At 48.3% G+C, this 68,289-nt stretch overlaps 2 protein-coding genes across 4 annotated transcripts; one reads left to right on the forward strand and one right to left on the reverse strand.

The window, feature by feature from the left end:
- The first annotated feature begins 3,967 nt into the window (after positions 1-3,967).
- On the forward strand, positions 3,968-17,056 carry Robo4 (roundabout guidance receptor 4). Of its 2 annotated transcripts, none has more exons than XM_048343722.1 (18): positions 3,968-4,116; positions 4,482-4,811; positions 5,037-5,194; positions 5,315-5,435; positions 5,690-5,817; positions 5,916-6,144; positions 6,613-6,725; positions 7,297-7,468; positions 7,618-7,803; positions 7,919-7,961; positions 10,259-10,395; positions 10,485-10,748; positions 13,635-13,742; positions 13,910-14,048; positions 14,199-14,435; positions 14,555-14,913; positions 16,141-16,347; positions 16,478-17,056. In XM_048343722.1, exons 1-18 carry the CDS (start codon positions 4,047-4,049, stop codon positions 16,486-16,488), a joined length of 3,012 nt encoding a protein of 1,003 aa, XP_048199679.1. In that variant the 5' UTR covers positions 3,968-4,046; the 3' UTR covers positions 16,489-17,056. The 2 variants fall into 2 exon arrangements, with proteins under 2 accessions (XP_048199679.1, XP_048199680.1); XM_048343723.1 differs by having other exon boundaries at positions 14,265-14,435.
- Positions 17,057-19,804: 2,748 nt separating this feature from the next.
- Robo3 (roundabout guidance receptor 3) lies at positions 19,805-35,261 on the reverse strand. Of its 2 annotated transcripts, none has more exons than XM_048343724.1 (27): positions 35,099-35,261; positions 31,561-31,887; positions 30,962-31,119; positions 30,506-30,626; positions 30,270-30,408; positions 29,867-29,994; positions 29,514-29,638; positions 27,956-28,127; positions 27,451-27,656; positions 27,146-27,227; positions 26,713-26,878; positions 26,346-26,512; positions 25,709-25,830; positions 25,315-25,540; positions 24,776-24,897; positions 24,392-24,563; positions 24,077-24,259; positions 23,372-23,395; positions 23,220-23,262; positions 22,865-23,004; positions 22,372-22,566; positions 22,072-22,210; positions 21,683-21,895; positions 21,147-21,298; positions 20,909-21,019; positions 20,557-20,718; positions 19,805-20,129 (listed from the first exon to the last, which is right to left on the reverse strand). In XM_048343724.1, the coding sequence occupies exons 1-27, from the start codon at positions 35,259-35,261 to the stop codon at positions 19,903-19,905; spliced, it is 4,185 nt and encodes a 1,394-aa protein (XP_048199681.1). In that variant the 3' UTR covers positions 19,805-19,902. The 2 variants fall into 2 exon arrangements, with proteins under 2 accessions (XP_048199681.1, XP_048199682.1); XM_048343725.1 differs by having other exon boundaries at positions 19,805-20,156.
- Between the last annotated feature and the right edge of the window lie 33,028 nt (positions 35,262-68,289).

The raw sequence follows: 68,289 nt of genomic DNA on the forward strand, positions 1-68,289 counted from the left end.
AGTTTTCAAGGAACTTCACAAGTATAAGACTCCCAATTAGCCAAGACACACTTTAAAATGAAAGGGGGAAAATAAGAGCTGGAGATGTTTCAAGTAGTAGAGGCCCAAGGCCCTGAGTTCAATCCCTAGTATTGCTAGAGTAGGACAGGAGGAGGATAGGGAGGGACAGGGGAAGGGGAGGAAGGGAGAGGGGAGGAGGGGGAGGGGGAGGAGGGGAAAGAGGAGGAGGAGAAGGAGGAGGAGGAGGAGGAGGAGGAGGAGGAGGAGGAGGAGGAGGAGGAGGAGGAAAGGAGGAGGAGGAGGAGGAGGAGGAGGAGGAGGAGGAGGAGGAGGAGGAGGAGGAGGAGGAGGAGGAGGAGGAGGAGGAGGAGGAGGAGGAGGAGGAGGAGGAGGAGGAAAGCATGATCTCAACTCAACCTATTTCAAAGTCCACAAGAATTCATCCTTTTCACCCTGCCAGCTTGACCAACAGGAGCCACGGGAAGCCAGAGAAGCCAGGAGTCAGAGGTGAAGAGAAATTTCCTGTAAAGATCGTGCTAAAGAGTGTCTGGTCCTTCTCCTCTTTCCTCTCTCTTACAAACAACTAACGACTTTCAAAACACAAAACACTAGAACTAGGGTTACAAAAGGCAGTGTTTAAACTGGTCACTGGGCCTGAAATAACACAGGAGGCAGCGCTCATCCATCTACATCATCCCCAGTGACTCATACTTTTGGCTTTTCCCTACTTTGTGGAAATGAGACAATCAGAGCACTGTTGGACCAGGTTGCTGGAAATGAGTACTGGGACCTAGAGGAGCCATCTAGAAGTCCCTTGTTGGGAAGTCCCATTGGCTATCATGCTCATCACTGGTACCCCAGCTGCTTGGACCAAGTAAGAGTCCTAAAGTCATACAGGAACCTGCCAGCATGGTTGGCCCGCTCCAATCCCCTTCATTTCTTAGTATTTGGATCTTCTGAGTCTGTTCATGGGGAGAGGATGTTCCAAAATGAACTCCAGGCATGGGGCATGAGGATGTAGGGTAGCATCTATTCTTTAGCTGATGTAGACTCTGGAGCTCCATTCCCAAAGTATGACATGAGCACCTTTTCTTCATTGTTTAACTGTCCATTCTAAGGACAGTTCCTTTGTGACTAGCCTCTTCTCCCTTGAGGGAAGTTTAATCACCATTCTGTATTATAGAGACTTGAGTAAAACCAAGTTGACATCACAAAACTAGCAGAGAAGTTGCAGTCGCCCCAAGTACCGTATAGAAGCAGGAGAGACTGAAGAAGGACTGCTCACAGTAACATTCTTAAAGAGTTCGGCTACTCCCCGAGCTTCTGCATGGGGGAAACTCCAAATTGGCTGTGTAGGTACAGTAAATCTACTTGCCCTGGTGCATCCTTTCCTGTCTCTTCCTTGGCTGACCTCAGTATCCAAATGAATAATATCTTCTTTAGTTTGCCCCCAAGATCCTTTGTTTTAATCACTTCTCTACATTGTGGGTTACACATGGATCTATTTTCAAATCATGAACTGGGCCACTACCCTCCACACTCTTGTTGTTTTTGTTGTATATGTTTTTTAGTGCTACTACTGGGATTTGAACTCAGGGCCTGGGCATTGTCCCTTAGGTTTTTCACTCTACCACCTGAACCACAACTCCACACTCATGGCATTTTGGTAGTTAGTTGGAGAAAAGAGTCCATGGACTTTTCTGCCTGGGCTAACTTCAAACTGAGCTCCTCAGATCTCAGCCTCCTGAGTAGCTAGGACTACCATCAGAGCCACCAGTGCTTGGCCATTGTGTATTTTTGAAACAGGATCTCACTATGTAGCGCAGGTTGATCTCAATCTCACCATCCTCCTAAAAGTTTTCCACCTCCCAAGGGCTGGATTAAGGGGGCTGGGGATATAGCCTAGTGGCAAGAGTGCCTGCCTCGGATACACGAGGCCCTAGGTTCGATTCCCCAGCACCACATATACAGAAAACGGCCAGAAGCGGCGCTGTGGCTCAAGTGGCAGAGTGCTAGCCTTGAGCGGGAAGAAGCCAGGGACAGTGCTCAGGCCCTGAGTCCAAGGCCCAGGACTGGCCCAAAAAAAAAAAAAAAAAAAAAAAAAAAAAACAAAACCAAGGGCTGGATTAAGGTTTGCATTACCACACCCAGGTACACTTCCACTCCCAAAATTCCAAAATATTCTATTTTTTGATCCCAATTCCTACCCTTCCAATTCAGTCACTCTGGTCTTTTCACTCCACCTATTCTTTATCCCATAACACTCCCCATTTTGCAGAGCTCATGATCTGCCTTAATGGGTCTTGGTCTCAGTTCAAGGGGAAAGGGGAGGGGAAATGAAGGAGGCCGCCCACTTGAGAGGCTGTCAGAACTGTGGCTGGACCTCAACCCAGCTGGGAGGGGGAGGAAGGGAGGGAGTTAGCAAGGTTAGGGGCCCAGCAGAGAAACAGGCCAGAACAATTGAGAACAAAGGCTGGACACTCTTCCGCTGAGCCCCAGAGGTTGGCCTTGGCCTTCTGTGAACAGCTTCAGGAAATGGCTGAGATTCCAGATTTGGAAGGAAGAGACCTGTAAACAGGGGCTAAACTTTGTGAGCAGACAGCAACCTTTCCAGATTACAAGGAGGGGCTGGCATGGCAGGCTGAGAAGCTACAAAGCTTGTCCACTCTAGACATGGGGTCTCAGGACTGGAAAGGTCCTTCATTCTTTTCCGGAAGCTGAAAAACTTCCCCAAGGAGGAGGCGCAAATAGTTCAGTGAAAGGATGCATATAAAAATAAGCAAATAGAACAAGCTAATCTTTCACTTATAATGTGTCAAGCACTGTCTATGCTAAGTCCTTTTATGTTGTATTTCATTCCATTACTATGAAGTAGAATTTTACTTTAGGATTCCCGTGTTACAGATAAGGACACTGATTTGTAGGGTTTAGGAATCTGCCCCAAATTTCCCAAAAGCTTCTTTGCTTGTCTCTGAGCAGAACACAAATACACTGTGGGAATCTCCCAGTTTGTCCCCAAGGGTCTGAGTCATTCCCACTTTTTGCCCTCCCCACTCCCAGCCTCATCTGTCCATAGGGAAAGAAACCAATGACTGATCCACGCCAGCACTTTTCCACTTGGTATTCCCACCGCCCCCCATTCTCAGCTTAGTACTGCTATGCCCTGAGCCTCCAGAGTCTCAGAATCTCCACTCTGCTCTAACAGGTAGCCTCCTAGAGACAAAATAATAAGCACTGAGATTCAAGGAGAAGCTTTCGATGGAGTTTTAGGAGTGAAAAAGTTAAGAATACAGGTAGACTTAGTCAATATGAACCTTCCCTTTAAGAAACCCTAAACTGGTGGCTCACACCTGTAATCCTAGCTACTCAGGAGGCTGAGATCTGAGAATTATGGTTTGAAGCCAGCCGGGCAGACAAATCCCTGAGACTCTTATTTTGAACCAGCAAAATAGCAGAACTGGAGGGGTGACTCAAGAGGTAGGGTGCCAGAAGCCAAGAGAGGGCGTGTGAGACCCCTAATTTTAAGCCCCAGTACCAGCACACAAAACAAGAAAGAAGAAAAAAGAAAGGAAGAAAGAAAAAGAGGAAGAATGACAGGAAGTCCCAGACTAACCCCATATAATAATACATGCCTATAATGGCAGTACACAGGAGGTAGAAGCCAGAAGATCATGAGTTCAAGATCAACCTGGACTATTCAGTGAGATCCAGGCCAGACTGTCCACAGATCAAGACTCAGCCCACCCCCATAAAAACAGAAAGAAAAAGAAATCTCAAACTAGGCAGGAGGCAAACTGTATAGCCAGGGTTATGGCTAAAAGGGTAGAGGTCAGAGAATTTCTCACCTCTGGTCTCCTCCCAGTTCTCCAAGGCATTGAGGGCCAGGCAGGAAGCATCCGTTTCCTCAAAGCGGCTTCCCTACTGGGACAGAGTCTCAGTCACAAACAACTACCACCACCCCACCCCACCCCTCCTTTCCTTGCTGCTGTGAGCTCAGAGTAGCTGGACAAAGTGCCTGGGACTGAGACAGAGGCCTGGGAGCAGCCATGAGCTCTGGAGGTGTGGGCCTTCTCAGGACCTGGGGGCCTCTACCTCTCTGGCTTCTTTTCCTGATAGGTAAGTGAGGCTCCTTTGCTTCCTTTCTGAAGTGGGAGTATCAGAGATTGTGTTATTGATGTTGTTGATTGATAGTGATGATGATGATAATGATGATGATGATGATGGTGTGTGGTGTGTGTGTGTGTGTGTGTGTATGTGTGTGTGTGTGACAGAGAGACAGAAAGAGCTACAGAAGCCCTGGCCTTCATGCTGTACATACTGGCTTCTCCCTTCCCAGCTATCTTGTTATTTGGGAATCAGCCTTCAGTAGTACAGAACAGACCAACAGACAAACTCCCACACCAGTGACAGAGGAGGCACGGGGCAGTGACTAAGGGGTCCTGTGGTGTTCAGACCAGGCTCTGTTTCCTTTTCCCTCCCAGGAGGCCTGGCTGAGGATTTCCCACCCCAGATCCTAGTTCATCCCCAGGACAAGCTGTTCCAGGGTCCTGGCCCCATCAGGTTGAACTGCCAAGCATCGGGACAGCCACCTCCCACCATCCGCTGGTTGCTGAATGGACACCCCCTGAGCATGCTGCCCCCCGAGCGCCACCACCTCCTACCGGATGGAACTCTTATGATACTAAGGCCTCCTGTCCAGGGACAGGCCCACGATGACCAGGCCCTGTCGGCAGTTCTGGGTGTCTACACATGTGAGGCCAGCAACCAGCTGGGCACAGCAGTCAGCCGAGGCGCCCGGCTGTCTGTGGCTGGTAAGGCCTAGGAGGGAAGGCTCAGGCTAGAGCAAATGGAGGTTGAGACACCTGTTATTAGGGGAGGCCTGGATTGGGAACTGGGGAGAGAGAGAAAGGTGGGACCAGAACTACCTTGGGAGGCCTGGGAAGTGGGCAAAGTAGAAAGTGGGGGGGAATGTGCCAGGAAATGCCAAAGCAGAACTCTGGGTCCCCCTCCCTACCTACTTGCCATCCTCCCCACAGTCCTCTTGAAGAATTTCCAGATCCAGCCTCAAGATACAGTGGTGACCGTGGGTGAGCCGGTGATTCTGCAGTGTAAGCCACCTCGGGGCTTCCCAGAACCCACAGTCTCATGGTGGAAAGACGGAAAACCTCTGATCCTTCAGCCAGGAAGGCACAATGTGAGTGAAGCCCCCATTCTCCACACTTCATCCTGTCCTTGGCAAGGAGGCCTCAGTGCCTCTCTAGCCTGTGAGCCCTTCCTGCTGTGTTAGACTTCACCGTGCACCTCACCCTGACAGGTGTCCAAGGGCGGCCTGCTGGTGACAAGAGCAAAGAAGAGCGATGCGGGGAGCTATATGTGTGTGGCCTCCAACAATGCAGGCCAACAGGAGAGCCAGTCAGCCAGGTTATCTGTCCAGGGTAAGGATGGAGGAGGGAGGCTCAATTAAAGCCCAAATTAGGTGGGAAACTCCAATGAGGATAGCATGGTCTAGAGAGGGCACATATGGGGCTCAGCCTGAGACCAGGATCCAATTGGTAAAGCTCCCTGAGTGAAGTAACTCGCCCGTGCTGCAATAGGAACAGGCTGAGCGTGTGTGTACACTGAGCCTGTGGGTTCCTCCATCCTTTCACTCTGGGACTCTGGGTCTCATTCCTGTCCTCTGCTCCCCTAGAGTCCAAAGACCACAGGGAGCCTCTGGAACTCCTGGCTGTGCGCATCCAGCTGGAAAACGTGACCCTGCTGAACCCAGATCCTATGACAAGCCCCAAACCTAGGCCAACAGTGTGGCTTAGCTGGAAGGTGAGACTCAGGACCTAAGGGTGAGAGCCAGTACAGAGCTCCCAAACCGACTGGCATGAGCTTCCCGATCCATCGCCCTTCCTCTGACTCTTTCCCAGGTGAGTGGCCCTGCGGCCCCTGCTCAGTCCTACACGGCCTTGTTCAGAGCCCAGACAGCCCCAGAGGGCCAGGGAGCTCCGTGGGCAGAGGCCCTGCTGGATGGCCGGCAGAGCGCAGAGCTTGGGGGCCTCCTTTGGGGCAAAGACTACGAGTTCAAAGTGAGACCATCCACCGGTAGAGCTCAAGGTCCTGACAGCAACGTGCTGCTCCTGAGGCTACCAGAACAAGGTCAGAGATGGATCCTCCCTAGACCCAACCGTATATCCCAGAGTCCATCTTCGTTTCTTCTTGGTACCAGTACTAGGTCTTGAACTCAGGGCCTCGCACTCTTGGTTAGCATTTTTGCTCCAAGCTGACACTCTATCACCTGAACCACACATCCATTTTGCTGAATCATCTGCCCAGGCTAGATTTGAACTGAGATCTTCTGATTTCAGCCTCCTAAGTAGCTAGCATTACAAATGTGAGCCACCAGCAACGGGGCTCAGACTCCATCTTGACGAGGGAACCCTAGACTGTCTTACTCCAGTTTGGGGAGATGGAAATTCTTATTCATGGATTCTCTTCTACCCTGGCCCGGCAAGCAGAGCTAGAAGAAGCTTCTATTATCCTCCGTGGAACTCTAACTCAATAGGATTCCAGTTTTCTACCTTAGGAAAGTATCTCTCCTCACAATCTCTTTTCCCTTCCCTCCAGTGCCCAGTGCCCCACCCCAAGAGGTGACCCTAAAGCCTGGCAACAACAGTGTCCTTGTGAGCTGGGCCCCACCACCTGCTGAGAACCACAACGGCATCATCCGGGGCTACCAGGTACTATAAAGGCTGTTTGCGGACACGGCTTTCCCAGTGGGCAGCACACCTGCTGTCACACATACCCCTGCTCTGCCCACCCAGAAAGGAACCTTACTTCTTGTTGAGCCAGGACCTAGCATCAACCAGACTCTGCCAAGCAACTTACAAACTCTACCATCTCATAGTCTGCCCTGAGTTTTTCTTTAACCTTTACCCCTGAAAAGCCAAATGAGCATCACAGACAGAAGGAACAGAACCAGCCAAGTTAGTGTCACCCGGGAAACTTGTTGGGAATGAAGATGCTCAGGTCTTTCCCCTAGGCTCCCTGAATGAGAAACTAAAGGATGAGCTTGGCCACCTGTACCTTGTGCAGTCTCCAGAAGAGGGTTGAGAGCCGCTGCATTTAGGTATATTTTAGCAGATTACTAGAGAGACGTCAATCTGGAGAAAAGTCTCTAGTAGAAGAAGGATCAGGGGAGAGGTGAATGTCAGGGCAGGATGCTTCCATGGCAAGTCTGATCTGTGGATGAAGGGTTAATGCAGTTGGAATGGTGTCTAGAGGCAGCTGATCATCTTTGTTCCTGTCCAGGTCTGGAGCCTGGGCAATACCTCCTTACATCCAGCCAACTGGACCCTAGTAGGACAGCAACAGACCCAGTTGGAGATTGCCACCCGAATGTCAGGCTCCTACTGTGTGCAAGTGGCTGCAGTCACGGGGGCTGGAGCTGGGGAGCCCAGTAGCCCTGTCTGTCTCCTTGTAGGTGAGAAACGTATCTACATAGTCATCCATACCCTTCAACCCCCATACCACCCACCTCTCTCCTAGTCTCACACTTCTAGCTCCTCCCTCTTCTCTGGCTAATGCTCACTACCCCACCTGCCTTGCCCCTGAGCTCCATATCCCATACAGAGCAGCCCATGGAGCAATCAGTCCGAGAACCCAGTGAGCAAGGTCCTTGGTCCCTGGAGTGGCTGAGAGCTACCTTGAAACGGCCAGAGGTCATTGCCAGCGGGGCTGTTCTGCTCTGGCTCTTGCTGCTGGGCACTGTGGTGTGTATCTACCGCCGGCGCAGAGCTGGCATGCACCTGGGCCCAGGTGAGTAAGGGGACCTCTCTGGTGTCCTGGGTTCTGCTAGAATATTACAAGGGGTTTAGATCTCTGGCCAGGAGATGGAGCCTCTGCATTCAGCCTTTCTCCCGCTTTTTCCAAGGTATGTACAGATATACCAGTGAAGACGCCATCCTAAAACACAGGTGAGAGGCAACAAGATCTGGGGACAGGGCAGTGGGGGTTGGGACGGGGAATTGGACATAAGTTCTAATCCACCCCCTCCTCCCCGGCAGTTTGCAATCCTAGTACCTGATTATGTCCTAGGCTTTTCAGTGATAGTGAATTTCCCTTTCACTCATGTTCTATCATACCACTTGATGGCGGAACAGAGAGAGTCATAAATTTAAGTGACTTTGCTAGAGGCTTCGAAAGCTAGTAGCTGGCTTTCCAAATCCCTGCCCGTGCCCTTGCTACCTCCTCTTACTAATAGACAGTGCCCGCTCCTGCTGGTTCACGCTGCAAGGTGAGTAGTAATCAACACTAGCAACTACTTTGACGTCTGCTTCCCCCCCCCCCCCCCCCATTGCCAGAGTTTACTGGGTGGGCTCTGTGAATTACACTCTTGCATGTGATCCACCCCACTTCCAGCAGAGGGCGTCTAGACCTAGGTTCTTGCTGTTGAAAACCAGGGCCAGCCTGTATGTACTTGTGTTCTAACTAACTGCTTGTCTGCCAGAGCAAGTCTATGGTTGTGAAATTCTAAGAAAGAAACTTGAAAAAAAAAATAAGATGTGCTGTGTTTTCCACTGGGCAGCCATTTCATTGCTCTTCTCGTCATCTTCTCAGCTCATCATCCGGTTCGATGTCCTAGAGCAGTTTTCACAGCCCAGGTCTGCATAATGTGACAAAAGTATGTTGAGCACCTAACTAGGTTAGTTGTAACTAGGCTCTGGGCTGCCAGTTTGCTTTTGGATTCTCAGCCCAAAGCAGGGTTCCAGGCTGGCTAGCTAGCATTGTGTTCTTGAGTTTTTCTGTGCTCAATGCCTCTGGTCTTCTGGTCATCTCCTGGCCTTGATCTGCTCCACTCCCCTGGGACCCTCTCCTTTGTCCTTGAGGGAAATTCCATTCTGATGATCTGATCTATTGTAATATTCTCCATCCATCAAGAATTTAGCTGTCTAGGCAGAGACAGGCATGGGAACAATCTGATGTGGGCAATGCAAAAACAGATAGGAAATACACGGAAGAGGTCAGGTGGAGAAACACCAGTGAAATATCCCACACTTACTCTTGACTATTGGAAGGGGAGGAGCAGCAGTGCAAATAGAAATAACTCGCTATGCCTAAAGACAAAGCTGTCTGGGTTGGGTGGAGGTATAAGCTATGTACTGGGTCTGAGCAAAAGATATGGTTACAAAGCTGGAAGCCAGTCTAGCCATGCCAGGAAGTTGGGCTCTATCTTGGCAATGAGGGAATGAATCATGGAAGGCTCCAGGCAAAGAAGTGCCTTGGTCAGTTCCCCGTTCTTAAAAGACATTCAGGAAGCTAGAAGCCAACACCCGCGTAGCAAGCTTGTGCTTCACCAGTTGATGTGTGATCTCACATCCTCAGTTAGATCTATAGCATCAGCGCTTTACAGAAGCTCTACTGTTGCCATTTTATAGATGAGGCAATGTGGGCTTTGAACATCTAATAGATTTACTAGACTGGGCTAAGCTGTGGTAGATAGGGTTTTTAAACCTAGGGTTTTAAACCAGGCTTGTTTGGCTCTGTTCATTGCATCTGTTCCTTTTTTTTTTTTTTTTTTCCACTGATACTGGGGCTTAAACTCAGAGCCAGAGCACTCTCCCTTAACTTAGAGCTCTAGTACTTAAACCACTTTCAGCTTTTTGGTAGTTAATTAGAGATAAGAGTCTCATGGACTTTCCTGTCCAGGCTAGCTTTGAACTGTGGGTTCTCTGATCTCAGCCTCCTGAGTAATGTATTACTAGCATGAGCTACCAGCCCCTAGCTCATCTGTTCTTTTTTTTTTTTTTGCCAATCCTGGGGCTTGGGATTCAGGGCCTGAGCGCTGTCCCTGGCTTCTCTTTGCTCAAGGCTAGCACTATACCACTTGAGCCACAGCATCACTTCTGGCCTTTTCTGTTTATGTGGTGCTGAGGAATCGAACCCAGGGCTTCATGCATGCAAGGCAAGCACTCTACTGCTAAGCCACATTCCCAGTCCTCATCTGTTCTTTTTGTCTCTGCATCCATAACTTTCCACTTTGAGCAACTTAGACGTCCCTCTAATCCCAAGGTAAAAGGGCTACTAAGTCAAGGCACCAACCACATCTGAGAACTTGAGGAATCTATGAAAGACTGAAAGCAGTAGCAAGGATAAATCCAGTCCTACCACTTCCTCAACTCTAACCACCTTTTGGCCAATTAAGTTCCCACTTGCATTTCTTCCCGCTTCCCCCCACCCCACCCCCACCCCTGCACTTCCTCCATTACCTCAGGATGGACCACAGTGACTCTCCTTGGCTGGCAGACACCTGGCGTTCTACCTCTGGCTCTCGAGACCTCAGCAGCAGCAGCAGCCTCAGCAGCCGGCTGGGAGTGGACCCCCGGGACCCCCTAGACTGCCGACGGTCCTGTGAGCAGGCCTCATGGGACTGGGGTCTCAGGGATGGGATGTAGGGTGGGATATGCTCACCATAACTCCTGTCATTTTCTTTTTTGCAGTGATCTCCTGGGACCCCCGCAGTCCCGGTGTGCCCTTGCTTCCAGACACCAGTACTTTCTATGGCTCCCTCATCGCAGAGTTGCCCTCCAGGCCCCCAGCCCGGCCAAGCCCCCAGGTTCCAGTTACCAGGCACCTTCCAGCCCAGTTGGCCCGATCCTCTAGCCCCTGGCCCAGCTCAGACAGCCTCTGTAGCCGTAGGGGAGTCTCTTCTCCACGCTTGTCTTTGGCCCCTGCAGAGGCCTGGAAGGCCAAGAAGAAGCAGGGTAAGGATAGAGGAGACTTGTAGTCTGGATCTGGTGATGGGGAGAACCAGGAGTAGGAAATGCAGTGGGAATGTGCCAGCTTTGAACTGGGTGTGAGCCATGGCTTCACAAGGCCTTTCCACACCCAGGAGCACTCAGTCAGGATTATGCTCACCTGGGCTTTTCTTTATGGTACAGAGATCTGTTTTTGCAGTCAGTCCAACCAGCAAACATTTACTAAATACCACTGTATGCCAGACATGCTGAGCTAGCAGGCACAGGCAGTCCTTGTCCCAATCTGATGGAAATATTGGCCAGCATACAAGGTAATGCTAGAGCCCAGGAGAAGGTGGCCAGTGCTGGCAGGACGCCTCAGGCTCATAGGGACTGGTCTTCACACATTGTACTCAGATCTGCACGAACTCCCAGCTCATGTCTCAGAGAGAAATGGGTAGAGCTAGCCCTCCCTACCTACAGTCATTCCTAGACACAACCATCTATGGGTTGAAATCTATTTGGCAAAAAAATGGCCTCTGTACTGAACATGTACAGACTTTCTTGCCAAGATTCCCCGAACACTACAATATAGTAACTATATAATGTTTATATTAGGTATTCTAAGTCATTGGGAGATGGTTTAAGATGCACACACAGGGAGATATGGGTAGGTAATATACCATTACTACACCATCTTATTTAAGGGACTTGAGTACTTGTGGGTTTTAGTATCCTTAGGGGATTATAGATATAGCCAAGTGGCAAAATTCATACTCAGTATGGATGAAGCCCTGGGTTCACTTCCCAGCACCAAAAAAGAATTGGGAGTCTCAAGTGGTAGAGTATTTGCCTAGCAAGTACAAGGCCTTGAGTTCAATCCCCAGTAATGACAGAAGATTTTTATTTTTTAATTATCAAAAACCACACAAAAAGAGCTGGGTGCTGGTGGCTCACACCTGTAATCCTACTCACTCAGGAGGCTGAACAGGAAACTCCATGAGACTTTTTGTTCCAATTAGCCACCAAAAAGCCAGAAGCAGAGTTGTGATTCAAGTGGTAAAGTGCCAATATTAAGCGAAAAAGCTCAGGGACAATGTCTAGGCCCTGAGTTCAAGCCCCGGTACTTGCACATGCATACATATACACATATATACAAATAACAACTTCGTTGAGGCAGAGTTAACATACAATGAACAGAACATATTTAATGTGTAAAGCTTCATCAATTTCTAACATAAACATATGCTTGTGAAACTATCACAACTAAGATGAGATAATTTCACTTTCCAAAATTCTTTTGGCATCACTGTGTGCTCATATTTTTTATTTTTATTTTTATTTTTTGGCCAGTCCTAGGCTGTGAACTCAGTGCCTGAGCACTGTCCCTGGCTTCTTTTTTGCTCAAGGCTAGCACTCTGCACTTGAGCCACAGCGCCACTTCTGGCCATTTTCTTTATATGTGGTACTGAGGAATTGAACCCAGGGCCTCATGTATATGAGGCAAGCACTCTTGCCACTAGGCCATATTCCCAGCCCTATGCGCTCATATTTTTAACATCAAATTGGCTGGATAAGTCAGAGAACCTGAAGGTCTTCCCTGTTCTGCAGCTAGAAACCTTTCCTAGCTGGATTTCTCATCACATCACACTAATTAGAAGGCTATTTCTTTATTCCTTTGTTTGTGGGTTTCCTGATCCTGAGTCCTAGGCAAATATCTTCTCTCTGGTACTTTCTTTCTCTCTGGTGAAACTTAGATCACTCTGGGTCTTTCCAAGAAGTATATTCACAGGTCATAACACATGCTGTGTTAGTGCTTTCTGTTTCTCTGGTGTCTCTGATCAGTTCACTCTGAGCTCTGTCTCCAGTGCCCATGTGGGCCAATGAGCAGTTGCTGTCTTACAGGTGACTTTTCTCACTTAGCATTTACATCCACATCTTTCAAGTCAGCCACACATTCACTTATTCAACAAACGCCATTGAATAGCTTTGAACAAGGCTTTGCTTTTCTGGGTGAGACCAATACATTTTCCTGTTCTGAAGTTCCTCTTCCTTTTGGCCAACTCCCTCTTACCTCATCTATTTTTGTCTTATTCATTCAGCTCAGCATGTCCAGCCTACTCTTCAAGTGAGAGACATTCAAGTTTCTCAGGGTGTGGCTATCTAGATCTAGATGAGATACTTGCAAAGTGAGAAATATAAATTACTCATGGATTCTATCTAAGAAAGAAGTAATTATCTTCACAGGGACAAAATTCCCAAGGATTATATCACTGTGAAGGAATCAAGATCAAGAACATTGGAATGTGTACAGGTTAGAAAAAAGTAGCTTTCAAGGTATTATTATGTGCCAGGAACTTGGCAACCTTTTTGTTGTGGATGATGGAGGTCCTGGGGCTTGAACTCAGGGCCCGGGCACTGTCCCTGAGCTTTCTCACCCAAGCTTAACATCCTTCCACAGTACCACTTTCGATTTTCTGGTGGTTAATTGGAGATAAGAGTCTCATGGACTTTCCTGTCCAGGTTGGCTTCAAACTGTGGTCCTCAGATCTCAGCCTCTTGAGTAGCTAGGACTACAGGCACTGATGCCCAACTTGGCAATCTCTTTTGGTTTTATCCTCAAGACCATGCTTTGAAACGACTGCTTATGAAGAGAAATGAGCTCAGAAAGGTTAATGAACTTACCTAAGGTCACAGAGATAAAGCTTTTTATTTTAAGCCCAGTTTTCCTTCTGCCCACTAGGGCTGGCTGGATGAAGGTGGTTGTGGATTGGGGTAGATTCTCTCCCAGTTCTCTGGTTTCAGGATCCAGTGAGCTGAAATGAATAACGGATGTAAACGTAGAGTCTTCAGTGGGGGTCTGAAAGACCACACCGTGGCTTGTCCACAAGTCACCACCCTTTTGTTTTGCAGAGCTGCACCAAGCCAATAGCTCCCCACTGCTCCGGGGCAGCCACCCCACGGACCTCTGGGGCTGGGAGGTGGGGAATAGAGCCACCAAGAACCTTCCTGAAAGCCCAGGTGAGAAGGGATTCTTGAGGGGAAGCAGGCCATGGAGCCCACCAGCCCAGGCTCCTTCTCCAGGCTTGTCCTTTGGTACCTGTGGAGGCTGAGGGTGGGATTGGGGGGGGGCAGGCAGGCTGGGTCTGGGCTGAGAGCCCTTCTCAGGCTCTGGCTTTTGCTTTTAGGAGCTGTGCCCCGAGCTCTAGTTGCCTGGCGGGCCCTGGGACCACAGCTCCTCCGCAACTCCAATGAGCTGGCGACTCGCCCTCTCCCTCCCATACCTGTTTCTGCTGGAAGAATCCTCTCTCAGAGTCCACAGACCCAGTAAGAGGGCATGGGGTCAGGAAGCGCGGCGCTGGTATATGTACGTGGGGAGAGAGAGTGTGTGCTGGGATTGGATGTGACCTGGGAGGGTGCACAAGGACCAAAAGAATAGCACTAAACTGCCTACCATTCCTCCCTTACCCCAACCAGGCACTTGGTGCAGCTCCAAGCTCCCTCCTCTGACCCACTGCCAGCAGACCCACTCCCTGTTGTTAGCCCCTGCAGGCCTGCCAGCCTGCAGGCGTCTTCCCTGTCTGGTCCCAGTCCAGCTTCCAGCCGCCTGTCCAGCTCCTCGCTGTCATCGCTGGGAGAGGATCAGGACAGTGTGCTGACCCCAGAGGAGGTGGCCCTGTGCCTGGAACTCAGCGAGGGCGAGGAGACCCCCAGGTGAGTAGTCTAATGGATAGCCACAGTTCTCTATGGGAGTATGCATGCCACCCTCCTCCGGCCTGTTTCTGTTGCTGTGCCCTAACCATTGTACTGTCTCCAAAATTGCCTCTTCCTAGGAACAGTGTCTCTCCCATGCCGAGGGCTCCATCACCTCCCACAACCTATGGATACATCAGTGTCCCAGCAGCCTCTGGGCTAGCAGACATGAGCAGAGCTGGAGGGGGTGTAGGGTCCGAGGTGGGGGGGCTGTTGTGCCCACCTCGGCCCTGCCCCACCCCCACCCCCAGCGAAGGCTCCCTGGCCAATGGTTGGGGCTCAGCCTCTGAAGACAATGTTCCGAGTGCCAGAGCCAGCCTTGTCAGCTCTTCTGATGGCTCCTTTCTCGCCGATGCCCACTTTGCCCGTGCCTTGGCAGTGGCTGTGGATAGCTTTGGGTTTGGTCTGGAGCCCAGGGAGGCAGACTGTGTCTTCACTGGTATGTGGAACCACCTCACCATACTTCTGACCTTTACCCTCTTAGTGTGGACACAGCTCCTATCACACACACACACACACACACACACACACACACACACTCTCTCTCTCTCTCTCTCTCTCTCTCTCTCTCTCTCTCTCTCTCTCTCTTTCTAACCAAGAGGCTTCCTAGTCATTATTACCATCCTCATGGTCATCAAAATAGCAAGTTTGTATTGAGTGATGAATGAGTCCCACCATATGAGAAGTGCTCAATATGTATAAGTTATGAACAACTCTGAGGAATATGCTATTTTTGTGTGTGAGTCATGAGGCTTGAACTCAAGGTTTGGATGCTCTCCCTGAACTCTTTTGCTCATGGCTAGTACTATACCACTTTGAGCCACAGCGCCACCTCCAGTTTTCTGGTGGTTAATTGGAGATAAGAGTCTCAAGGACTTTCCTGCCCGGGCTGGCATTGAACCACAATCCTCAGATCTCAGCCTCCCTGAATGCCTAGGGTTACAGGCTTGAGCCACCAGTGCCTGGCTCTGAGAAATATTCTTTACCCCTCCTTTTCAGATCAGGTAACTATAAAATCAGTTATTAACTTGCCTAGGATCACCCATAGAACAAGGATAAGTTGCTTAATTCTAACACAGGGAAGCAATCCGTTAGATAGCCCGTTCCTCTACCCCTTGCCTAGATATGGGTCCTAGGACAGATCATTCCACAGCCTCTCCATTTTCTCCCTAACCCAGTGATGTATATGACTTCTTGCTCCTTCTGTGCATCCTAACTTATCCTATCCGTGGAGGGAGATTGAAGAGCAGCTGGGGCCATTCTCTCCACATCAGGTCTCATTGGCCCTTTTTGGGTTCCCTTCCCCCATATAACCCACAGATCTCCCATATTTATCTTACTCTGACTCTTTGCCCACAAGGTAAACAATATGGCTTGTAGAAAATGGGACAAGAATTGTCCAGGAAAGAAAGACCTGTAATGGAGAGAGAAAAATGCCAAGGAACCAGGAGTGTTTGGAATAAAGGCCAGAGCTGGGCTGGGAGGAGGGAGATAAGTCCAGCTTTCCTCTGTATAGGAACCCATGGACAGCCAGGGGATATAGCCACTGGGACTGGTGGGCTGAGTTGGGGCTAGATTATATTCGGGTTGTGTGTGTACTCAAGTTGGTCCTAAGCTTTCTGCTAAAGATCAAAAACCCCTCTCACACCTCTCCCTTCCTTGACAGATGCCTCCTCACCTCCCTCCCCACGAGATGACCTCTTCCTGACCCAGAGCCTCTCCCTACCCCTATGGGAGTGGAGGCCAGACTGGTTGGAGGATGCTGAGATCAACCATACCCAACGACTGGGCAGGGGGCTGCCTCCTTGGCCCCCTGATTCTGCGGTCTCTTCTCAGCGAAGTCGGCTTAGTGGTGCAGTGCCCGAGGCTGGTAGTGAGTGCCTCTCTGCTTGACTAACATGACAATCTGAGGGGGTCCTAGGGAGCCGGCCTCAGAGAGGCTTGGGGTTTGGTAGGGAAGACGAGAACAAGGGAATAACTCTGCTGTCCTTCAACTTCTCCAGACTCCTCCTGAACTGTGTCCCTAAAGACTGCCAGAAAAGCCTGAGGACCACCTCTCCTGTCCTCCTACAAGGCCTGGCCCGTGCTTCTCTGCCATAGGGGTGTATCGTCCCCGAGCTTCAGGAAAACTCGGCTGCTGGGTTGTTCAAACAAATGAAAGCAAACCAAAACAAGAGCAAGGCAAACCCTGTGGGAGCAAGGGAGCATCTCCACTGGACTCCGGGACTCTCTCCAGCCCTTCTCACTGCCAGGACCTCTAACCCAAGGACCAATCCTGCTTCCTGCTCTCCCTATCTGTGTGGATCAAGGAAAATGAGAGGAGGTCAGAGGCCTCTTTATGGAGGACCATGGTAGCAATGGGACAGGGCCATGGAGGAAGGTGCTTTTCCCCAGATAGAGAACATACAAAAAATAAAGAAAGATGCCAGGCCCTACCTGTCTAGTGCCAAGGCCTAGAGTTCAATGTTGGGCCTGGGGAGGAGGCTGAAGGACGGGAGGTTTGACAATGTGGGACAAAAGCACTCCTCTCGATGTTTCTTTGAGCTTAAGGAATTTGATACTATAAAACTGTTAAGACTTGAGTTCTGTCAATCATTCTTTGGCGTACCATTTTGGGAAGGACACTTGGGAAGGGGGCAGGGTGCCTGCGTTAAGGATGGAGCAAGCGTTTCTTGACGTTCAGAAGCATCCACATTTCTGAAGAGAACTCACTAGATATGAGGCAGAATCAGGGAAATGGAGGAGTTTCTGGGTCTGCCGATCCTGGCTATTGAACCTGAAGAGACAGCTCCCTCTTTCTTCAGTCCCAGTCCCACATTCCAGACCAGTCCCAGATGGTGTCTTAAAAATAGATGCGGTAGCTGAATGGAACACCAGGAAGAAACACCTGTGATGGTGGGCTACTGAATAGTCTTCAGACACGACAACAGAGCAGAGAGATGGGGAGATGAATGAGAATGCAGGACGTTCAGGGTTTTTAAGCTACCGAAAGCCATTGTCACAGGCAAAAGCCCCAAGTTGGGGGAGCATGACTGGAGTCTCTGGGAGGGAAAGAGGGGCTCACAAGCAGGCCCTAGAAGTGGGCGCTAATCTCTCACACTCTGCACCTTCACCTGGAGACCCCTGTAAATTCAGAGGCTGCAAGGGTGTGAGCGGGTGCTGGGTGACTGAGCTGGACTCCACAGGCTGGCAGTCTGTGTTAGACTGTGGTGATCTTGGGAAGAAGAATCAGTGCTCCGGACACACATCCGTTTCCATTTGCTTTTCCTTTTTTGGATTTTGTTTTTCTTTTGAACTTCCTGGTAAAATTCCTTTCAAAAACATTCCAACCCTGTTTGCCAGCCTGAAGGGAGAGAAGGGATTTGCAGGCATTCCAGTGGGAGTGGAGCGCCAAGGTCAGGGCTGGGGCTTGAAGGGAAGTAGCCATACCTGTCTGAGGGTCTGGGTCAGCCACTGGGCCGTGGGTGAAGCTGGTGAGGAAGAAAGACCCCAGGCAGCTAACAGGTAGCCCGGCTGTGGGGCAGAAGTGGTACTGTCTGTGGCATTCATAGCTTTTATAATGTACCAGCCAAGTCTCTGCACCCAATCTGGCTAAGAGGTGTTTATATCAGTTTGTAAGAAGGTTTGGGGGCACAGAGAAATATGCTTACACCTTGCTTGGGATCCCCTGTCCCCACATGTACCTCCTTTCTTTGGACATTTAAAGCTTCTTATTGTGAGGGGTCTGTTCTCTTTCAGAAAAGTAGACAGGCCCTGGAGGAGGGCACTAAAGCCACCTCTGGGGGTGGGACAAGAATCAGCTCACTGGCTATTTGGAAAGTCTCTATAGTTGGTATAGGGGTTGTGGTTTGAGTATGAGGTGTTCCCCCAAAAGGTCCATGTATTGAAGGCTTCTTCCTCAGCTATTGGCAATATTGACTGGATTAGGAGGGCAGTATGTCATCATTTGGGTGACTAGGAAGTAGGGTCTGATTGGACAAAGACGGCTAGAATGGGGCGTGTCTTTAAAGATGGATCTTGGCCTGCCTACTTCCTGATTCTGGCTGCCATGAGGTGGGCAGCCATGCTCCACCATAACCTCTCCATTATGATGTTCTGCTTCACCACAGCCTAGACACTAAAGATCCAGCTGACCATGGGCTGAAACCACAACCCCAAATTAATTATTCCTCCCTTAAGTTGCCAGTGTTGGGTTACTTGTTTCAATGATAAGTCACCAACTGATACATCAGGAGACAGTGAGTTCATCTCCTTGGAAGCAAGATAGGTCATCATCTCTAACAGCCTGTCCTTACCTAAGGCTTTGGATAGAATATGAGAAGGACACAGGAGCTACCAACAGACCCTCATAGCCCCCTTCTTTCCAAAATACTGCACAAAATAGATTGGAATCTTTTTATTATCTTTTGTACAAATGGGTTTCAATCAGAAAAAGCAATGGAAAAGGAAGAGCTGGCTCTCTAGCTTCTAAGTCAATTGAAGCCACAGAGGCCAGTGCACTTGGCTGAGCCATATGCATCATGGCTGAAGGGAAGATGGCCCCATCTCAGCTCCTCTAGGCTCACATCTTGTTTATGAAGGGAGGTGAGGGGTTCCCACCTGTTTCCCTCATAGAACTCTTGATATTTTCAATTTTTTTCATCAAGGGTCATCTTGGTTCCTATAGAAGAAGGGAGAAGGAGTGAGCAAGAGAAGATGAGAGAGAGAGACTATTCTTAGGTAACAGGCCACACAGTCAGGGACCTGTCTTTCTCTTCATCTAGTACCCAGGCTCTCATGTGTCATCTTGCACTTACTCTTGTTACTTCTTGAAGATCCTTTCCTCCACTCATTGAATGTTTTCTCTCTTTTTCTCTGATAGTACTGGGGTTGAACTCAAGAGTTTTTCTAGGCAAGTGTTCTATCACTTGAGTCACATCTCTAGGCCTTTAGCTTTTAATTTATTTTTCAGAGAGTGTCTTGTGCTAATTCTTCCTAAGTTAACCTTGCTTCCTCCTTCCAAGTAGCTAGGACTCTGAGTGTGATACCACACACAGCTTGTTTTTTGGTTTGGTTGGTCTTTTGGGGGTACTAGAGATTAAACCCCGGGCCTCACACTTGCTACACTGGTGCCCTACCACTTTAGTCATGTTCTCCATCTTTTTATTTTTATTTTTTGCTTTAGTTATCTATCAGACTAGGTTTTATGTTTTTTCCAAGGCTGTCCTTGAACCACAAATCCTCTAACTATACCTCTCAAATACCTGAGGTCACAGATGTGAAACTCTGTGCCCTACTGCTTAACATGGGGTTTTTCTACCATTATGCCTGGTCTGGCTTTTAACCTTGATCCTCCGATCTCTACCTCATGAGTATCTGGGATAATGGGGCACCACCATGCCTAGGCCTGGAACCCTCCTTTGAATGTCTTCTGCAAGCCCTTTCCTCTCTAACCATCATCCTTCATTTCTCTCTGATACTTGGCCCCCACCTCCCGATGTTTCTGTCTGGGCCTTTGGCTCTGACTCCGACTCCGGCTCCGACTTCGTCCAGGGCCCCGGGAACCCCGAGAGCTGCCTGAGCCCCTTGAAGAGTTGCTGCCAGCTGTGGAACAGGTGCTGGTACCCTGGCCATGGGTCAGGAAATTTGGTCTGCCATATGGAAGCCACGCCTCTTCTGGAGATAACAGAAAGACAAGATGGGCTGGAGCCAGAAACATTCTTCTCAGCCACTAGCCGTGGTAATCTGCATCCCAGCTCTGAGAGATGACCAAAGGGCTATGGCAGACTGGGAGCTAAAGCGAACAGAGTACCCGGTACACAGCTTTGACACAACAGGGGCTCAGAAATGTGTGGGGAACTCCTAGGCACAGAGAGCCTTGAGGAAGGGAGATCAGAGCACACAGACCCCACTCTTTCATCCTGAGCTTCAGTCCTAGGACTGAAGGACTTCCAAAACTTCTGCTGGGAGAGAGGTAGAGAGGAAAGACAGTCTTTGACCGAGATCAAATGCTTAAACACGGCTTGAGGAGACAGGTGAGCTAGGGACCATTTGGGTGATTGCCAGCCTCCCATCCCCTTCCTGCTGCCCTGGGGCTCCTTACCATCCAGGTGGGGGCCCCACTGGGCACTCAGAGGCGCTGCCTGGACCACTTTCCTCTCCCCGTTGTGCTCCCTCTCCAAGGAGGATGTGCTGCCTGCTGCTTCCAGTCCCAGGGCCCAGCTTGCCTCTTCCTCTGGTGGTGGCAGGGGTGGTGGAGGCAAGTCTGGGGAGAAACCTGTTTTCAGCAGTCTCCTGCCTTGCCTGACACTAATCTTTCTCCCACCTCCAGCCCTGACACCAGGAGGCTGCAAATGAACAGCCCAGGATTTGAGTTCACCTGCTCCAGCCCCCTTGGCTTCCAGCATGCCCCCTCTACTGACTGCTACCATCTCCTAAGCCCAGGTCCTCTTTACCCCCAGGACTGTGCTCCCTCCTATAGGGAAGAGCCTTGGGTTTCTTCCGGATTCTGGCACGAGGCCCTTGAAGTGGGGGAGTCATCTCCCCAGGCACCTGCCGTGTTCTCCCTGCAGTGTTAGATGGAAAGAGGATATATAAGGAAGGTAGTTGGGAGAGGGACGTGAAGGTAAGGGGAAAACAGGTTTTGGAGGCAATAGAGGGAGGAGAAGGCAAGTTGAGGGTCTACAGACTCACCTGGAGCACTGCTGGCTGTACTGGGGGCAGGGCTGGGGGTGAGGTGGTAGGAGGCTGTGGCTACTGCAACCAGGCCAGGAGGTCTCCCTTCATGGCTACTCAGAGCAGGCTGGGACACACTGAGAGGAGAACTTGGCCCAAGGGGTGCCATCCTGCAATGACATGAAGCATCAGCCTTTGTTCCCACTACAAAACCAAGAGCCTACTATGAGCCAGGCACTTTGCCGGAAAGTCTGCCTGATCCTCTTATGAGCAAAACACAGGGCCTTCCAAAACAAGGGACACATGAGGACAGCCATGTGTGAAAAGCCTCAGGAAGTCTGCAGATCCATTCCCAAGAAGATTTGGTCCAAAAGGAGTGAGAGATGTGTCAGTTTCCACTCCTCTCCCCAGATCACACCATGACACTTCCATCTTGGCACAGACCTGAGACCTGTGCACCCCCAGGTTCACCTATCCATTCATCCACCCAGCCACCCATTGACTAGATAGGTACTGAGGGCCTGTAGTGTGTGGGGTACTGTATACCTCCATACCTGGGCATCTGATGGAGTTGGGGAATGTCAGTGAGGGGCTGGGGAGGGTCAGGAGGGGAGGGGGTAAGAGTGGCTGTGGACTGCTGTCCATAGGAGGGTGTAGGAGAGGGGGTTTCCCTTCGGGATGGAGCCACCAGGCACCCTCCACTGGAGCTGGGCTCAGTCAGGTGGCTTCTCTCAGGCATTGGTGGGCACCATTCTTCTGGCCCTGAGCTGAGGGCAAAAGGTAGGAGAGACAGGAAGGACCAAGCAGCTCCCATATCTTCCCCCATGGCCTTCCCCTTGCCCATTTCCCTTCATCTGCCAGCACCTCTGCTCCTGCCCATCCCGGAAGGCCCTGGCCTGGTCTATGGTGGAGGAGGAGCACCCATAGCAGGCAGCAGCCTCACCTGCCCTCCAGCTCCTCCTCAGGCCCCTCTGGGCAACTCAGCTCACAGGAAGGGGGAGGTGGTGGCAGAGCTTCTGGCCAGTTCAGAGAGGGCATCTGCACAGATTTTTCTAGAAGCTTAACTTTGCCTCCTCTGGCTCCTGAGGAGAAGAGCCAGGACACATACAGAACATGTAGGAGAGAGCCAGGGGTGAGACAACATGTTAGAAGAAAGTGTTGAAGTAGGGGCCAAAGAATCAGGACAGAGGATACTGTGGACAGGGATAAAGGGGGGAAGGGGTGTTAGGAATTGGGGGCATACCACTGTCCCCCTGACTCCATTCTGGAGGAGCATATTGGCTCCAGGTGCTTGGGTCCCCAGAGGGATGTTGGGGAAACCCTCCATGGAAGGTCTGTAGCTCCTCCCCTTCTGGGTCAATGGTGCTGTAGACAGGAGCCTCACCAGGTGCAGCCGTGCCCCTGGCAGTCTGAGCCAAGTATAGGGAGATTCCAGCCTCTGAGGAGGACAAAGAGGGAGGCCCAGAGGAGAAGGCAGGGAGCACACACAGAACAATAGAGGACAACAGGAGGATGGAGGGCCAAGGATATCCCACAGGATCAACCTCCTCCCTCAGCTCAAATCTTGCAGGGTGAAGGTGAGGTCTGAGAGGCAGACATCAGACTTACTTTCTCCCCACACCCAGGACTGACCCAGCTCGAGTTGGAATACAGCTCCTCTGTACCCTACACTGTCCCCCAATAACTTGAGAGGATGCCGGGAGGGGGGGCACTCCAGAGCAATTCGAACTCCTCACCATTGTAGTATCTGTCCTCGGAGTCAGGATTGCTGGGGCGGCAGCTTCCCCGGGGCTCCTGGGCAGATGGGCTTCGAGATGGGTGGGGCCACGAGTCTGCCAGCCACGGGTAGGAGGCGGGGCCAAGGCCCATCGTTGGCCTGAGAAGGAGCAGAGCAAGTGACCTTTGGGAACAAGGAGCCTGGAGAGGCCAGCAAGGTGAGGGAGGTGGCGGAATGGAATGGAGAGTTCCAGGACAGGAATGGTGGAGTTGGTGGTAGAAGATGCTCAGTCTGGAAGGCAGGGAGGCCTGAAGAGGGAGGCAACATCTCTTGGTAGAAAAGATTACCCTTCAGAGGCAGGTTAGTAGAATTACCTGGAACTGGCTCCAGACAGGCCCTCCGAGTGTGGGAAGGACACTGGAGAAGAGCAAGGGGAGAAGCGATGAGGAGAGAGTTGGTATTGGGCTGGGGGGGGGGGGAAGGGGGAGAGAAATAGTTGAGCCCCACTGGGTCAACTAAAACTTACCTGCAGGTGTGTAGGCAAAAGAGGCTTCCGAAAAGGAACCCGTAGGAAAGAGAAGAGAAGAAATGAGGCAAGGGGGTCAGAAACACCCCCTATAGTTGTCCACTCCTTGGCCCTGGTCCTCATTCTACCAGCCAGGCTGCACAGAGGACCAATTTCATCGAGTGGGACACACAGGTCGCGTCATTTATCCCAAAATTCCCACGTGGTCCCCATATATATATATGTAGCCAAGTTTGGAAACCGCTGGCCTCAGACCTCAGCCCCTCTGCAAAGACGCCCCTTGCTCAGGTAGCCTGCTTTCAACGACAGGTTTTGCTATCCACCCTCCCACACTGGCAGTTTATATCTTGGGGGTCCTGCTGGAGCCCCTCCAATCAGGCCCTGCTCCCTCCCCTGCCTGAAAGGGGAGGGCGTGCTGTGAAACCGGCCTGCTTCTCTGGAAGTCTCCATGGTAAAGTTCACCCCTCTCCCCCAGATCCAGACCCTTGGCCCTCTTAGCCCATTCTTCCAACGCCCAAGACTGACAGCCGCTAGGTGCCACCACGATCCCTAGTCCCTGGGCTGCCTGGGGGACGCCCTCCCTCTCGGGCTCCCCCTCCCTCGCACAGCCCCTGACACCCCCCCCCCCCGCCCCGCCTCCATCCACCCCACCCCCCTTAGTATCCGGGCGATCGTCGGCCTCGGGCGCGCGGGCCCGGCTCTCACCGGTGTAGTGGCTGAGCTCTTTGCGCTGCTTCCTGCGCCGGTAGAGGGCGGCACAGAGCCCGAGCAGCAGAGCCCCGCAGGCCGCGCTGCTGCCCGCCAGGAAGGCCGGCTCCCGCAGCACGCGCGCCAGCCGCTCTGTCAGCCCCGGGCCCGCCTCCGGCCCAGGCTGCAATCCCCGCGGAGCTGCGGGGAGGGTCCGGGAGGTGAGAAGAGGAGGAGGAGGACCCCAAAACCCGGGGGCACGGCCATCCCCAGGATCGCCCCCCACCCAACCCACGCACAATCTCCCCAGCCCACGTCCGCCTCCGGACTCACGCAGCTGCACCGACACCGGGGCGCTGGCCGCGCCCACGCCGGCGCTGGTGGCTGCGGCGACCAGGGTCCGGTAGGGCAGGCCCGGCTGCAGGCCCGCGAGCACCGCGGAGCGTGCCCAGCCTGCCACAGACCGGTTGAGGTGGAAGCGGCTTTCGTTGCCCAGGCACCAGATCTAGGGAGGCCCGGACGCGGGTTTAGGATCCTGGCTTCACCCGGGGAAACTTGAATCCCTTGATGGCAGTGCTTATTAGCTAGGCCTCATTCAGCCTCTCTTCACTTCATCCCAGCTCCAGGGCCAACCCCAAGGTTCCCTCCACCCTAATCCGTAGCTTCTAGATTCTCCTTCTCCCCTCCCCTCCCCAGTTCTCGCCTCTAACGTTGTACCTGGTATTCGGTGATGACCCCATTTTGCTGAGAAGGAAGTGGAGGCTCCCAGGATACAGTGATAGTGCTGTTGCCATCGCCCCCCAAGGCCACTGCCACTCCCTGGGGGGGACCACTGGGGGCTGGGCCAGGGTGGAGCATGATGAGAAGGACACAGATAGTCATTGCAAGCTGCCCCAGCCCTCCCCTTTCCTTCCTCCCCTCCTGGCACTCAGAACACAGGGCTTCAAGTTTGCTAGACTGGCCCTCAACCACAATGAGCCATGCCTCCAGCCCAGCTTTTTGCTGTTGTTTTGGAGACAAAATCTCAAGGACTTTCCTGCCTGGGCCAGTTTGATCCCAGATCCCCCAGTTCTCAGCCTCATGAATAGCTAGTATCACAGGCTGAGCCTCTGGTGCCTAGCCTCCTCCTTGCTCTTCGGCCTTAGCAAAGGAGCATCATTCCTTCTTCCGACCCAGTCACCTTGCTCTGCCATGCTGATTTCCACCCTCCCCACCCATTCCCTGCTCCTGTCTGTCAGCTCTGTGGCCTGCCTTACCCTCCTCTGGAATGCTCCCGGTCACAAAGGGGCTTTCAGCACCCAGCCCTTCCTGGCCTTGGGCTTGCACCTTGATCTGGATTTGGACTCCTGGAGGGAGTCCTCTTAGCACAGTACTTTGCTGGTGTGGAGTCTGTAGGTCCAGCACTGTCCAGCTTCGCTCCTCAGGGCCTACTACCCTCCAAGACACCCTGAAACCTTGTACCAACTGAATTGGGCCATCTACCTGTAGGACATGGGGCAAGATGTACGAGAGGTTAGGGCTACACCAGTCCTGCAGACCTTGCCCCACCTCCATTCATGCCACCTTCCCCAGCCATTCACCCTCATGGTTTCATACTCATTTGTGGAACCCTCATATTACCCCATCACTTATCTCCTATACCACACTCACAGTCCAGGACAACTGCAGAGTCCGGGGCCCAAGGATTATGGGCTCCTGAATTTGCACGATCACTTCAGCCAGTCCCCTCTGGCCTCTCCATGGATCATCTACTGGCCTGGATGGGGTGCTGTCTGCTGACCAAAGACTCTACTCAGCAAGGCCCACAAAGGGCAGAGAGGAAGGATTGAGGATGTGTTTGTGCCCTCTGCCCTCTCTCACAGATTCTAACAGTACAGCAGAGCACACATTTAGGAGACTGCTCAGGGGAAATCATTTGCACAGGTGAGCTGGGGGAACAGCTAACATGAGTATCCTTCCTGTATAACTGCTTGCATCCTTCCAAATCCTCAGTTCCTCAGCACTGACATAGAATTGCTCCCCCAAAGTCCATTCTAGTCCTAACAATCTCTCTTATTTGTGGGTAAAAGGCTCTGCAGTAATGAGCTGGTGGGTGGATTTTTCTTCCTTCCCTCTTCTCTTGCCCCTCTGTAAGAGGGAAACGTGATCTATCCTAGGCTGGGCTCCAGCCTAGAAACAGCAGGAAAGAACTATGAACTGTCAGGGTGCCATGGTACAGACATGCATTATTGTGGTGCACAGTGAATGTACTATGCCATACCCCAAACTCTAGGAACTCTGACCTTACCCTGAGTACGGACAGGCTTGGAGACAGGGCTGGGGTCACTGAGGCCCCAGGCTCCCACAGCTCGTACCAAGAACAGGTAGATGGTATTAGGCTGCAGACCACTGATGGTGTGTGTCTCCAGCTGCACGCCATCCGCCACTGTCCGCCATGTGTTGCCAGCTGCTTGACTATACCAGAAATGATATGTCAGAGCTTATCAACTCCCAACCTGTCTATTCCACCTCATCTGTTCTCCGTGGAACCCTACTATCTCCTCACCGCGGGAGAGGAGCACTGAAGAATTGCTTCCCGTAACAGCAAAGATCCTAAGGACTTAGGACTCCCACTTTTTAACTGTCCAGGTTTGTGCCCCAAACTTTCTCCATACCTGAAGGCCTCTATCACATAAGAGGTGACTGTGGCTCCAGCCTGTGGATTAGGCTTCCAGGTCAGGGTGATGCTGTTTTTGGTGATCTCAGTAACCAAAGGCTGAGAGGGAGGCCCCGGAGGGGTATTGGGTTCTGTAGGGGGATCTGGTGATGCTCCCCAGTCTTCTGCAGCGGTATATAATCATTAAGTAGAATGATGGGGGAAGGATGGCCACAGTGGGGTTGTGACAAGGGGTGGAGGGCAACATCGTATCTGAGCCCTTGCTCACATCTGCCTCAAGTGTACCACTTCTATTGCCCCCACCCCCTGGCACACCAATGCACTTGTATGATCAAAACTAGTCCTGGGGTTTGGAGAGGTATATATGACTACCTTCAAAGCAGGTTTGGAGAAAGGTGCTGGCTAAACAAGGGGACAGAGAACAAACTCACCCTGTTTCCTAAGCCAGCCACTCCATGTGGCCTCCCCTATGGAGCTCTTGGCCACACAGCTGTAGAAACCCACGTCCATCTCCTGTAGGAGAGGGTAGAGCACTGGCACACTGAGAGTGGAGCAAGGTAGGGTGAGGGGGTGGAGGCAGGTGACAGAAGGATGAAGAAGATGCTGGACACTTTAGGAGGTCTGAGAGAGCAGAGGGGTAGAAATGGGGTTAGAGGTCCAGTGAGTACTTACTAGACTTGGGAAGGTGGGCCTGGTAGCCATTCTCGGTTACAAGGGCTCCAGGGGTGACACTCACCTGCACACTGGCAATGTACAGGGTGCCGTTGGCCATTAGGTTGAAGTGAAGGTCAATCCCTTGCAGCCACTGCCCATCCTTCTTCCATCGGACAGTAGGCGGAGGGTTCCCAGCCACTCTGCACGGCAGCCATGCCGAGGAGCCAAGTGCCAACGTCTGATTGGCTGGGCCCTGGAGGATGATGGGAGGCAGCCCATCCAAGGAGGCTGAGAGAGGAAGAATTCAGACATCTCAGGGGTGAAAGGTAGGGTCAAGCCACCAGCCTCTGGAGCATCAAACCCCCGTCCCAACCCTCCTAATGATCCAAGGGGGCTTTGATCATCTGTAATCATCTGTAGTCTCTGCCTGGGACCATTATGCCACTGGTTTCCAAACTTCAAGGGCATGCCTCAGGAGCATACCACTTTCCCTTGCAGAAATATTGTGTGGCATCCAAGAGAAACGGATCTGTTCAGGCTATGTCTTTCTAGAGCATGGGTCCAGCCCTCTCTCCATGGGCAAATACCTCCTTTGATCTCCAACAGGGCTTTGGCCAGAACGCTGCCAGCTACACTGACAGCCTGGCACACATAATAGCCAGCATCGCCCCTCTGCACTGCTGTGATGTTGAGCTGGCCTTTTGGAGAGACTGAGAAGCGCCCTGTGGGCTCAAGTGATTGGCTGGGGAAAAGCAGGACCTGGAAGAGAACAAGGAACCAAGATAGGAAATGAGCTGGCAGCTGGGCAGGGTGATTTCCCCCTGTGCCTGTCTAATTTAGAATCCAGAGAACTCCTAAGGCTCTAATTCACATTCCATCCCCAGGCATTGAAATGACTTTGGGAAATTCGTAGATTTATTCACAAAAAATGAAGGAAATTTATTAGATGTCAAGGATCTATTTTCTGGCTGTGTGACTTATTAGTTGAGAAACTTTGAGCATAAACATTCTTGAGCCTCAATCACTTAAAGGAACGTTAAATAAAACAATCCTGGTAGTATTTTAATACACTGTGTGTACGAAAACGTACAAGAAGTAGGTTTGGGTTTCAGGATAAATGGACCAGGCTAAGCCTCTGAATAACACCTATCTCCACCCTGTCCTACTGTCATTTTGTGTGAGGATCTACTTAAAACAAAACAGTCACAGGTCCTAGAGATACTGGAAATCTCTAGCTAGAGCGGCTGCAGATTTGGAACAAAGTCTTGGGTTACCTGGTAACCTGATTATCTGCTACCTGGCTAATCCCTTGTATTTTATCATATAGACCCTGTTTCCTAGTGGCAAATTTATCACCTGTCCCTGATTTATTTTGTAACATCTGCGCTTGTTCTTTCAGGTTGTGTGACCTGGGATTTGTTGGCTGGGTAGGAAGGAGATGACTGTGAGCTCCCCCTGGTGACAGGAACTATGAATAGTCAGAGCAAGTAGTTTTCTACCCCGGGCAACTTTTAGTTCACTACTTAGCTTTCAGAACATCGTTTTGGTTTGGTTTGGTTTGGTTTTTTTTTTTTTTTTTTTTTTTTTGGCCAGTCCTGGGCCTTGGACTCAGGGCCTGAGCACTGTCCCTGGCTTCTTCCCGCTCAAGGCTAGCACTCTGCCACCTGAGCCACAGCGCCGCTTCTGGCCGTTTTCTGTATATGTGGTGCTGGGGAATCGAACCTAGGGCCTCGTGTATCCGAGGCAGGCGCTCTTGCCACTAGGCTATATCCCCAGCCCTGGTTTGGTTTTTTGTCCCAAAGCAAAGGTCCAAAAAGTCTAAGTGGGAAAGAAGAGATCGAATTGGAGTTGCTATATACAAAATACAACTTTGCCAAAAAGTATTCCCCAAGAAATTTTTCTCCAGACACAGTCCTACTATCTAAACATTATAATTAGCGTTGGTTTTTTAAGAGTCCATGTTCTGAGCCTTTTATATTCATTATCTTATTTAATCCTCCTAAATAACCTGCACAGATTTACAGGGCTAGAGTAGCATAAGTAAAACAAAAGCCTCAGTAGAAACATGCATAGAAGGTAAGAGGAGGGAACACTAAGCCCCAGAGGGAAAAGCAGGTTGGCAGAGCCCTGGACGGAAGCACCTACTTGGCTTCCCTCCTTCTGCCAGAAGATGGCAGGTGGGGGGTTTCCTTTGGTCTCACATTGGAAAGCCACATTGTCTCCTGGAGCTGCTGTCTGGTCCTGAGGCTGGGTCACCAACTGGGGTGGGACTGGGAAGAGGAGAAAGCCAAAGGGGCAGGGACTTAATGGTACTAGAGAGGATGAGTGAGGGATCAGGAGAGAGGAGCCCAAGCCTGGCTTAAATCCGAGCAGACATCCATGTCTTGCTCAAGCCTGTTTGGCTTTTTCTCTTCTTTCTCCTTCCAGAAGGCTCAGGCAAGCCACTCCCATCTCCTCCACTCTGCCCTGCTGCAGGCCATCCCTTGGGGAGCCCTCACCGTGAACACTGAGGGAGCCAGATGCTTCTATGCGGCCCACGCTGTTCTCCGCCACACAGGTGTAAGCCCCCTCATCTTCAGCACTCACTTGCCCGATCCAAAGGCTGTGGTCACTCCGGATCTCATACCTGCTCCACTCCCCACCCCCAGGCTGGGTTGGCCACAGTTATAGACCTCATTCTTTCTCCCCCAGAATAGACACTAGGGTCAGGGTACAGAAAGGCATGGCGGAACTCAAGACGGGCACAAGGTGGGGACTGGGAATGAAAGGAATCCTAGGCTCTGGACAGCAGATTTCTCTGTGTCCTCAGGTGAGAGGGAACCTGCCTTCTGGTTTCCTAGAGCAGGGTAGGTTTGGGGGCTGCTTGGGTCTCCTTACAGGCAGAAGGAAGGGGCTTCTCACCTGCCAGTGGGCAGATCCCCATCCTCCTTGCGCCAGCGTAGATGAGGCAGGGGGTCCCCACGCACCTCGCATTGGAAGTTCACAGGGGTACCAGTGAGAACCACCTGGTTTTCTGGCTTATGCAGGAATGAAGGACGCTCTACAGAGTGAGAGCCAGTGAACAGGGGGGTCTGCCAGCTTGCTTTGTTACTTCCTGGGCTACCCACTCCCATATCTTCCAAACACTCAATGCCTACCCAGTACCACAAGTTGAGCTGGCCCACTCTCTCGTTCTCCTGCTATGTTAGAGGCCACACACACGTAGGTCCCAGCATCACTCTTGAATGTATGTGACATCATCAGCTTCCCTCCACGTATCTGCAGAGGAATAATGATAACCTTGGTCCTTTACAACCACCGAAGTGTGTGTGTGTGTGTGTGTGTGTGTGTGTGTGTGTGTGTGTGTGTGAAATTTATTTGGCTCTCAGGGCAAGCCTAAAAAGACCTTGGGGCATTGAATCCCACATCCCACCTGCAGGATTCCCACCCTTCCTCCCCATCTCTCAATTGTTGAATCTTAGCTTCTGGTCATTTGGTGCCTGGATCGCAAATCTCCCACAGGGACATTATTCCCAGCTTCCGGGATCCTCAGATTCAGGCTTCTCTCCTTTGAGACAGGTCCCAGACCCACAGCCTCTGGCTCAGCTCCTGACCGTGATCCTTCCTTCCTCTTCCTTAAGCCTTGTGCTGTTCTTCTTCCAAGTCACCAAAGGCTCTGGGTGGCCCTTGGGGGGCACGCATTCCATTACTGCTGGCTCTCCTACTGCCACCACCGTGTTTCCTGGGGACTGCCGAAAATCATCTCGGAGAACTAGGGGGAGTGGGCGCAGAGGGCAGAGTAATGAACACAGTGTGGTATGATTTCAGTCGGTGAGAACTTGCTGAAGGTGTTGCCCAGGGAAATATGTCTAGAGACCAACCCACTGGCTTCTCCCTCTAGCCATGGCATTGGAATTAAAGACCAAGGATGAAACTGGGTGCAAGTGGCTCAAGCTGGGAATCCTAGCTATTCTGGAGGCTGAGAGCTGAGAATTGTGGGATGGCAGTTCAAAGCCATCCTGGAGCAGGAAAGTTCATGAGACTCTCTTATCTCCAACTGACGCAAAATGTAAGAAATGGAGCTGTGGCTCAAGTGGTAGAGTGCTAGCCTTGAGTGAAAAATGGAAGAGACAGTACCCAGGCCCTGAGTTCAAGCCCCAGGACTGGCACACATTTAAAATAAAAAAGAAATAGTACCGACCAGGACTCTCACCTGCCACTTCCAGAGAGGCATTTCTGCTAGCCGCTGCTCCGAGGTAATTGCGTGCCACACAGGTGTAGACGCCCTCGTCCGGCCGCGCGCGGCGCCCGTGCACGATGCGCGGGAAGAAGAGGGCCCCGCTGGGCAGCAGCAGGCGGTGCGCGCGCGGGTCCTCGCGCGCCGTGGCTACGCGCGCCCCGTTTTTGTACCATTCTATGTGAGGTCTAGGCCGGCCTTCAGCACGACAGGGCAGCGTGGCCGGCTCGCCCCGGGAAACTACCAGATCTGGGGGCTGCTCCACGATGCGTGGCTTGGCGTCCTCCGGCCCGACTCTCGTCGCTGCAAAAGGGAATGGTTCAGACGACTCCCATCAGGAAACAGGGACAGAGTGACAAGAAAACACTCGCATGCCTCTTCCACTAGAGCTCAGTCTCCACTAGCTCCCCTTCTTCATCGGAGAGGTTCCTATCTCCTTATTGGAAGTATGGATCAGTTCGTATTGTTTTTAGATGCTTTGCAAACGGACTGATCAATAAAAGAATCCGGACTTGTGAGTCATCCGAAAGACCGCCACCTCCTCTCCTGCCGAGTTTACATGGGGAATGACTGGCTTGTGGCTTGACTAAGGACTGGCTTTCCCCCACTGGCTCTGGCTCAAATGTCCTTGCTCAGTACACATCCACAGGTCACTGCTGGTTTCTCACCTCTGCCTGGTGAAATGGATGAGGACCGGGGTGGGTTTGGGATCCTCTCTCTAAAGGAAGACATAACTGATGGGCCTTGAGTCTGAGACTACAAGTGGGTCTTAACCTGGACTCTATGACATCCCCAGACAAGGTCCTTGGGGGTGGGGTGGGGTGGATCCTGAGCTATAACTAACAGGAACCCAAACACAAGGGGCAGTGGAACTATGAGTAATGCTTTTTCCTGAAAGGTGTTATCTTTCAACAGATTCTTTTACTAGCTGATGGAGGCAAGAAAGGGAAGAACCACACTGGAAAAGAAATTCTGCTGTCTCCTCGGATCGCTGTGTCTGCATATTCTGCCCCTGTTTTATCTTCCACTGCTTGGTTTGGTATCTGGGAGCTTGTATAGCTCAGTCCCTCTCGGTAAGGGTTTGTTACCTGCATCGGCCATGAGATGCCGCTGCAGCCTCGCCTAACTTGGTGTCCTTAAATAACCAGGACAACCAGGCACATCTGTTCTGGGCCTCCCTCCCTACCTCACGCCCACCCTGTTCCAAACTCCTCTGGGACCTCTAGCTTCCAGAACTGGTGAGGGATTAGGTTTCCTTTCCTGCTGTCCCGCTTAGAAGTTCTGGAATAGACAAGGCTGGACAGATTGCCAAGTGTGCCAGCACTGTTCTGGGGAAGAGTTTAACTGCTGGGTATAATCAATGTCTCTTCCCTCTTGGGAAAGAAGCAATTTTCTCCCTTCCAGAAGGAAATCTCTGGCTGGTAATATGGCTCAAGTGGTAGAGCACCTGCCTAACACTCGAGACCCTGAGTTCAGTCTCTAGTGGGAGGGGGAAGGCATACAAAAGGAAATCTCTGAAACTCATCCATCATGTCTCCTCCTTCCACCCATCAACCCCATGGTAAGCCACCCAGGCATGCTTACAGCCCATGAAGTTGGCTTTGGAACACTGGGTTGGAATCCCAGACTTTAACATTTAATAGCTACAAGACTCTAGGCAAATTAAACATCTCTGAGTTTTAGTTTCTTTATCTGTAATGGGTGTAAAATCCCTGGGTAAAAAGTTAATATATCTGGTGATTCTATTATTGTTTTATGTTATTCTTTTTTTTTTCCAGCCCTGGGCTTGAACTCAGTGCCTGAGTGCTATTTCTGAGCTTTTTGTGTGCAACGCTAGTGCCCCATCACTTGAGCCACAGCTCCACTTTGGCTTCTTTTGGAAGTTAATTGGAGTTAAGAGTCTCACAGGCTTTTCCTGCCAGCGCTGGCTTCAAACTGTGATTCTCAGATCTCAGCCTCTTGAGTAGCTAGGATTACAGATGTGAGCCATGGGTGCCTTGCTCTATCATTTTTTTTTTAAAGGCGACTCTACACAGCACACGTCCTACAGTTCATCTGAATGAGATTCAAATGGGCCCCAGTAATTTTTTCTTGTTTACACAAACTGCAGGAAGCTGACTTTGATCTGTTATTGCTGACGTTTTGCCCCATGCTGCTTTTGCAACCATTTGGGTACCATTCACTCTATGAACTTGTTCCCCTCGCTGCAACATGTGACTATCAACGTCTTCTGCACATGGTTAAGTTCTCAAGCTTAAATAACACGATAAATGGTGAAACACGGCAGAAAGCACTAGGAGAGCAGGGAGTATCACTCTGAGACGTCAGTGCTGTACAGTAAGCAGGGAAAGCCGTGGGGTCAGGAGAATCTTGCTTCCTTCCCCCACCCTCGTCCTCCACACTCCTTGCATTCATACCGCACCCTTCTGGTGCTCCTTCTCCGCCTAATTCCTGTAGACACAGCTGCGGGCTCCCTTTCCCTGGAATTTTTTTTTTTTTTTTTTTTTTTTTTTTTTGCCTGCCATTCCCTGTCTCAGGAGATGCTTCAACTGCAACCTAATGAATAGCTAATGGCCATGCTAATGAGGCTCTGGGGCCCCTCCCCAGCACCTGGAGCACCCAACAACACACGCACACACACGCGCGCGCACGCACACACGTTGCCCAAGTCTCTTCTCGCCTTCTTTGACTCCCCAACACAGTGCTCGTCGTCGTTTGGACTTTGAGCCGAGGTGGAAGGATGCGGTTGGGCATCGGGGAAACACCGCGGAGGCGTCCCGGGGAGCGGGACTTCCCTAGGTGGCCGCGAGGGGGCGCGATCGCGCGTCTCTCCCCGAGCGCGGCCGGCGGGGCTCCCTGCAGCCGCCTCCCCGCCGCGCGCGGGGAGCTTGCGCCCGTCCCAGTCATTTATTAATCACGGTAATTAGTGGTAATGACCTCGCCGCCGCCGGCAGCGCTGGCCGCTCACCGCAGCTCGGCCCGGGCGGGCTGGCTGTGACTCCCACAGCTGACACACAAACTTAGTTCCAAGTTTGCTGGGGGAGATCGCCGTCCCCGTCCCCGTCCCCGTCCCCGTCCCCGTCCCGTGCGCAGTGAACACTCCCAGCCGTCCGGCTCTCCCAACCGCGTCCCGCGCGAGCTCCGGGAGAACTTCGGGTCTTGCTCTCCGGGTGGGTCACCGAGTGGCCGGGGGCGGGGGGGGGAGCGACAGGACCCCCGTCCTCCGCCCACGGCGCGTGGGGCTTTCTTAGCGTGGGGCTTGCCCATCCCCAGACTCGTTGCTCCTCACCTGGGGTGGGCATGGGGGGCTTCCGGGGAGGCGGGAGGGTCGGGAACTCTGCAGGCCTTGACCTCCGGCGGATTACCCCCCCCCCCAGCTCAGTTCCGGGGCTCCTCTTGAACCCACTTCCCAGAAGGCGCCCTGGCCTTCCCCTCCAGGCAGCCCTCTCCACCCCCCCACCCCACCCCCGCGCACCCCCACCCCGATCCGAGACGCCCTCCGGGGCCGACTCACCGTTGGGGGGCGGCTCGCTCGGGGGCAGCGGGCTGGGGTTGAGGGGCGCCAGCGAGGAGTTGAAGCCGCCGAAGAGCAAGTCGCTGGAGTTGGAGACGCCCCCCGCCCAGGAGTCCGCGAACAGGTTCACCTGCAGCAGGGCTTTGAGCAGGTAGCGCAGCATGACGCGACCCGCCCGAGGCCGGGCCGGGGGATCCGGGGCCCAGCCCCGGGGTCTGAGACCCGAGGGCTGGGAGCCGCCGCGCGCTGCCGCAGCCACGGTGCCGCCGTCCTGCAGGCGCGCCCGGGTTCGGCCGGCCGGAGCCTCGGCGTGCCCTCCTCCTCCGCGCGTCCTTCTCTCCACCCCCCAGCGCCGCCGTCCCCCGGGAGCCGGGCGGGCGGAAAGCAGGTGCCACTCCGATCACGGCGTAATGAAGGGCTTAATCCGCCTCCCCTTCCCCACTCCCACCCCCGACGGCCACTAGCAGGGCAGGAAACCAGAGGCGCGGTGGCGCGCGACGCGGAGTCTCCGCCCTCCACACCCCTGGCCCCGCGATCTCCGCAGGACCGGGCGGGAGAGGTCCCCTCCTTTCTCAAAGTCGCCAAGGTCAGGACTGAGGTTCTTTCGGACCCTGCCCTTCTGACCAACCTAGACCATTGAATCCCCCCCCCCCCACCCCCACACACACACCACCACCACCTTTCCTAGACCTGGAGGAAACCGAGGCCAAGCACCGCCGGGCGCTCTTTAGCTCTCAAGCCCCCCTGGTTTCCATGCGGTTCCGGGGGGGCCCCCGGGGTTTAACGGCGCGAATTAAGGAGGCTGAAGTGGTTTGGAGCGGGAAGTTGGAGTGGGACGAGAATTCCGTCACAGGCCCATCCCCTGCCCTCCCCACCGTCTACCCTGCAGCCTCGAGGCCAAGAAATGTAGTGACTCACCTTGACCCTGGGGGCCCACTGCAAGTGGACGGACATGCAGAACACTAATAGGCCTGGGTGAAAACCGGGCTATTCGCATTTATGTGCATACGTGCTTTACTCTGGCCTATTTTATTCCATTGTTTTTCGTTTATTGAAGAGACTGAAGAGGAATCAAGGAATAGAACAAAGACGAAGCTCAATATTATGAGTATAAACACAAATACAAGAGAAGGAATGGATGCAAAACTCATGCAAATCTAATTGAACCCTATAACTGCACACCATTCTTCCAGGGGGGGGGAAAAAGGACTGTTCCTTCTGTTCCCCCCCCCACCACGCCCCGAATTCTGACGTTTCTGGGAGTTCTTTCTACCTGAAAACCTCCCAGTCCCTCACCCTCACAAATACACACATACACTTTTCCCAGGCTCAAGATGACTTTGGGGTGTCAGGGAGAGACCTCGGGAGTTCCTATTTGGGACTGTCCCGGGGGTGTAAGGAAGTTGGAAGTTTGTTCTGGCTTGGCTGTAACTGACTTTTCTAACACCACAGGAGTGGATTGATGAACGGGTGGAGATCAGAGGTCAGCAATCTCCGTGTAAAAGGCTGGGAAGTGGGGTATTTCAGAAGGGTGCTAGATAGCCTCCCCTGTAGTCAAAGGGCAAAGGGTGAGTCCCAAAACTCCTTCCTTCAGTCCACATCCCCTTTGTGGAGTCTACAAAGGAAAGGTGCAGTGCAGACAACTTCTGGCCCTTACACCTCAGATCTAGGCCAACCTTCACCTGGCCAGAAGCACAGATCTGGTGGGGAGAGGGCGGTGCTGGTAGGTCCAGGAGCCTGAGAGCTGGAAACTGTTCCTTCAACTCCTCTTAGGTGGGTGCTAAACTAGGTAGGGCCTGAGTGCACCATGGAAGGCTTAGGCCTGAGCAGACCTTGAGGGGGAGATGGGTTGGATAGGTGGGAGTGGGGGCAGAAATACAATGCCTCCAATGCACCAGCATACTGAGACAGGTTTTTTTTTTACCTCTGGGCCTTGTTGTGGGCCCAGAGAGGTGGTGAAGGTTATATATACTCTTTCTATTCTATAGTCTATTCCTTCAGAAATGACCTACCCACAAGTAGGTTCCAATCTTCTATTTGCTAGCGACAGCACTCTGCACCTCACTTTCCCCCAACCGTTGAGGGGGAATTGGACTACTTGATCTGCCCTGACCCTTCCAATTCTTGATTTCCCCAGGCTGACCACGGTCCCGGGTGCCATCACATCAGAAGCTCAACCCCATCAGAAGTCTCTGGCTGTCTGGCATCTTGGTCCCAGGCTCTGCTCTGCAGCAGGAAATCGTGGAAACCCTCCTGCCAAGCAGATCTTGCCCCATCCTAATCCCCTGATTTGCTCCTGGCCGGCCTTTCGGCAAACACGGGCCCTGCTAGTGTCTAGGGGCTTGTCACCCTGTTAGCGGATTTGTTTCCGGAGATGGCGCAGTTAATTGGCCCTTTATGTGGGGATCAGGGAGTATTTGCTCAGGGTTTCCTGAGCTGAGACAGCAGCGCAGCCCCTGGGCAAAGCTGCTGCCTAATCCCTGTCATCTAGATTTGGAGGGGGACAAACGGCAGAGCTACTGTACGGCTGGTCACAATCTCCTGTCTTTTCTTCTGTACTTCACCCCTTCTCCATACTGTCTTTCTCTCCTTACTTTTCCTTCATTCCTCTCTTTCCTTTCTTGTATTTTCCAGCAACTCTAAAATACCTTGCCTTCACACACAAAACTAGCCAGAAGACTGGGGCACCCTGGAGAGGCATTCTACGTAAGTGCTCTTGCAACCCTAGCACAAGTTCCCCCCTTCACCTCTTCACCCGGTATTCCTAGATCCCCTCCCCAGGCACAAGGTACAGTCCAGAGTGAGCCGAGAAGGCCCAGGGATGTCCACATCTCCCAGCATTCTGCAGTCTTTCCTTTCCTCTTTGCTTAACTACGAATCTAGAGCAGCCTGGAAACTGGCCCTGCACCTTTACAGGTGCATCTGCCATGTGGGCTGTTCCCAAATGGAGTTCTGGAAAAGGTTTGCCTTCTCCAAAATGACTGGCTAAGTCCTTGGGCTTTGGTTCTTGCTCAGTGGGAGTAGGCATCTCTGCACCTCCCACATTTCCTAGCCTGCAAGTGCTTGGGGAGCTACTATACCAGTAGGCTCTCGAACTTGGGCCTCATCTAACATCAATTCAATTGATCTGTAAGTTTCCACCTTAGAAGAAAGATTGGAGTTGAATTCATGTCTCTCCTTTCTACCACTTCAGGAAGCAACTTCTTTATCAGGGTTTTTCCAACAGTGTAACAGCCAAACTTTAGAAAGGGCAAGACAGAGAAAAGATATTGGAGGGGATCCATTCCCAGAGTAATATTTTGGACAATGGGAAAGGAGAGTTATTATGAGTGGCACAGAAGCCCTACCAAAAAAAGTGACATTTGGGGAGTTGTATGCTTCTGAAGGAACTCTCCTCTTTCCAAAATGAGAGGAGTGTGTGTATGTCTCTGTGTGTGTGGTGTGTGTGTGTGTGTGTGTGTGTGTGTGTGTGTGTGTGTGTGTTATAGGAGAGAATAACTACCCCAGACTAACTCCATTGGCCTAGAGCCAGTACAAAGGCCAGAGAATGTGGCTGGAATTTTTAGTGACCAAGCTGGAGGCCAGATGGGAAGGCTTCCTGGTGGTCCAAAGCCTGCATGTCAGCTGGTAGTGGATGAAGCTGCTGGCATGTGATTTTGCCCAAGAGGGCAGTCTGAGGACAGCCCTCCAATCTTACACTGATTACTACCCCTGCCTCTTCCCAGTGCACACACACAACACCAGTCCATTTGCCTCCATCCCCAGAGCCTACCATCTCCCATCACTCTCCCTGCCTGGACCCCTTCCCAGAACTCTAATATACACTGAAGGGGGGGGAGGGGGGACGAGGAGGACAGGGGCAAGGACTTAATATCTGCCCCCACCCCCACTAAACTAAGCCTGTGAATGGCCCGGCCCAGCAGGGCTGCAGGCTTCAGAGTAATGATGCCAGGGGGCAGTGACCCAGCCGGCAGGGGCCAGAGGGCTGAGCAGGAGGGGGTTGGGGATCAGAGAGCAAAGAGCAGCACCCAGCTGGAAGGCAGACAGCAGGAGCTGCCCCTGGCAGGAGCCAGAGAGGGTTGGTTCAACCCCTGTAGCTGTGGAGATAATAAGCCAGGGCCCCTTACCCATCAGTACCCCTCCCCCCGCAAAAGGGTTCCAATGGAGGGGCCTTTGAGGAGGCCGCACACCCCATTCGTGTCTGGAAATCTGAAGACAACTGGACACAACCCAGTACAAATGTAACCAAGGCAAGGAAGAGCAGAGCTTTCCAGGTGCCTTTTTGTAAAACCAGGTATACAGCAAGCACTCCATAGGTATGTTTAGTGAAAACATCTAACTGTTCCTCAACAGCTTCCCCCTGTGGACCCACTAGCATCCCCTCTGTCTGTCTACTTGTTTCTGTCTATCTCTTTCATTCTCTCACTTTTAGGATTGCTCCTAAGTCTGCTCTAACAGCGACTTAAGTTTCAAGTGACTTAAAATAGCAGAAATGTACCCTCTTTCATTATGGAGGCCCCAAGTCTGAAATCAGGGTGCTCATTGCACATGCCTTGTCTGAAGGCTCTTGGAGACAGTGCCCCCTTGCTTCTCCATCTCCTGGTCATTGCCAACAGAACACCTTAGCGTTCTGTGGGTTCTAGATGCATCACTCTGGTCTGCTTCTGTAATCATATGCGCTTTTCCCCCAAGTAGGTGTCTCTGTGTTGCTTTCTTCCTATAAGTCCACAGTAGTCATTGGATTCTGGCCCAACTTCATTCAGTATTGTATCTATGAAAACTCTATCTCCAAATAAAGTGTGTGTGTGTGTGTGTGTGTGTGCGCGCGCGCGCATGTGTGCCTGTGCGGCATATCCAAACAAGACCCTTACACATGTGAAGCACACGTTCTAACACTGAGCTACACCCTTAGCCACAAGACGGCATTCTCAAGTTCTGGGTGGGCATGAATTTTTTACAGGGGACACTATTCAACTCAGTATATAATCTTTTCCTGTCGTACCTTCCTCCCTTCCCTTTTCCATTAGTCTGGTACTCTCCCAGGTGTTCTTTTTTATTTATTTTATTTTATTTTATTTTGGCCAGTCCTGGGACTTGGACTCAGGGCCTGAGCACTGTCCCTGGCTTCTTTTTGCTCAAGGCTAGCACTCTGCCACTTGAGTCACAGCGCCCCTTCTGGCCATTTTCTATATATGTAGTGCTGGGGAATTGAACCCAGGGCCTCATGTATACGGGCCAAGCACTCTTGCCACTAGGCCATATCCCCAGCCCTCTCCCAGGTGTTCTTAAAAACATCTTTATTATAGGCATAATACATACTAATGTTAAAATACCCAAGCAGTATAAAAAAGTTAGAGATTAAAAAGTCTAAGTCTGGGGCTAGAAATATGGCCTAGTGGCAAGAGTGCTTGCCTCCTACACATGAAGCTCTAGGTTCGATTCCCCAGCACCACATATATGGAAAATGGCCAGAAGGGGCGCTGTGGCTCAGGTGGCAGAGTGCTAGCCTTGAGCAAAAAGAAGCCAGGGATGGTGCTCAGACCCTGAGTCCAAGGCCCAGGACTGGCCAAAAAAAAAAAAAAAAAAAAAAGTCTAAATCTGGAGCTGGGAATGTGGCTTAGTGGTAGAGTGCTTGCTTAGCATGCATGAAGCCCTGGGCTCAATTCCTCAGTACCATATAAACAAAAAGCTGGAAGTGTCGCTGTGGCTCAAGGGGTAGAGTGCTATCCTTGAGCAAAACAAGCTCAGGGACAGTGCCTAGGCCCTGAGTTCAAGCCCCAAGACAACCAAAAGGAAAGTCTGTCTCTATCCTATACTATAGAAGCACTTCCATGGGGTTCTGTCTACATTTTAGATTTCCTTTTTGTAGTGCTAGGGAAAAAAAAACCCAGGACCTCACATATACTTGGCAATCATTCTACTACTCTGCCACTGAGTTATATTCTCATCCCTATCTTTCTAGATGTTTAAGAATTATACAAGGCTATTTCATATATGTATGTATATATTTTTTATATTCTTAGATAGAAGATAGGTCCCTTTGAAAACACAAATATGGTCACATCATTTATAATGTGTTTTTGGGTTTTTTTGGCCAGTCCTGGGGCTTGAACTCAGGGCCTGAGCCTGAGTTCAGTCCCTGAACTTCTTTTGCTCAAGACTAGCCCTCCACTTGAGCCACAGCACCATTTCCAGCTTTTTCTGTTCAAGTGGTACTAAGGAATTGAGCCCAGGGCTTCATGCATGCTAGGCAAGCACTCTACCAGTAAGCCACATTCCCAGCCCTTATAATGTTTTAGTTTGCCTTTTAAAACTTAACATTATTTTTAGAGCATCAGTTCACATCAGTGTAGCTCTATTGGTTTCTTGGTATCCTATTACATAAATTTATCACATATTTGTGGAGATTATCTTTACGGAGATGTAGTTTGTTTCTGAATATTTGCTTTACAAATAATCTATGAATAAACACCTTACATATTTATCTTTGCATATGTGTATATATGTAGGATAAATTCATTTTTAAATTATTTTAATTTTTTGTCAGTTGTGGGAATTAAACTAAGGGCCTGACGGTTGTCCCTGAGCTTTTTTTGTTATTGTAGTTTAGTCCAAGGTAGTGTTCTACCACTTTGAGCCACAGATCTACCTCTGGGTTTTTTTTTTGTTTTTTTTTTTTTTGGTGGCTAATTGGAGCTAAGAGTCTCACAGATTTTCTTGCCCAGGCAAGACATGAATTGTAATATATAAAATTTATCATGAACTTACTATTGGTATGGGGTTTTCTAAGTGTTTTTCATGTATTTACTCATTCAATTCTCCTCATAACTCTAAAAGTAAGTACAATGATTATCCATATTTTATAGATGGGGAGACAGGCAATGATTAAGAAACTTGCCCAAAGTTACTTAGCTAATAAGTGCAGGATCAAGGATTTACACTCAGGTTGTCTCTGCTTCTGAATGTTTGCTCATTAAGGTATACTAGGACTCTATAAAAGACCTTTATCTGAGAATCACAGAGAAAAGATTCCCCTTGCTCCACCTCCTACACATGCATATTCTAGTCTCATGTATAATTCAAGTGACAGAATGGCATCTGCAATCACGTTGATCAGTGGAATTCACTAAGACTACTGGATCATTTTCCTTTTTGTGTCCATCCTGGGGCTTGAACTCAGGGCCTGGACACTGTCCTTAACTTTCTGTGCTCAAGGCTAGTGCTGTACCACCTGAGTCACAGCTCTACTTCCAGCTTTTGTGTGTGTGTGTGTGTGTGTGTGTGTGTGTGTGTGTGTGTGTATGCTTAATTGGATGTAAGAGTCTCATGGACTTTCCTGCCCTGACTGGCTTTGAACTGACACCCTTAGATCTCAGCCTCTTGAATAGCTAGGATTACAAATGTGAGCCACCAGTGCCTGGCATCATTCTGTTTTTAATTCTGAAATTCCTTAGGCCCTGGTACCTATCTATATTAAACCTGATGCTCTTTGTATTGGCTCTTATCTGTGATTCCTAGCACTTTTCCACTATTCTCAAAGTCTAAAATGGATTCTATTCTTTATCTCTTCTCCCTCTCCCTTTCTTTTTCTGTCCCCATAGCTGGATGAGGATACAATTCACAAAGGAAGAGGCTAATTAAGATCTTAAAACCTCCTAAGTCCTACAGAGAATGCCCTACTTTTCAATTAAAGAGAAATACTCCTTTCGCCTTTAATGATTTCTGTTTGGAGGGAAATGCTTTTGTGTTAAATACATGTGTGAAAAGGTGTTGTTTTTTTTCCTCCCATTTTTCCATCGCTGAGTATTGTCTGTGCTTCTTTGGTGTTTGCATGTATTCATAGATTTGTTAATATTTTCCTGGAATGCAGACCTTCCTCCAGTATTTGCAGGGATTCTGCTATCTTGGGGTTCCTCTGCTCATTGCTGTAACAAAGGAGGAAAGATTTATTTTAGCCTATGGTTTCAGAGGGTTCAGTTCCTGGTTATTGCTTGGAAACCTGAGCAAAACATCATTGTAAAAGTTGAAGGAGTTTTTCATCTTATGATGGAAAAGAAGCAGAGACAGCAAGAGAACGGCCTGGTGGTAGGTCACCATAGGACCTGGTGGTCTACTTCCGTCCAGCTAGGCCCCACTTCTGAAGTTTCCATAGTCACCTAAATTAGAACCACCAACTGCATTGCAACTGCATTGCAACATGTGAGTCCGTAGAGGACATTTCACATTCAAACCATAATACCCTCTTTTTACTAACTCACAATGACATTTGGTTTCTGCTACCATGAGGAACTCCTTTCCCCTGTCTGGAGTATAATTCCTTGGATAAGAGTGACTTGATGATCTCTCTGGACTCCCATGGAGAAGTACAGTTTAAGCTAAGAAAGCCCAAGCCTCATGGTGACCTCAAGACCTATCTATACAATGAGTGTACATAAAGCCAAGTTTTAGGAGCAGACAGGGAAGCCAGTAGGCTGACAGTTGCTGAGAACTTATTCTTTCCTCCCTTCCTTCCTTTTGTGTGTCCCTCTTCTTTTCCCATGACCTCTATTCCATGTCTCTCTCCCCTTCCATCTTCCCTCCCCCAACCCCACCCCTGCTGCCTGTGATTCTTTAAGCCTTACTTCCTATGTCCTGATTGCATAACTCATAAATATTCAGCATTTTCCAGGAGCAACCTCTGAATGAGATTTTGCCACCCAGTGTTGTGCCCCCATCTAATCAGAAATGGGGCTGGACTTTTCTCAGTCGCTTGCCTGTGTCCCCTGAGCCCTACTCTTATTAGCATGGGGCTTACTTTCCTCTCCATGGTCTTAATCATAAAGAAATTCCTGACGGTGACTTACAGAGTCCCTTACAGATTCCAACATGGATAGTCTCAGAGACCCCATCTCTATTCCATGATGAGAAGGTTTTTCCGATTCCAGGGTAATGCAGTAACCCTGGCATTAAAAGAGGAGAAGGAAACAGGAATAAAGCTGGGGTTACAATCCAGGTAGAAAAATTTCATGCACATGATCAGTAAATATTTTGGTTAGCATAAATGATTTCCTGTGCATATAAAAAATAGAAAGAAAAATAAGCCAAAATATAAGCAATCATTGAATTAAGGTAAAAAAAGGAATATATTATTTATATTTTCCCAATTTCCAATACTTTATTATCTTAATAGCAGAAAATATGAAATTATCATTTATACTTAAGGATAAAGGAGAGAAGGAAGATTGTATTCTAGGACTCTTTTTAGCACATAGAACTCCTGCCACACGGGCAATAGAGAGCAGCCCAAGGCTAGATTCCAGCAGCTGGGATCTTTTTCCTCATTGTTTTGGCATGAGAGTTAGCAAGGACACTGTCTTTGGATTGGGGGGAAGGAGGGAATGGAGAGGTTGGAATAGGATTCAAGTGCAGGGACTCAGAGAAGATAGTAGGTCCCTTTGCCTCTCCCCCAAATCTCTCTTTTGTGACATGTTTAAGCAGATGTCATCCAGGTTTGGCTTGAATCCTTTCAGAGACAGGGAGTGACAACTTGATGGTGTCACCTAAGTGCCAGACAAGGAGTAGCTTTCATTTGTGATTACTTGTCTTGTCTCTTTCGGCTTGGTTCTACTCTTGCTTCTAATTAAAGAACTGGTTCGGAAGAGAGTGGAAAGAGTGAACTGAGAGACATGGTGGAAGTCCAAAAATTAAGGAAAATCATAACTCTTGCTAGGATGCAAGTATATTAGCTGAGACGTTGGAGACTGAGGATCAGGCTCACCTTGTAACCTTGCCTTGAGCTATCTCTACCCAAAACTCACAGGGAACTTAGGTAGAGGTCTGGGATGGGTATGTAGCAATGACTTTGACCAGAATCCATGGAAACAGCTTCACTGCCCCCATTTGAATTCAAGTTTAGCTCCACTCATTGGAGTTGGAGATAGGAGTGAGGAAATTTCAAAATGACCAGGGATGCTGCCAGTAGAGGCTGTAAAAGTTGGGGGGGGGTGGAGGGGGAGTGTTGTATGTGTATGGAGACAGGGCCCATGTGTTTTGGGCTCTATTAACTAACTCCCTCCCATCCATCACAGCCTCCCCCCAGGGCGCTGCAGCCCTGGCAGCTGGGTCACCCCGGGGAGGCTGGGCTGGGGGTCCCTAAAGGGAGCCAGGCTTGGGGCAGAGCAGCAGAGACACATGTGTGGCTGGCTAGGTTGGGGCCGGCGCCTCATTGAGAAGGAGGCTCTCCAAGCTGGGCTTCATTAGGGCAGTGGCACTAATAGGGAGGGGGTTCAGGGGAGCTGGGCTGACAGCCAATTACTTGCTCGTCTGCATTATGGATTAACCCATCTGGGCCTGGGAGATTGGCTCTGAAAGAGGCACAAAAGGGGGGGCGTGACCACAATCACACACTGAATTATCCTGTCTGAACACCATTGTCCGCCAACAAACGGGGCCTCAGGATGGGTGACCCTCTTGGGTGCTCTCCATCCCCCACTGCATACCCCACCGGAAGAGCAGAGGTAAACTGCTGCCTGGTTAAAAGGCAGAGTCTAAGGTAAGAACAAGGACACCATTCCAGACAGATAGGGACTTGGGAAGACGAGCCTGAAACCAGGTTCACTAAACATACTTTTTCACTTCAGCCTTGGTTATCTTGAGCAAAGCATGAGAAACTCACCTATGTGGAATTCCAAGCAGAAACTGACAGTAGGGAAGCTCAGTCTAGTGGGGGGTGGGGCATGGTGGGGAATGGAAAGGACCAGAGTCAGGTGCCTCACACCTTACCCATCACCCTTTCTGGGGCTAATTGATTCCAGACACGAAGAAGAGACCCCCACAAGAGGTCTTTGAGGACCCTTGCCCAGCTCTGGCATCTCTCTGGCATGCTTTCCCGATGAGAATGTCCAGCCCCTCCCCCGCCAGCTCCTCCTTCAGGAGTAAGCCACCATGCCGAGGGACAGAGGCAAGAAGGAACAGGAGGGGGTGGCAGGCAGGGGCTCTCTTCTCTAGCTAATCCCCTCATTACCATCCCATAATCAGAATCACGCTTTCAATGTAAATGGGATGTTAAATATTGGTTTCTCTAGACACAAGCTCCTTTGGAGAAAATTACTGATGCTTCCCCTTTTGCCAGTAATAGTGGCCCCCGTTGTGAGGGGGTGAGAGGAGCAGAGTGTTAGAGAAAGACTTAAGAGTCTGATTGGTGGGGAAGGTGGAGGTGTCTGACAAGAGGAGGCAGACTGATTTGTTTTTTGTCACTGGCCTGGACAACCTCAATTTCCTTTTCTTCCCAGCATAAGAAAGCCATCCCGAGGATGTTGGTCCATTGCAAAGGCATCAATACTTTCCTCGGAGCTGACTGGCTTCTAGTCTCAATCATTCTTGCCTGCAGATCAGTATGGGGTTTTAGACCCCGAAGTCAGATTACTGGTGGAAGGAAGCTCAAGCACCTTACCCTGTTGCCCATCACTAGGAACCCTGGGGGAGCAACCTGGACTCTCCTTTAAAACAGTGTTTTTTGGTAGTACTGGGGTTTGAACTCAGGTGTATGTCTCACACTTGCTAACCAGGTGATCGGCCACTTAAGCCACTCTCCTAGAACACAGGGCCTAAGCACTATTCCTAAACTTTGGCACTCCAGGCTCTATCACTTGAGTCACACCTCCATTTGCAGCTTTTTTTTTCTTTTTTATGGTGAATTGGAGATGAGTCTCATGGACTTTCCTGTCTGAGCTGGCTTCAAACTGGGACCCTCAGATCTCAGCCTCCTGAGTAGTCTGGATTATAGGCATGAGTCAGCTTGCCCTGCTTCATTGGTTATTTTTTTCCAGTCCTGGGGCTTGAACTCAGGGCCTGGGTACTGTCCCTGGCTCCTTTTTGCTCAAGGCTAGCACTCTACCACTTGAGCCACAGCTCAAGCTTTTTCTGTGTATGTGGTGTTGAGAATCGAACCCAGAACTTCATGCATGCTAGGCAAGCACTATACCACTAGGCCCCATTCCCAGCCCTTCACTGGTTATTTTTAAGATAAGGTCTTGCTTTATGCCCAAGGCAGGCCCTGCCCTGTCTTCAATCGTCTCACTCGTGCTTCTCTTTGTTACAGAGATGAGTACCACTCCCAGCCATTGGTTGAGAAAGAGTTAAATTTTTATGCCTGAGCTGGCCTCAAACCCTGATCCCCCTGGTGCTTGCCTTCCAAGTCATTAGGTGGATAGCCCTGACCCACTGAACTAGCTTTCTTCCATTTCTAGACACAGAGTAGAAACACAAAAGTCACTACATCCTCTCACATTCAAGGCTTCATATTTATTTTTTATTTTATTTTATTGCCAGTCCTGGGGCTTGAACTTGGGGCCTGAGCTAGGGCACCACTTTCAGCCTTTTCTGTTTCTGTGATACTGAGGAATCAAACCCACGACTTCATGCATGCGAGGCAAGCACTCTATCACTAAGCCCCATGTTTATCTTTTTACAGCAGTTTTGTGATACAGAGATAGCAGTTACCACCCTCAGTTGGCAGGTAAAGTTGGATCATCAAGTGATCTACAAGGCTGGCAAAGGATATATTCCTATGGCAATACAGGTCTGAACTCATGCTCTTCCCTTTATGCCATGTTCTGTCCTCTAGAACTGAATCAGCCACGGCTCTGCCACTTGTAGCAAAGCAGGAACTGCTCGGTGTGTCTGTGTGTATTGAAGGGTAGTGTAGGTGGTGCCGAGGTCATTCTCTACTCTCCTCTGCTCCAGTGAGGTAAGGAAGGAGGTAAGGACATGGGCTAATGGAAAGACATGGGGCTATGTTTTTCTCTCTGGGAGGGGCTCTATCGCTCACTACATAGCTTACTCTGGGTTCAGAACTGGGAATTAAAAATATTAATAGAATAAGAGTGGCTTAGCCTCACATGAATCATGAGATTTGATCCACTCAATCACATTGAGAACTAGTACCACTGCTTGAGGCTAAGGAAGCAAGACTTGCCCTCAGCAGCCAACTAGCTTTCACTTCCCAGTGTCACTGCTTAGAACTGGGTCCTCATAAGCAAAGTAGCTGATGGCCACAGGGTGTCTTGGCATTGGGAAGAACAGATGAGATTGTGTGTGTGCGCATGCATGTGTGTGCATGCGTGCGTGCACATGAATGCTTGGTGTCTGACATTTATTATGTTCATAATAAAGGTGAAGGTAGGTAGGATAGGGAATACATGACATTTTAACAGATGCAGAAAATGAGGCAAAAAGGAGTAAGTAACATCTAAGTTATTGGAGTTGGTTACTGCAGAGCTGGTTCTTAGGTGTGGAAGGGAATCAGCCCTGATGTGTGTACTGTGCTCACAGTTCGGGGTGGGGGTGGGGGGAAGGTGGCACTGTATGGCCCTGTGTTGTTTGGGGTGGCACGGGCAGGTTCTTCTTCAATGTACAGGAGGAGGCGAAAGCAGAGGAAGGCCAACAACTTGGCTGTGGGTTAACAGCCATCTCTCCTCTTCCTGAGCCAGAGGCTGCGAGAGAGAACTGAGCCAGGGCACCATGTGGCTTGCGCTGAGCCGCCCGAGAAAGAGGGCGGGAGATGCCTTCGGAGGACTCCCTCTAGGGCTTCGGAGAGGGCTTCCACGGCTCAGCTCCCTCCGTTTAGCTTTCTCCTCATTAACTCCCGGGCCTCATTAATCAGACCCGATGAAATGCGCCCCCGGGAACACTGCCCGAGCGCTCTGCCGTTTGGCGCTTTAATTATCCTCCCAGCGGGAGGAGGCGGGGCTGGGCGTGGGCCATCCTGCGAGCTCCTCAGTACTCACCAGGCTCGGGATGCCCCAGTGTCTCCAGGAGCCCACGGCCGGATTGTCTTGGCATTGGCCTCTCTCTACTAGAGAAGATGGGAAGAAAAAAAAAAAGTCCACTATCCTCCATTTCTTTAGTCTGATTTTATTTATGCATCAAACAATTCCTTACTAGCCTGCTTACTGTGTGTTGGAGGTGTTGGAGATGCAGACTGCAGTAGCCCTTGTCAGCCCTCAGGAAGCTCCCACACCTGCCAGTAGGGAGACAAATGCAAAACAACCCAAACTTAAATAACAAAACAAAACAAAAAACCCACCAGAAGCAAGGTGCTATTCTTAATGAAAACACAGTATGCTGCTGTCAGGCAGTGGAGGACACTGAATGCAGCCAAAAGATGCCAAAATAGGATTTTCCTTTTTTTCTTCTTCTTCTTTCAAGAAGATCAAAGCTTGAAGTGGGACTTAATCTGCAAGTGGGAGTTAGCTGGTGAAGGAGTGGGTGTTTTAAGAAGCAAACAGCAAAGACAAAAGACAAAAATACAGACAAAACTGTTTGTACAGAGCCCTACATGTAATTTGGTCTGGCTGGAGGACAGAGTTGTGATAAGGGGACAGAATAAGGCTGAAGACAGCCGGTGCTTGTGTGTCAAGCTAACCTAAAAGCAATGAAGAGCTACTGGTGGATTTATTTTTTAAAGCCAAAGTGATGTGATTAGTCTGTTTTGGGATTCCTCTGCAGTTGAGCAGGAAGAATGGGGAGGGGGTGCAGGAATGAAAACAGGTTAATTAGCAGGTTAGGTGACTGACTGGTTGTGGGAGGCAAAGGAGAGGAGTTTGGAATTTTCCCAAGTTTCTCCCTGAAAAGCTTGCTTTGGGAACTATGAGCAAGGTTAACTTGAGGTGTTCCCAGGTCTCTGACTCAGCTCAAACTGGAAGTGAGGAAGAGATTACCTGGTCCCTCCTGCTTGCTTTCTCCTTTTGGTAGGCAGCTAGGAGACAGACTTATTCTCAAATCCTTAATGGCTAAGGTACTTCATCACCTCTCTCATTTATAAGATGAGACTGTTGGATTGGATGGATCCACCTTACAAATTTATATCTTGTGAGGTCCAGGAAGGTGACCAAAAAAATTTGTTTAGACCCAAGTAAGGCAAGAATGAATGCCTACTGAAGAAATGATGGCCCACAGGCAAAGCCCATTCTAATCTTGCTGGAAAGGGGCTTGGAGTTGCTAAATCTTTTATAATAGATGCTGAAGTTTAGTGTTTTAAATATGAAATCTGGTTTTAAATTACCCATGCAGGCTCAACTGGCAGAGTATATACCTAACAAGCACCAAGTCCTGAGTTCCAAGCCCAGTACTGCCCAAAATAAAAACAAAAGAAACAACAAAGCCCCACACAATTAAATCATATATGGTTTGAGCCAGGTGACAGCAACTTACACCTGTAGTACTAGCTACTCAGGAAGCTAAATTCTGAGGACTGGGGTTTGAAGCCAGCCAAGGCAGAAAAAGTCCAAGAGACTCTGATCTCGAATTAACCAACAAAAAGCCAAAGGTAAAGCTGTAGATCAAGTGGTAGAGCACTAGCCTTGAGTGAAAAAGCTAAGGGATAATGCTCAGGCCCTGACTTCAAGCCCAAGTACTGGCACACACACACACACACACACACACACACACACACACACAACACTTAGTTTGGAAACATCAACTATATATAAATGAGTTTATAAGAGTGTTTATTATTTATTATTTTTATTAACTTTTTTTTTGCCAGTCCTGGGCCTTGGACTCAGGGCCTGAACACTGTCCTTGGCTTCTTTTGCTCAAGGCTAGCACTCTATTACTTGAGCTACTATTTTTATTAATTTTTGTAAGTCTGGAGATCAAACTACATGCAAGACCTCCTTCCACAAGCGAGGCAAGTGTTCCACCACTGAACTACATCACTTTTAGAGATTGCCAAGGAAGGGACTCACTTGAAAAGTAAGGAAAGAACCAAGAATTTAAGTTGACTTTCTTATTCAAAAATGTACCTCAAGTAAGTAACTAATAACTAAATCTCTTTAGAGAGGCATTCCAATTTATAAATGAAAAGAAAAATCATAGAAATAGAATGTCATCCTTGATGAAATAGTGAATACAGGAATGGTTGTTACTGGATTCTCATACCACAACAAAAGAGACAAGCACACATCACTCCTGATGGAATTAAGCAATTTTGCATATGAAGTATTCTGGGAGAAAAATATCAAGCATTAATTGATCAAGCCTCCAAATCTAACAACCAATTTGCAGGAAATAATAGGAGCAGAGGAACATGTGAAATGACACCATGGGGATACATTCAACAAAATCCAGACTGTGGAAAATTCTACAGAACAAATGACCTATTTTTTTTTTTTTAACAAATGAATTACAAGGAGGAAGGGAAAAAAAGATAAAGTGAGGGACATCAGATTATAAAAGAGACAATGCTACTAAATTAGTTTGAATCCTAATCTGGGCAACAATGAGAGAGTTGTGCGAGTCTACACATTACTTTAGATTTAATGATGAGCTGTTATTATTCTAGATATGAGGATGGATTATGGTTATTTAGGAGACAGATCCCCTAACTTTTAAGATTACGCTGAAATATTTACAAAAGAAATGTTGGATCTCTGAGATTTACTCTAAAATCATGGGGATAGAGGAAAGATAGCTTTAGGTTGTGTGGGGATTCACATTACTATTCTTCCCCTCCTCCCAAATGTTTATATTTTATTATGCATATATTGTACTACCTACAACCAATTGCTTAAAACGTCACTTCCAACCAACTTTACTTTGCTCATGAAATCAAACCCTGTGTCACTTGACTTTGGGTCTTTCCAGGGAAGTGACTCAGGGCAGAAAGGGGCGTTATACAAAGCTGTAAGGACCAGCACGACTGCTGGTCCTGCTCACTGAAGCTATTTCTGAAGTCACCAGAGAAGTTGGGGAGCTTGGAGTTGGGTGTTGCGAGTTGTCACAGTCTAGAGCCTGTGTTACCTACTGAGCCCTTCCTCCAACCAATTCTCTCATCTCGGCGTCCAAGACCCTGAATCTGATCAGACCTCCCACCCCACCTTCCAGAGCCTTGAAAAGGCATCTACTGCTCGGAACTAGATGCGTATATTAAAGGCTGATCTTGGAACCGTTTCAGTTAGACCAACCCACGTCACCTCGGGGAAGGGGGTAGGCGGGCAGGGCGATCGGGGCGGAGGAGGGGAGCCAGTGAAAAGTCTCCGCATCCAAAGGCACGTGGAAGGGCTGTGCGGGGGACCAGGTGGGCGCTGTTTCGCCCGCCGTCTCTTCGGTCCTCGCGCCCCCTCCTCCCCGTGCAGCGAACGACCCTTCGCCGGGCACGTGTCCCCGGCGCCGGTTGCTCATTTAGTGAAGCAGGGGGCAGCTTGGAGAATGGATTACCCGGGCGGAGCTGGAGGGGGGTGGGCTGCTGGGACCAGGGCGGGCGCCGAGCAGACACACAATGGACAATCAGCGGCCGCCGGGAGCCGTGGGCGGGCGCACGGAGCGCGGCGCGCGTCGGTCCCTCGCCAGCCCCCAGGACCTCGTATTGTTCTCTGGAGCCCCGCCCCCCATCTCCTGGCTTCGCGAGCCGGGAAAGGCCCTGGGCCAGGCTGGGGTCGGCCTGGGCGGAGGGAGCACTGCACCTCGGCCTCGGCCTCCCCCTCCACCTTCGCGGCGGCCCAGGTGTCAGCCGGGGTGATTAGGCGACCGGCCCGCCTCGGCTTCCACCTCCTTCCTCAGCCGCTTCCCGACAGATCGGGGTAATGAGCCGCCCTCTGCCTGGCCCCCACGCCATTGTGTGCACGCGGGGGTGAAGCCGGGTCTCCGCGGTGCGGTGGAGGGTGACCGCGCGCGCGGCTGCGACCCTCGCTTCACACCTGCTCCCCGCCCCCGGCCCGGGCCGGCGCGGGCGTGTCCCCGCTCTCCCCGCGGGAAGGGTCTCAGCTGGGGCTGCACTTGGTAAAGAGGCCGTGGAGAGCCCGGCGCCGGGCCCGAGGAGGAGCCATAAATTTGGAGCAGATGCGGTTTGACAGTCAGTCACCCCGCTCCGGGAAGTGGGGGGAGGGCTCCGCTCCCCGCCTTGGCTTCCCTTCCAGTCTGCAGCTGAGTTTGATGACGCGCAGGCCGAGGTGACCCAGGACCTTGGGCATACGGATCCTGTCTGTCTCTCATTCCCCCAAGCTCTGCCTGCCACTTTGGGCGTGCCACAAATGTGTCTCTTCACGCGCACTTTGGAGGGGACACTTTCCATTCTATTATACCACAAACGCGGTGACAGGAGCCTTCCAGGACATGGAAGGACGTGGAGAGTGTTGGAGCTCAACCAGAAAGGTGGACACGGGCCTAGTGTATCTTACTTGCTCTGCGTGGGGATGACCCCTCTCTAGAGTGCCCTGCCTTTCCTTTGAAGAAGATGGCACCAAAACCAATCTGACCACGGGTGATTTGGGGGTTAGGGTCTATGACAATGGTGCCAAGTTAAGTTGGCAAAAAACGCTGGGATGACTCTCTCTCTCTCTCTCTCTCTCTCTCTCTCTCTCTCTCTCTCTCTCTCTCTCTCTCTCTCTCTCTCTGTTCTGTTCCTCTATCCCTCTGCAGGTAATGAGATGAGCTCCTAATAAGTTCTATTGTCTCTTCCCTTCCCTCTCACCCCCACCAGTATCACCATCAAGACCTCCAGACCCTTTTGGTTTGTTTTGTTTTTAAAGAACAAGTGGTTCTCAAATCAAACTCACCTCGGGTCTTAACAGAGCGTTTGATTCTTTGGGTCTGGGGTTGGTCAGACAACTGGAACTTTTAAGTTTCCCAAATCTATGCTGTAAGAGTTCAACATGGATGGAAAGGAAGTTTAAGGGCTGGTGAAAGAAAGGCAAAGGAGTTAAAGTCCAGTACTTGGTGCAGGAGAAGGCTATCTTCACTCTCTGCAAGGAATAGGTAAAATTTGGAGCAGTTGTGGATGAATTTCAGAGTTAGCACAGTGTATGTGCACAGTGTATGTTCTAGAGATTTAGCACTCCCCACAACAGACTCCCGAGACTTACTGCATACTCTCCTCAGCCTTTCAAAAGAAAGCAAACAGCAAAAATAAACAAACAAAAAACCCCCACCCAAACCAACTTATTTTCCCAGTCTACCTTAATCATCCAGCCACCTTCCTATAATTAAGGCAGCAGGAGCAATGTCTTAAAGTTTGTTTGCAAACTGATTAGCAAATGTTTAGTCCTTGGTAGGAACTCAATAAATGTTTGTGTATGAATGAATGCTTCCTTTCCTCTTTAGAGAACCCTGTTACTGATCTAATTCCTACCTGTGCTTCCTTCTGAAGTTCTAAGACATTTCAAAGGTGATTTAAGACAGTGCAGTTACAAATATTTGTGAAAAATTCTCCCCAAGCTCATCAGTTGTCACCATCAGTTAGAAGTCTTTGTTTGCTGGCAAGCTAGAGAATGAGGATGCACTTACAAAACTGGGATTTGAAAACAAGAGATGAGAAAGCAAGCAGCACTTAATTTCTTACCACTAGGTGGCAGACCTTAACCCATTGATTAAAAAAAAGTATCCCTAAAAAATTGAAAAAAAAAAAAAAAAGGATCCCTAGATATAAAGCCTGGCCTAAACTACTTTTCCCCCCATTCAGAGCCAGTACAAAAAGGGCTATTTCACTATTTAGCTGATTTGGGATTTGAGGGGGGGGGAGGCGCTGAAAATATCTTCCTAAGTGCTGCCAAGATACTTACGTGATCCCTTGAGCTTCATCAGTGAGAAGGGCCAGCTGCAGCTTTCTAGGTTTTCCTTTTGGAAGGGATGTATTCTTGTACTCAGAGAAGAAAGAAAATGGACTACTTAACACAAGGAAACTACCTTCAAACCAGAGGTTTCTGGCTTCACACAAACACATGGCAGCACTATACAACTTTATAAGCACATGACTTGGCTTCTTTTTCTTCTGGCCCCTGTCTGGCAGATACCTTCTATTTCCTATCATGGAGAGTTCTTTGTTCTGTTGCCCACACTGAAATTTACTCAAACCGAAGAGTTATGCTTTAGTCTAATTAGACTAAAGGCCACTCAGAGTCCTTAAATGCTTGTTTGCAGACTAATGAATATGTGGGTAATTTCCCTATCCCTCAAATGATTTCTACTCTCAGATGATAATGTATAACAAAAACTAAATTATATAATAACTATGGCAAGAGTTACACAATACAACATATACTGTGTGTGTGTGTGTGTGTGTGTGTGTGTGTGTGTGTGTATCTCTACCTCTCTAACTTGGGCTGGAAGTATTGCTTAGTAACAGTGTTTGCCTAGAATGCACAAACCCTTGGTCCAGTCCCCAGCATATCACACATACATATGCACAAAAATATTTATCTTGCCAGGTGCTGGTAGCTCATGCCTGTAATCCTAGTTATTTAGGAGGATGAGATCTGAGGACTGTGATTTGAAGCCAGCCTGGGCAGTCTGTGAGACTCTTACCTCCAATTAGCTACCCCCAAACTTGAAGTGGATCTGTGACTCAGGAAAGCACCCAAACCCTCTGAGTTCAAGCCCCATGACCAATGGAAACACACACATACACACACATCTCTTACAGGAGTGTCAATGAGTGTTTTGGGAAAAGGATAGGTAAATATTTCTAGTTTACACATTTTTCTCATCCTGAGGTGGGAGTTACAGCAAATATGGGAATTTAATGGCATTAACCACATGATGTCAAAGTTAGAGAAAATTTATACTTACATAGTTAACAAAAGTGTTCGTGCCAACATTGAGTTCTTTAGAACCGGTGAAACACTGTCTTTCAACCTGAGAGTTTATTCCTTCCTCTCAGCTGACAAACTTTAGTTCCCCGGCCCCTTAGTTTACTTAGTTCTAGGGTGGGTAGATACATATACACTGAAAATCTTAGGCTAAGTGATACATGTGACCCAGAATGCTCCTGTGATTTGGGCAATTCACTTTAACTGCAGCAGCTCCCTCTTGTGACTCACACGTTTGCAAGATATGCTAGTAGAATCTATATAAAAGAATATGAAAAGACCAAAAAATACCTATTTGAGTTGTTTTTCTATGTTGGTTGCTCACAGAGTCAGTCTAAATATATTTATGGAATGGCTGCAGGCTACATAGCTGGGCACTTCACCCTTCATTGGAAATCCATTAAAACAATTAGCAGGTCATGCTTGGAAACTTCTTTCACAAAGGAATTTTCTTAGTTGTTGGGTTGGCATGAATTAGAGATACAAAACTAACAACTCCACTTGAACTGGGACTTATGTAAACCACTACACATGGCAAATTCTTCATGTGAATGTCAGAGTACATGGATTTAAAAGCTAAACACCTAATGGTACTAATGTGGTTATAACAGAAAAAGTGTTTTAAAAAGTTTGTGAATCATCTTCTACTAATACTTTTTTTTTCTTTTCCAGTCCTGGGGCTTGACCTCAGGGCCTGGGCACTGTCCCTGAGCTTCTTTTGGTCATGGCTAGCACTCTACCAATTAAGCTACAGTGCCACTTCTGGCATTCTGTGTGTGTGGTACTGAGGAATCGAACCTTGGGCTTCATGCATGCTAGGCAAGCACTCTACCACCCACATTCCCAGCCCCCCAAGGTTTAATTTTTATCTAGAAGATTTTTACCCTGGTTATGGGCCATTAAGGACCAATAAATAAATCTGAGTTCACATTTGTAACCGTCATGGAATGTCATATCCTCTTGCCTTTTGTACCAGAAAACTGAGCTCTAAAAAGTCTACATTTGCTAATCAATGCAAGAATCAACATTCAAACCAACATAGGTCTTTGAAATTGGTTATAAACATAAGGAAATTTTTTCCATTGTTAACGTTTACAATTTTAGCATATGTATAGAAACAAGTAATGTATCTTGTTTTATTTAACCAGGAATTTTTGTCATCAACTTCAGGCACTGGGCTAGAAACTGACCATTTTTGCATTTTGTAGGGACTTGAGCATCTAATCACAGTGGAATGGCCACCATTTCTATACCTGTCCCATGCCTCTAATATCAAATCTTTGTGACCACTATCTAATCTAAACCACCCTCCTTGCAGTTTCTTAGAGCAGGAGGAAAGCACACAGTTAACTGTATCCAAGCCTTCTCTCACAGCCTTTCTGGTGTTTTTCCAGCTCTAACCACCAACCAGTTCAAAGGCAAAATTCCAGAACAATGACTGTGAAAGCTACAAGGTACAAGCCTGCTGAAGTTAGGCTCTAAAACAGATTCCTGCCACATTATATAGTCAAAGCAAGTCACAGCATCATTCCAGATCCAAGGTGTGGGGGAAATGACTCAACGCCTAATGAAGTTGTAAATTATTGATATAGTGGGATGGGCACTTATGGCTTATGCCTGTAATCCTAGCTATTTGGGAGACTAAGATCTGGAGGATCATTGTTCCAGGCCAGCCTGAGCAGAAAAGTTCACTAGATTCCATTCCCAAAATAACCAGCAGAAAAGCTTGGCTGAAGTGTGGTTCTAGTGGTAGAGTGTCAGTCTAGCAGTACAGGTCCTAAGTTCAAACTCTAGTCCTGCTAAATAAGATAGGTAGGTATTTCAGTAGATGATAGATAATCTCTCTATATAACTTAAAACATTGTCTTCCAATTTAGTGCAGACATCTCTTTAATATGTGGAGACATTTGTAGAATAACTAAGTGAACTCTTTGAGTCAAATGCAAATATGTATTTGTAATTTTGTGAGATAGTGCCAAGTCACCCTTCACAGAGGTTGTACCAGGTTTATTTTGGTGTGTGTGTGTGTGTGTGTGTGTGTGTGTGTGTGTGTGTGTGTGTGTCAGTCCTGGGGCTTGAACTGAAGGCTTGGGCACTGTCCCTGGCTTCACTTTGCTCAAGGCTAGCACTCTAGCTCTTGAGCCACAGTGCCTCTTCTGGCTTTTTCTATTTATGCGGTGCTGAGGAATCAAACCTTGGGCTTCATGTATGCTAGGCAAGCACTCTACCACTAAGCCATATTCCCAGCCAGGTTATACCAGTTCTGAACATCACCTGCAATGAAGATACCACATGGGGCTTCCTTGTACCTCAAAACATGATGTTAGCCATGTGCCAGTGGTTCACAACCATAATTGTAGTTACTATGAGTAGCTGAGATCTGAGAATCCAGTTTTGAAGCTAGTTGGGGTAGGAAAGTCCATGAGATTCTTATCTCCAACTAACCAACAAAAAGCCAGAAGTGGAGTTGTCTGGTTCAAGTGGTAGAGAGCCAGCCTTGAACAAGAAAGCTAAGGGACAGTGCCCAGAACCTGAGTTTAAGCCCCAGTACAAGCACAGAAATGAAACAGAGAAAAGTATGTTTGTTATTCCCCATTCCTGCCCACAAATCATTTTCTAATTGTTTCAATTTCTTTTGTATATTGTGAGTGAGATGGGGGTATATTTTATTGACCTAAGAGCCAACTCTCTTTTCTTTCCTTGAAATTGGCTCTTTATAAGATTCCCAATTCCTATGTGGCTTGTTAGCTTGTCATTTTTCCATGCACCCCAGAAATTGTACGTTATTGAAGATATTCTCAACTCTAGGACATGGTGTCTTTAGTCTTTGAACTACTATTTCCTTCTATACCTAGTTTTTGGTCTTAATGATGTTAACAGATTCTTTCTTTCTCTCAGAAGAGCTAACTATCTGGGGAGAACATGATGGTTCTTAGTAAGGTAAATAAAGTAAATACAATATCTTTCACTATATGCAAAATTTGCTCACTTTGGACCAGCTAGCTGTACAATCCTCTCCAGGTTTAATAATTTTCTAGAACAACCATGACAACTGTGACTGACAACTATGGTTTATCATAATGCATTTATACCAAATTAGAACCAGTCAAAAAGGAAGAGACACATATGGCAGAGTCTCGGACTAAAGAAGGTTCCAAGTTTCGTGTCTTGGAGAATGTGTTGTCCTTCTGCATTTGTGGTAATTTGCAGAGTACTGCCAACTCAAGGAACTCACCCTAGCACAGTTTCTTTAGGGTGGTATGGTTGAATTAAATTTCTAGTCCCTCTCCAGACTGAGTCTGGTGGGTTTCGTACCATTTTTCAGGAAATTTCAAGGGTTCAGAAGGAAGCTTCCAGGTGACAGAAATCAGACTACTTTTTGAGTAAAAATAGTTATTTACTACACAAATATCCATTCTTTTCCTTGGTTTTGATTGTATCCTGCTTTTAAATGTACTTTTGGTGACATAGAGCTAGCCTCAAACTGTGATGTTCCTGATCCCTGCCTCCTGAGTAGTGATTACAGAGGAGAGCCACCATGCCCAGCTATGTATGTATTTATGTGTATATATATATGTATACATACACATATCATTTTTCTGATCTTGTGCCTTGAATACCATGTATACATAATATGTACATACATATATATGTGTGTATACATACTTTTTTTTTCTGATCTTGTGCCCTGAATACCAGAGGAACTTAGGAGGAATGGGAAAAGGAATCAGAAAAGAGAATTTGCAAAACCCCTTGGATACTACATCCCAAAGCATTTGGGTTAGGAGACCTGCCAAGCAGCATATAGATAACAGAAAACTGTAACAATATTTTTTCTTTTAATGCTAGTACTAGGCTTGGGCACTGTCCTATAGCTTTTATGCTCCGGGCTAGTGCTCTACCATTTACGCCATACCTCCACTTCCAGCTTTATTTAGGTAGTTAGTTGGAGATAGGAGTCAACTATTGACTTCCCTGCCCTGGTTGGCATGGAACTATGACCCTCAGATCTGATCCTCCTGAGTTGCTAGGATTACAGGTGTGAGCCATTGGCAGAATATAAACATTCTTTTTTTTTTTTTGTATTTCAATAATGCTTGTTTATTTGTTTTTTTTTTCTCAAATTTTTATTATCAAACTGACGTACAGAGAGGTTACAGTATCATACGTTGGGCATTGGATACATTTCTTGTACTGTTTGTTGCCTTGTCCCTCATGCCCCCCTCCCTCCCCCCCTTTCCCTCCCCCCCCCAGTTGTTCAGTTCACTTACACCAAACAGTTTTGCAAGTATTGCTTTTGTAGTTATTTCTCTTTTTTTACCCTGTGTCTCTCGAATTTGGTATTCCCTTTGAATTTCCTACTTCCAATACCAGTAAACACGGTTTCCAATATACTCAGATAAGATTACAGAGATAGTGTAGGTACAAACATAGGAAGGTGATACAAAACATCATCAATAATAGAAACTACACATACACATAGGACGTTGAAAGTAGTTATAACTGCGATATATCACTTGTTTCCATATCATGGAGTTCATTTCACTTAGCATCATCTTATGTGTTTCTAAGGGTATAGCTATTGGGCCTTGTGATGCTCTGCTATGGCTTGCCTAAACCTGTACTAATTATTCCCAATAAGGGAGGCCATAGAGTCCATGTTTCTTTGGGTCTGGCTCACTTCACTTAGTATAACTTTTTCCAAGTCCTTCCATTTCCTTACAAATGGAACAATGTCATTCTTTCTGATAGAGGCATAAAATTCCATTGTGTAAATGTACCACATTTTCCTGATCCATTCATCTATGGAGGGGCATCTGGGTTGGTTCCAGCTTCTCGCTATGACAAATTGTGCTGCGATGAACATTGTTGTGCTGGTGGCATTACTGTGATTTTGTTTGTGGTCTTTTGGATAGATACCCAACAGTGGGGCTGCTGGGTCATAGGGGAGTTCTATATTGAGCCTTCTGAGGAATCTCCATACTGCTTGCCAGAGTGGCTGAACCAGTTTACATTCCCACCAACAATGAAGTAGGGTTCCCTTTTGGCCACATCCCCTCCAACAATTGTTATTATTAGTTTTCTTGATATATGACATTCTTGCTGGGGTGAGATGGAATCTCAATGTTGTTTTGATTTGCATTTCCTTTATGGCCAGTGATGTAGAGCATTTTCTCATATGTCTATTGGCCATTCTCATTTCCTCATCAGAGAAGTTTCTTTGTAAGTCTTTAGCCCACTTGATGAGGGGGCTATTGGTTCTTTGCAGTTTTGTTTTGGAAGAAGGTAATTTTTTTAGTTCTGCATATATTTTAGAGATGAGGCCTTTGTCTGTTGAATGTCCGGTAAAGATTTTCTCCCAGTCTGTGGGCTTTCTGTTTATCTTGAGAGCTATGTCCTTTGCCGTGCAGAAGCTCTGGAGTTTGATGCAATCCCATTTGTCCAACCTTTCTTTGATTTGTAGCCTTTCAGGGTCTTTGTTAAGGAAGTTCTGTCCTGTGCCAAGGAGCCCAAGTGTTTCTCCTACTCCTTCCTTTAGTGTCTTCAGGGTGCCTGTTTTGATTTCAAGGTCTTTAATCCATTTGGAATTGATTTTGGTGCAGGGTGATATATAAGGATCTAGTTTTAGTTTGTTGCATGTGTTGAGCCAGTTTTGCCAGCACCACTTGTTAAAGAGGCTATCTTTCTTCCATACTATTGTTTTAGCTCCTTTATCAAAGATTAAGTAGGCATAGTTCTGTGGGTTTAATTCTGGGTCTTCAATTCTGTTCCATTGGTCTTCAGGCCTGTTCCGGTGCCAATACCAAGCTGTTTTTATTACTATAGCTTTATAATACAGCTTGAAGTTGGGTATTGTAATTCCTCCAGCACTGTTCTTTCTGCTTAGGAGTGTTTTTGCTATTCTAGGTCTTTTATTGTTCCATATGAATTTCTGGATTGCTTCCTCTATTTCATTAAAGAATGGTGTTGGGATATTAATGGGTATTGCATTGAATTTGTAGATAGCCTTTGGCAATATTGCCATTTTGATTATATTAATCCTCCCAATCCAGGAGCATGGGAGGTTTTTCCATTTTCTTAGTTCTGACTTAATTTCATTTTTCAAGCTTTTAAAGTTCTCTTCAAAGAGGTCTTTCACTTCTTTGGTTAAGGTTATTCCTAGGTATTTTATGTTTTTGGGGGCTATTGCAAAAGGAGTTGCTTTCCTGATTTCAGCCTCGGTCTTCGGGTTGTTAGCATAGAGAAAGGCCGTTGATTTTTGAAGGTTTATTTTATATCCTGCAACTTTGCCAAAGTTTTGTATCAGCTCTAGTAGCTTGGGGGTAGAGTCTATGGGATTCTTTAGGTATAGGATCATGTCATCTGCGAAGAGAGAAAGTTTAACTTCATCTTTTCCTATTTGGATCCCCTTTATATTCTCTTCTTGCCTAATTGCTCTGGCTAGGAATTCTAGTACTATGTTGAAGAGCAGGGGAGAGAGTGGACATCCCTGCCTTGTTCCTGATTTTAAAGGGAATGGCTTTAGTTTTTCACCATTTAGAGTTATGCTTGCTGTTGGTTTGTCATAAACTGCCTTGATTATATTCAGGAATGTTCCCTGGAATCCCAGTTTTTCCAGGGCTTTTAGCATAAATGGGTGCTGGATTTTATCGAACGCTTTTTCCGCATCCAGCGATAAAACCATGTGGTTCTTTACCTTGCTCCGGTTGATGTGGTGGATTACATTAATTGACTTGCGTATATTAAACCAGCTTTGCATCCCTGGGATGAATCCAGTTTGATCGTGGTGTATGATTTTTTTGATGACCTGTTGAAGTCGATTGGCCAGAATTTTGTTGAGAATTTTTGCATCTATGTTCATCAGGGAGATTGGTCTGTAGTCCTCTTTCCGTGATGAGTCTCTGCCTGGTTTTGGGATGAGGGTTATACTGGCTTCGTAAAATGAGTCTGGCAGTGAACGTTCTCTTTCAATTTCATTGAAGAGTTTGAGAAATATTGGAGTGAGTTCTGTTTTGAAGGCCTTGTAGAATTCTGCGGTGAATCCATCTGGACCTGGGCTTTTCTTGGATGGGAGATCATTTATTGCTGTTTCTATTTCAATACTGGATATGGGTCTGTTTAGAGGTTTAAGTCTTCATAGTTGAGTTTGGGGGTATCAATTTTTTCTAGGAAATCATCCATTTCTTCCAAGTTCTCGAATTTGTTGGCATAAAGGTTTGCAAAATAGTCCCTTATTATTTTCTGAATTTCGGTTATTTCTGTGGTGATGCTACCTGTTTCATCTCTTATCTTGTTTATTTGAGTGTGCTGCCTTCGTTCTTTGGTCAGGTTTGCCAGGGGTCTGTCTATCTTGTTGATTTTTTCAAAGAACCAACTCTTTGTTTTGTTGATTCTTTCGATGGTTTTTTTCGTCTCTAATTGATTTAATTCTGATTTGATTTTAATTATTTGCTTCCGTCTATTGACTTGGGGTTTGGCTTGCTGTTCTCTCTCCAGAAAATTAAGGTGCTTCCTTAAATTACTGAGTTGCTGTTTCTCCAGTTTGTTGATGTATGTACTCAGAGATATAAATTTTCCTCTGAGTACTGCCTTTGCTGTGTCCCAAAGGAGCTGGTACTTTGTGCCCTCAACTTGGTTGAAGTCCATAAACCTTTGAATTTCTATTTTAATTTCTTCAATGATCCACTGATGGTTCAGCAGTGTGTTCTTTAGTCTCCATGAATTGTGGGATTTTCTGTGGTGGCTGAATGAGTTGAGCTCTAATTTTATTCCATTGTGGTCTGAAAGAATGCAGGGAATGATTTTGATACTTCTGAATTTGTACAGATTTTCTTTGTGCCCTAAGATGTGATCTATTTTGGAGAATGTTCCGTGTGCTGCCGAAAAGAATGTGTATTCTGTCCTTGCTGGGTGGAATATTCTGTAGATGTCGATTAAGTCTAGTTGGTCTATGCAATTGTTTAGTTCTGTGGTTTCTTTGGAATATAAACATTCTTAAAGCCTGCTGCTGAATGGAGATGTAGTTCAGTGGTCTGCTTGAGGCTTTGGGTTTGATCTCCAGCATTTTTTTTTTAAAGGGGGAGAGGCACGTTGTCATGTTTATTATCATTATTATTGCCCTACTGAAGCTTGAGCTCAGGGCCCCACATTCTCACTGGGCTCTTTTGCTCACAGTTAGTCTTCTTCCACTTGAACCACACCTGTACTTTTGATTTTTGTTAGCTTTTTGGAGTTAAGAATCTTAAACTTGTCTGTTCAAAATAACTTTGAATCATGATTCTCAGATCTCAGACTTCTGACTAGTTAGAATTATAGATGTGAATCACTGGCACCTAGCTCATATTTATTATTTGTTAAAAGAATAGATATAAAGCTGGCACCAGTGGCTCATGCCTGTAATCCTAGCTACTCAGGACACTGAGACCGGAGGATCATGGTTCAAAGCCAGCCCAGGTAGGAAAGTCTGTGAGACTCTTACCTCCAATTAACCACCTGAAAACTGGAAGAAGTGCTATGGCTCAAATGGTAGAGTGCTAGCTTTGAGCTGAGGAGCTCAGGGACAGAGCCCAGGCCCAAAGTACAAGCTTCATGACCAACAGAAAAAAATTAAAAAGAACAGATATATAACAATAACACACAATATTATGGCTCTCTAGCTAGGCATGGTGTACACTTGTAACCGCTGTACTTAAGAGGCAGAGGCATGGGCTGGGGATATGGCCTAGTGGCAAGAGTGCTTGCCTCCTACACATGAGGCCCTGGGTTCAATTCCCCAGCACCACATATACAGAAAATGGCCAGAAGTGGCGCTGTGGCTCAGGTGGAAGAGTGCTAGCCTCGAGCAAAAAGAAGCCAGGGACAGTGCTCAGGCCCTGAGTCCAAGCCCCAGGACTGGCCAAAAAAAAAAAAAAAAAAAGAGGCAGAGGCAGGGTAAACCTGAGTTCAAGGCCAGCTTGGGCTACTAGTGAGCCTCTGCCTCAAAAACAAAACAAAACAACCAAGCGTGCCTGTAACTCTAGCTACTTGGAGACAGTGCAGGCAGACAAGTTCATGAGAACTTCCTTCTCAAGGCATAACTGGGTGCAGGTAGTACAAGTCTGTCGTCCTTGGCTACTTGGGAGGCTGAGACTGGGAAAATCACAGTTCCAGGACAACCCAGATTAAAAAAAAAACATCTGAGACTCCAGCTCAAGGGACGTTGGACATGGTGGAACACATTTGCGATACCAAAGCAGACAAGTCTCAGTCTAGGAGTACGTCTGGGCATTAAATCATTGTGTAATCTGCCTGAATGTTTCCTTGCTCTTAATTTTGTGAAAATATGCCTCCCCAAAAGCAATTAGCACCCAAACGCAAGATAAAATTTAATGTGTTTGATTTAAGTGGTAAAGTAGAAATGATATGTTTGTTAAAGGCAGTATGTGTTTAAGGGAAGTTGGACAGCAGTAGGGGAGAACGAATCAAGTATCCATAGAATATTACTGAACTCTGTCTGAGCATTCAGTCTGCCCTCAACAGCTGACTCTATGTAGATCCCAAGGGTATAACTGTATATTCAACATCTATAGACTTTTTCTTGTCATTATTCCCTAAATAACACACCATAACAATTACTAACACAGTATTTGTATATGTCCATAGGTTATATGCAAATATTGCGTGTTACATATAATCAAATTCCCCACAGACATCCATAGATAACTATAATGAGAAGAGCCAGACTGTGTGAGTAGGTATTAGATAAGAGAACTTCTGTCCAACTGCTGAAAGGAAGGCTCTATAGAAAAGTCAGGAAAATGAACACTTGACATAGACTACGGATGACCTAATTAAAAGAAGTAGCTGATAGCACACATGTACACTAATGCACACTGCTGCTATTGTTTTCTTTCTTTCTTTTTTTTTTTTTTTTGCCTGTCCTGGGCCTTGAACTCGGAGCCTGGGCGCTGTCCCTGGCTTCTTTTTGCTCAAGGATAGCACTCTACCACTTGAGCCACAGAGCCATTTCTGGCTTTTTCTATATATGTGGTGCTGAGGAATTGAACCCAGGGCTCCGTGTATGCAAGGCAAACACTCTACCACTAGGCCATATTCCTAGCCCGTTTTCATTCTTGAGACAGGGTCTATATATCCCAGCCTAGCCTTGGAACTCTTGATTCTCCTACATCAGCATCCCCAATGCTTTGGATTATAAGAATGCAACACTGCACCTGCTTATTTCTGAGACTTTATACATTACTTCTCAAGTTAAGAAAAAAAATTTTGGTGTCAATGTCAGGACTTGAACTCAGGACAGGGACACTCTTCCTTAGCTGTTTTGCTCAAGGTTGGCACTTTACCAGGTAAGTTTCATAGACTTTTTTGCACAGGCTGGCTTTTAACCTTGATCCTCCTATCTCAGCCTCCTAAGTGTCTAGGATTACAGTTGTGAGCCACTAAAACCTGGCTACCTCTCAGAATTTTATCTATTTGTAACTATCAATTGTATGTACAGTTAAAGATGTAACACATTATTTCAAGTAGAGTACGCATCCCATAAATTCAAACTATGGAATCCTGAATCAGCACCTTCATACCTTCTCAAAAATCCAGGATCAGCATGACAAACTCTCTTGGTTGTCAATACTGTATAGGAGTGCCTAATATTATAAAACATATGTTAATAGCTTTTTATTATTGGTTTAACTTTACATTTAGGATGTTACTGGAGATATTATTTTTTGTGCCAGGCCTGGGGTTTGGACTCGGGGAATGGACACTATCCTTTAGCTTTTTTGCTCAAGACTAGAGCTCTACCCTTGGAACCACAACTCCACTTCTGGCTTTTTGGTGGTTAATTGGAGATAAGAATCTCAATGACTTTTCTGTCTGAGATGGCTCTGAACTTTGATCCTCAGATCTCAGCCTCCAGAGTAATCAGGATTACAGGTGTAAGCCACTGGTGCCTGGCTGGAGACTTAATAAAGGGAAGAAACACAGAAAGAGCTAATAACATATTTGTTGGACAAGAGACCTCTAGATCAACTTACTTTATCTAGGAAGGCTCCATGTACAAGTCAGAGTTGATTTGCAAATCATCGTGTTGGGCAATTTAGAGGATTTTTCTCAGGCTTGAAGTACAGATAGATGGGTGCTTTTAATAAGTTAATCGTTAATAAATTAAAATTCTTCAGAGTGTAGGTTTGCTGTTATTTAGGGATGATTCTCCTTTCAAACATGCTAAATATGACACTAAAAACTTTAATTTTGGGCCAAACAAGAGAGTAAATTTTGTTTTGATTAATATTTGAAATTCTACCAGAGTCCTCATATAATTTTTACTGTGAACCAGGCACTATTTTTAGGACTTTACCTGTATCAACTCATTTAATTCTTTTAATTATGCAGTGAGAGTAACCTTATTTCCTAAGAAACTGTGGCACTGAGACTTGGTTAAGGATTTGGCTGAGGGGTCTGGGGATGTAGCTCAGTGGCAGAGTGTTTGCCCCACATGTGAGAGTCACTAGGGTTACTGCCCCAGCACCTGCCTCCCCTAAGGTGGACAAGTAGCAGACCTGGAATTTGAGACCAGGCATTTGGACTCTAGAATCTATATTCTGTGTGTGTGTGTTCACACACCAGTAAGGGCTTGAACTCAGGCCCTTGTGCTTGCTTGGCCTTCCCCGCCCCCATTTCCTCCCTCTCTTCTTCCCTCCCTGGCTTTCTTGGTGTAGTCACTGTCACTGAGCTTTTTTGCTTAAGGCTAGCTAGCACTCTACCACTTAAGCACAGCTCCATTTCAGGCTTTTTGCTAGTTATCTGGAGATAATTGTCTCACAGTCTTTCCTGTCTGGGCTGGCTTTGAACTATGATCCTCAGTTCTCAGACTCCTGAGTAGCTAGGATTACAAGAGTGAACCACCAGTGCTTGGCTAAAAATCCATATTTTAAGCCAAGGTGTTAGACTTGCTCTTAGTAAAAGAGAACAGCATAAATTCTGGAAATTCCCTCAGCTTATTATACTCTTAACTTACAAACTACGGTGGCATTTTAATATGACACAAAAACCTTTATCTCTAACTTATTTTGCCTATAGCTTTAGTCCTTTGCTTTCCAGCAACAGTCATACTGTGGTGTTTAAAAGGCGGCTGATCTTTTTAATTTAAAAAACCGATTTATATATTTATGGTTAGCCTCAGTTTCAAGTCTGCTTTAAAAAAAGTCCACTGAAGTTTTAAGGTTAATGATCCAAGATAGATTCTCAGCTTTTAAGAAAAATGTAAATACTTTTACAGTTATGTTCTGGACTTAGTTCTGGCACTTTAAGGAACATTTCAGAGTGACTAAAATACTAATCTATTAAAAGGAGTCAAAAGATCGGCCATAACTGAGTCTTTTCTTCAATTTTACACCACTTTTTTTTTTCTTTGCCAATCCTGGGGCTTGAATTCAGGGCCTAGGCCCTGTCCCCGAGCTTCTTTTGCTCAAGGATAGCACCATCAACTTGAGCCACAGCACCACTTCCGGCTTTTTCTCTTTATGTGGTCTGAGGAATGGAACCCAGGACTTCATGCATGCTAGGCAAGCACTCTACCACTAAGCCGTATTCCCAGTCCTCAATCTTACACATGGTAGCACAAAAAACGGA

Source organism: Perognathus longimembris, chromosome 3 (genome assembly GCF_023159225.1).
Source record: "Perognathus longimembris pacificus isolate PPM17 chromosome 3, ASM2315922v1, whole genome shotgun sequence".
Taxonomy (NCBI): Eukaryota; Metazoa; Chordata; class Mammalia; order Rodentia; family Heteromyidae; genus Perognathus; species Perognathus longimembris.

Excerpts from the sequence above, each read along its gene's own strand:
- Robo4 (XM_048343722.1), top strand. The coding sequence starts at position 4,047 with ATGAGCTCTGGAGGTGTGGGCCTTCTCAGGACCTGGGGGCCTCTACCT. Across the intron at positions 14,436-14,554 it reads GAGGGCGAGGAGACCCCCAG|GAACAGTGTCTCTCCCATGC; the intron begins GTGAGTAGTCTA and ends GCCTCTTCCTAG. Across the intron at positions 14,914-16,140 it reads GGCAGACTGTGTCTTCACTG|ATGCCTCCTCACCTCCCTCC; the intron begins GTATGTGGAACC and ends CTTCCTTGACAG.
- Robo3 (XM_048343725.1), bottom strand. The coding sequence starts at position 35,261 with ATGCTGCGCTACCTGCTCAAAGCCCTGCTGCAGGTGAACCTGTTCGCG. Across the intron at positions 30,409-30,505 it reads AGCTCAACTTGTGGTACTGG|AGCGTCCTTCATTCCTGCAT; the intron begins GTAGGCATTGAG and ends CTCACTCTGTAG. Across the intron at positions 22,211-22,371 it reads ATGGAGTCAGGGGGACAGTG|GAGCCAGAGGAGGCAAAGTT; the intron begins GTATGCCCCCAA and ends TCTTCTCCTCAG.